The sequence below is a fragment of the Elaeis guineensis genome, chromosome 7 (assembly GCF_000442705.2).
Source record: "Elaeis guineensis isolate ETL-2024a chromosome 7, EG11, whole genome shotgun sequence".
Lineage (NCBI taxonomy): Eukaryota > Viridiplantae > Streptophyta > Magnoliopsida > Arecales > Arecaceae > Elaeis > Elaeis guineensis.
In genome coordinates, this window is record NC_025999.2 from 2,628,710 (window position 1) to 2,700,798 (window position 72,089).

The following is a 72,089-nucleotide window of genomic DNA, read 5'->3' on the forward strand; positions in this document are numbered from 1 at the left end:
TTTAAATAGCTTACAACAAAAATAAAATAATTTGTCTAACTCTTTTAAATATACTAACCATTTTTGATCATGTTACTCTCCATTTGGCAAAGTTCGATCATAATGTGTTAAAAAAAATATCTATTATATTGATCATGAGGGAACTTTATATTAATATCTCTTTTGGGATCATTTTCAATTAGTAAATCTCTAGAATTTGTATCAAAGCTATCCCATATCTTAGGATCATAAATGTCAAAAGTATTTGATTCACTTGATTTTTCATTCATTAAATTTTTATTACCACTAATGAGATCATCTATATTATTGGTATTATCATTAGTATTATTATTATTATTAATATTATTATCATTATTCAATTCACAAGTAATATTTATATTTTCATTGATAAATTCACTAGCAATATTATTTGAATTCTCAACTACATCGATTTTTTTACTTATAATAAATTTATCAAGATCTCTTTTTAATGATTGAGTCAATTGTTCTTATTTTCTTATTTTCTTAAATTTTTTATAACCCGAAGGATATTTTTTAGGCATCATTTTTATAGATAAAATAATAAATATTAGCTAAAATTAGTAATCAATAAATCTGAAGTTTGGAATAATAGAACCTAATTTAAAATCTTTTGATAGAATAATAGAACTTGCTTGAAGACTTTTTTGATGGAATAAAATTTGAGCAAAAGCTACTGTAATTATAATAAAAATTTAAATCTAAAAAATAAAATATGATAATTAATCAATTACTTTAAAAATAATTATGTAAATAATTATAAAAGACTTGAATCGTAGCAAAGTGAAAAGCTGAGGAGATCTGCATGCTACAGCAAAACATATAGCACATCTATTAAAAAAAAATTACTATGCTTTCCCTATTATGTCGCAACAAACAGATATCATTTTTATCATAAATACAAAGAGCAAGTGCAGATTCAAGAACATAGTGTAAAAGATATTAAACCACGTTACCATGGCATGAAAATAATCAGAAATTCTCCAGAGAAAAGCAATGCAACAAAAAGAATAGGATATAGTAAAAAAGAAATAGAAAAGTGAAGTGAAACTACAAGCTATCCAAAAAAATAAGATGGATATAAAGATCATAATTATATTTATTTAAAAAAGCAAGTCTTAGATGTACAAAATTAAATGTATTCTATCATATGCAAGGATGCTGGCCCATTGATTGAGACTCTTACATAGATAGGCCAAATTTCATATGCCTAAACCAATCAGATCATAATCAACAAATTCATGCAATTATATTGTGTGGAGCATCTTTTCTTTTTTTTTTTTATTGTGTGGACCATCTTTTTTTTTTCTTTTTTTCCTTCTTCTTGTTCCATGGTAAAACAGAGGACTCATCCTCTCTTTTCTTTAATGGAACAGGGGACTCTTTGTCCCCTCGTTCCTGAGGCAAGGGAGATCCTCTTCCCTGGCCAACATCGCCCACAACTGAAGGGGCAGTCTCCGACGATCGAACGATGATAACCACGAGCTCCGGTGACTGACGGTGGCCTAATGGTGCTGGAAAGATCAAAAAAAAAAGGAAGAACTTGCTCAACTAAGATTTCAAAAATTTTTCTGACAATAAATTGGCAAAAACTCAAGCTTAAAATTCATAGCAGATTGAAGGAGGATTGAAGAGATTTACTTGGCTTTTTGATGGATTTTGATCTAATTTTTGATACCCAAAGTAAGGAAGAACCATTGGTGAACAGCAGAATAGGGAGAAATCAAGAGAATTTTTATGATGATTTTGTGAGGAAAAACTTAGAAGATCAAGATCTTTAAATAGATCTTTAAACAGATATTTGAATATCAAGGCTGAGGCGAGGCGATGAGAGCTGAAAAGCCGCTTGCTGGGAGCCATTTAGGAGAATGACATTTGGTTTACCAAAAAAAAAATTCAGGGGCTTGGGGCGGTCGTCTAGTTCGACCTACCCTAAGGCCGGCCTTGGGATGGTGGCAAGGAGGTCAACTTCTTGGAATGTCAACTTGGGCAGGATTGTTTGGACAGATCGAATCAGATAAAGCTGCAATATTGTTTTATATATATTTTTTTGGATGAAAAATGATAGTAATATTTTCTAAAATTTGACTCATTTATATTTAGATTTTTTAAAAAAAATTCAAATGGATTTCAAAATTTTATAAATATTATAAAGAGTCCGAACTGTTTGTCTTTATTCGAATATGTTATGACGTGAGGATCATCTGAGATGTTAAATCTTATGAAATATTATAAGTACCATTCTCAGAGTTCATTGATTTTGGAAAGAAGAGTCATCTGACATATATGTGATTATCATCTTTTTGTGCTTTCTGTTCTCCATCCATTATAGAGAAGTGGGAAAGAAGAGGGAGGGAGAAAAGGAGCATAGATCGAGTGAAAAAAGAGAGACTATATAGAAGGTAGAAAAGAGAGCATAGATCGAAAGGAGAGAGGAAAATCTGAACTATAATAGTTTTGATCGCTAGCGGCCATACCTCCCATCAACATTTCAGCTAAAACATCATGGTGTATTGTAATTATGGGTTGAAGGCATCCATAAAGACCTCATGGACCATAATTAATCTTGACCGAATATTTTTTGGTTGCTCCATTTTTGAGGTAATGGGCCTCCTCATTTCTTTTTGATTTTTTTATCACCCATAGCTCATCTATTTCTTTAATTTCTTTATTCAGAAAAGAAAAAGAATTGAGTTTTTTCAATGATATAATCTCCTTCCATCACTATGTATAATAGACCTCATGAACAAACTAATCAAAAAATAACGAGAAGTTGGAGGCTAAGCTCAAGTCTAGAAAGGAGAAAAAAGTGTCTGGCATAGTATTTATTTGCTTCATAGATATTCACTGGCATACTGTTGGCATTGAAGTAAAGTGCTGGAGATGAGGATTAAAGTAGTTCGGTCCATAAATATAGCTATTAAGGGAGGGGCAAGCCATAATATTTTGTAACTTTTGAGGTCCCAATATTCTTGAGCATAACTTTTGGAGACTTAATGTCTGTAGTCAAAACTTTTGCGGTCTTTATGTAATGAGTTTTATTAAGAAATGAATGTGTGTCTTTACTTTTTAGTGCCTTAAAGGTCTTGATATATTCTTTTTATAGTCAATAACAAAATTGGATAAGATGTTTCAATAAATATCATAATAGTGAATAATTTGTCCACATAATAGAAAAAATATACACATCCACAAATATTATTTCTACCCATCATCGATACGATCATTTGTATATATCCATACACATTTGTACAGTTATCATTTATATTTGTAGTCTATATAAACATCCAAACACAACCATATATATTAAGACAATGAACAACAACTACCAATAATCCATATAATCAGCAGTACACATTCACACGATTACTATTTTTGCCTATAGTCCATACAATCATTTGTATACATCTATACACATTCACATGATCACTTATACAACATCTATACAATCCAAACTTTTATCCATACATATTTAATCAACTGTACAATCCAAATAATTATCATTTTCACGATGCACAAACCTACAATTCGCTGTATAATTGTATTAGTCATATTTTTAATTGAGAAGTAGAGAAAAATAATAAATCAATCAATTGTGTACGTTCAGTTATTAAACAACAAAAAACTCTATAAATGTATTAGTTATTGAACAAAATAAAAATGTATATCATTCCACATATTGACAGTAACATCAAAAAGTTCTATATATGTACTAGCACATAAATAGTAAAAAGCTTTGTATAAGCCATGTATCACTCAATACAACGAATCTATACATATATCAGCACCTAAACATCTCTAAAAATAAATAACACCGCATATAAAAAAGTAGAATAAAATATGATATCAACATCTCCAGGGTGGTCATTGGGCTGGTGTTGGTGCTGCTGCTATAATGAGACTGTTGCTGCGGCTGTTGTTGGAGTTGATGCTGCTACTCCTTGCTCAGTTCTTACTGCCATCTAAAAATGTAAACAAAATATGTTTAGTTGGTATGAATTTGATAAGTACTTTTATAAGAAAATTTTCTTTTGATGTTCTTCATTATCTTCCTTGAATTTTTTTTTTCTTGATGTATCACCAAATAGAGTGCTACTTCCAAGTTCATTCCTATAATCAACAATTTTTTTCAATGATGTAATATATTATTCCATATTTAAAGTCATAATCTATTGAATTCTTTGGACTATAACTATAGTAATATTTAACTTAGATAATAGTACTACTTTCATTACTTAATGATTGTCTCAAATAATATATGTTATGCAATGTTCATACCAACAAAAAATATAAATAATAAATTTCAAATTTTTACTCATAGTTATCATTTAGGTTGAAAACTGATTTAAGATTAATATAAAATTAATAAATAAAAATTATAATATATAAAATATTAAAAATAAAATAAAATTATATTAAACACATGTGAACTATATTAAATATAAGGTTAACAATCCACATAGCTTTTATAGTGGATCATTGTAGTTTAATTGCTCTAATAGTCCATATGAATATAGATACTTACTGCCTTCCTGCTATACCAAAATTTTAGAATTTTGGGTGGTGCAATGGTCACCTCTGTTTATCACTTTCAAGTTCTTTAGATCTACTATCCCTTGATACTAAGATAGCAAATGCTTTCCAATACATATGGATAGTGGCCCCAAAAAAGGATTTCTAACTTCGATAGAGTATAATTTCAAAAATGCATTTGGACAGTAGCCCCAAAAATAAATAATTTCATACAAACTCCAAACTAAAAATTGACTATAAAATTCAAGAAATCATACGTATTATCAAATACAAATAAATTAGAAGTATAAAAATATAATAAATCTACTGTTATCAAATACAAATAACTTTAAACAGCAACGAAATCCCTTTCAAGCATAAACACAAGAAATTTCAAAATCTATCTCTTGAAATCAGCGAATACGTTGAGGAAACCATACCAATAAACCAATGGCTGGTGAGGATTCTAGCTACTTCAAATTTTTTGATGGATGTAAATTTGAAATCGGATGACTGCTGTCGATTAAGATAGTAAATGCCTTCTAACGAAATTAGAAAGGGCTTTGATGGTTTTTTTTCCTAAAAAGCAAATCCCTTGATAGTTCAAAAGAATTGAGGATATTTTGGTCATTATATTTTTTCTGTTGATATTGTTAAAATGGAGATAGATGGCTGGGGCTCTTGGCAATGTTTACAAAGTTTTGGGATTCATTTGAATTTTTTCTTTTGGGGTTCAAGTATAAATGGATCAAACTTTAAGGGGTATTAGTGTAATTTTTTTTTTCTTCAATCTTAAGGAGAGGACTTATGAAGAGTAAAACATATTCAGATCGGATTTGGAGCATATTTCATCTTTGATCATGATCTTCATTAGTTTGAATTCAAGATGGGGTGATATGGCAAGTGACTCATACGTTGGTCTATCTAATAATCTCTCTACATTGACACTTAATAGGAAGAAGCATGATATTTCTCACATACAAATCCAGTCGAATAAAAGAGGATAAAAAGTAAATAGCATCCTATATTTTATCTCGATTTGTAAATATTCTTATGTATCTTCAATTACTGTAAGGTCAATATTATATTTTTTTAATTTATTGCAATATCCTCTACCGATAGCCTAATTTGGTCAAGAGTTTGCAATTGGTGCCTATGCGACAAATTACTTTGAGTTGAATAGCTGATGTGGATTTATTAGCCATTTAAAATTGGATAAAATATGACGTAAAATCATAAGAGCTAAAAGATCAAAATATTCATATCCTAATCTTAATCTTATATGCTCCCATAACTTTTTTTTCAACTCCTACCCCTATCCTCTTCTCTCTCTTCTTTTCTCTTTTCTTTTTTTTTCCTCTTCATTTTTTTTCTCTTCAAAACTTAGTTTGGGTGAAGAAGATGAAGAGTACTATTGAGGGTTTTTTTGGTTCAGGGTTGTGATACGAAGTTGACAAAAGTTTTATTTGACACTTTAGACTTAGTTGATCAGTGGGTGTCTCGTCTCGATGGTATCCGGTTCCCTGAATCCAGTGTGCGGTAGTACGCCTCGGACGAGCACGACACGTGGATCTAACGGCTGTGGCCTTGACCTCAGTGACGTAAATGTTAAGCCTTTTAAAAGAAAAGAGACCGACACACGTCACTGCTACTCGTAACTGAGTGGCTCCGATTCAATCGTCTCTCCCTTCACAAACTCCTTTCCCATGTTGACACGCTCGCCCTCCAGCTTTGAGAATTTCCAAAGAATGTCCCCGAACGTAGGGCCCTGACCGAAGGACTACAAGGGTATTTACGGGAGAGGGCGAAAAGCTGACATATGCGAATCTAAGTGGTCGAACATGTCGACACGTGGAGCCGAAATCGCCTGGCACGAGATCCTGTGGCTGTGGGTCCCGCGGTGGTGACTCGACGGCTGCTAGATTTTTTTCTCTGAAGTGAAGCTAGTTGTGGTGATGGAAACTACGCAGAATGTGGTTCATGGTTTGGGTCAGCCCTGGTTCCGCCAATCTCTTATTATAACAGAATTCTTTAAGCTGCTTTTCTTAGGAGAAATTTTGATTGAAATTATATATATATATATATAGTTTAATAATTTAATATTTCTACAATAGCGTACTAAGGCCACCAACTTATATCAGCTATTTTTTAAAATTCAAAACTATCTCCGATAATTTGGTATTTTTCTAGATAAAATCACTAAACATATCCAATATTAAATGTGCATTATCATGTGATTGGAAGTATAGTATAAGCTTGCACCCCAAGCTAGAAGTGATCACGTGGAAGTATAGTTATCATTGTAGATTTTTTCAAAAATTACTTGTCCAGGATTGCTTGTGATACTACTTTTTCTTGAATCACCGGTGGACTATATTTTTACAAAAAATCAAGTAAATAATTTAAATATATATAATAAAAAATTTAAAAAAATATTTTTAAAATTATAATTTTAATAATCTGATTTATTATTATTATAATATATCAAATATAATTGATGGCCATTCTTCTAGCTTCTCAAAGGCAACCTCTCCGAACCACAAGTTAGATTCTTGGAGGCGAACGCAGATGTTAACATTACGATTCACAAGATATAATAATAAAAAAATAAATAATATATATTTTCTTTCCTAAAGACGGAGGACAAGTGGGTGCATAAACTATTCAAAAAATTGAAAGCAAGATTTAGTTAATATTCCTACGTCATTCATCCATCCATGTGGTAGACTACTGGCACCATAATAATATAATAACAACAAATATTAAATTCCAAACCCCTCTAAATATCTGAGCCAATAATATATATTTAAGTCCATGGAAGTGGTCATCTTCCCTCCCAACCCTCCTCCTTCCTCCTCGGGATCTCTTCCCCTCCGTTTCCCCCCATATCCCGTTTCCCCCGCCTCGTATCTCTCTCTCTTTCTATATATAGCCTCGAACCCTCTTCTCGCTCTTTCACGCTTGCCGGTTAGGTTTAGGTAGAACTAGGGTTAGGGTTAGAGTTTGGAGGGGATCGATGAAGGGACGGCGGCGCTGCGAGCTGTGCAAGGGCATCGCCGCCGTGTACTGCGAGGCGGACGCGGCGTTCCTCTGCTGGCCCTGCGACGCCCGCGTCCACGGCGCCAACTTTCTCGTCGCCCGCCACCTCCGCCGGATCGCCTGCGCCGAGTGCCACGCCCTCGACGACGCCCGCATCATCTCCGGCGCCGGATCGCCCCCCATCCGCTCCCTCTGCGGCTCCTGCCGCCGCAGCCCTCCGGAAGAAACCGCCTCCTCGGATTCCTCTTCGTGCGTCTCCACCGCCGATTCGGAATCGGCCCGGAGAGGAGCAGAGGAGCAGGGTATTCTGGTCAATTGGGCCCGGAGGATGGGGCTGGGGGATCCAGGCTCGAGGCGGTGCGCGGCGGCGGCGACGCGCGTGCTGCGCGCGTGCTCGGGTAAAATGACGGCTACGCCCCTCCGGGTTGGCCTGGCGGCCGCGCTCTGGTTCGCCGTGAAGAGACGCGGCACGTGCGAGGGGGCCAGGCTGAGGGCTCTGGAGTTGTGTTCTGGTGTGCCCGCCAAGCTTATCGTGGTCGCCGAGTCAAGGCTCGCTCGGGCCGCGAGGCGAGCCCGAGTCGGCGAGGAGAAGGAGGGATGGGCCGAGTGCCGCTGAGCAAGCGAAGACTATTTGCGTCAGGGGTTTTTTTTCTTCTGGCACGTGTGAGTTTTTGGTGATATATGTTCTTGTTTTTAGAGGTTTATCGGTAGTTTTTGTATATATTGCTTTTCCTTTATCTCCCTCTGTCCCTTGTACAAAAGGAAAAAAATACATGTATTAGAGATGATATGTGCTTATTAATCTCGATATGGCTGCTTAAGTTTGGTCTTTTGCAATCTAATCAGTTTTGTAATCACCTAAGATTTTCATTCATTCAAAAAAAAAATATCTGAAATTTTTTTTTTAATTTTTTTTTGATTCTATATAAATATTTAAGATTTTTTCAATACGAATGCGCAATTAAATATATGTCTATACGAATTTTCACAGATTTAATCTGAAATTTAATTGAATGAGATGAAATAATTAATAAACAAAACACTTCAAGGAGTTTTTTACGTGGACGATCGCACGCCTGCTGGACAAACTTGTTCATTGTCCTATTTGACGGAAATACCAATTATATACATTGCTTATTATTTTTTCAATCAAGGATGTTACGTATTATAAGTTATATGGCTTGGTGCGGCATTGCAATGCAAGTGAGAGAAACAAATGATGAAGACTTGTTGAATTCTGTCTATTATCTGATTGTGTTGTCGCTTTTTTCTTTTTTTTTTTAAGGGAAAGAAAAAGTTAAAAATAGTATTAGGAGCGCTACTGATCATGGAAACAACAAAAGATTTAACCATGTTTAACTCTCTAGAAATGGTAGAAATGGGGTTGCCTCCTATTAATAAAAAAAAAAAGGGTGCAAACGCTGGACAAGTCCTACTATCTACATCTCTATAGTTGAAATTTTGACATCGAGATTGGGGTGATATCATGCTGGAAATTTCCAGCTTGGAAGATAAAGGGAAAGACCGAAACAGGGAAACACCTGGTAGGGGTTAATTCCATTTGTTTCTTTCTAGGCCTTCGCCCAGCGCAATGCAGCCCAACTCGATTGTTTGGGTACCTGCTCTATTTCCACACCTGTTTCCAGCCCAACCCTATTCTCACAGTGACAAGCAAAGGATCTCTCCTCATCTTTCTGCCATGCTTTCGGGGTTTCTAATCCGGGAAAGGAATTTAACGATTCTCCACGACATATGTGCAATGGTAGCTATCGGGTTGGTCGTCCACCAGCCTTCATATAAGAAGGAAGACTTGGTCCTTTAATTGAGTGAAAGGAGGATGGATCACCCTACATGATGTGGTAGGTTTGGCAGGCTGGCTTCAGGGATCAAATTAATTCAATGCTGCCCATTTCTCATGGGACGTAAGCTCTCAAAAATCTCTTTCGATCTGATTTCTGCAAACTCCTCCATTAAAAGCTTGAGTACATTTGGCACTATAATCTTGTTCTTTCATTCTTTTCTTCATCAATACGGTGACATCTTTCACCACTTAATAAGTGCAGAACTTCCTTTGAAAGGTTATAGTATAATTTCATGCTGCCTTTGCTAAGCTTATGCACATTTTCTCTGTCTTGATATCTAGCATCAACATCAAACTATTAAGGTCTACCAAATATCAAATTACAAGCATCCATGTCAATAATATCACAATACATCCCATCCTTATATCTGTTTATAGAAAGGGTACCTTACATCTCTAAGTTATTTTAGCATCATCAACTACTTTAATCCAGTCAATAGTGTAAGGGTCGGGGTGCTTCTCCATAGTTAATCCTAATCTCTTCACATTCTTCCTACCAATTATATTTTCACAACTACCACTATCAATTATTAAATCAAAGAGAGACTTGTTAATTATGCACCTAGTACGGAACAATTTATTCTATTGTATATCATCCTCCATCTTTGGTGACAGCATCAGCCTCCGCACCACATAAATCTGGCCCAGCTCATTATACTTTTCTCCATCTTCATCTGGCTCATAAAGATACTCATCATCATCATCTTCATCTTCTTTCTCCACCAAATTAACAGTCTTTCTCAGCGGATAATCACTAGAACGGTGACCCCACTTGTAACACTTCATGAAAACTAGCCAAGGATAAGGGTTGTTCGCCCGCTGATTATCTTGATCATAATTGTCCCTTGCATTATTGTCTCTTGTTTGCACCTGCTTCCCACTAGTCTTGTCTGCTCGACTTTCATGCTCACGCTATGAATTATTCTGAGGCATTTTGTCTTTATCTACATTAAATTAGTTCGACTCATCTAATTTCATCGTATATAATCAAATCTACCGATGCTAGAGGAACGCTCCTGAATCAGCGTCTCAACTTTCAGTGCCATATTTCTCGCCTCTAAAACACTGCGAACCATTTGAACTCCTATGTGATCCTGTATCGCTGGATTCAGCCCTGACATATACCTCGCCACATGCTGCCCTTCCACTTCTGACAACTGATTTCATTCTTTCAACCTAAGAAACTTAGCAGTATATGCATGTATTATTCTTTGGTCTTGGATACCTTCTAGTACTTATTAAATAGAATTTAGTCATAATTCGGGGGAAGGAATTATAGCCTCAACAATTGTTTCATTTGAAATCAAGTCCGAATAGGAGATAATCCTTGCCTTAACCGATCATTCAACAATCTCTGCCACCATGCAAATGCTCCTCCTCTTAATCTGAACGTGACTAGTCTCGCTATCTTCTCATTCGAGATATCTAGATACTCCATAAATCGATCACACTCAGATAGCCAATCAAAAAAATCCTTGATATTGAGATCTCCATTAAAGGAGGGGATGCCTATTTTCAGACAAGTCTTCCGACCTCTTTGGATATCGATTTAAGTCACAATGCCGGATATAATATGCATAATCCGCTTCTTCTTGATCATCATAATCTTCTTGAAAGCTCATATAGTCTGATTGTCTACGTAGGTTTGTAGGAATGGCTTTGTTGATAGGTAGGCCGTGAGCTCCATCTCTGACAAATCCCCTATCTCCGTCATGATTTCTATTTGCATTGATCCCCAGAGCATCCAACCGCTCACATAAGCCCTCTAGGATTTGCTCCATGCGTGCAAACCACCGTTTGAGCGCCTCTGTTCGTCGCTCCAGAGTTTCAACCACTACTTCTTGGGTGCATCTCACCTTCTAGTTCACCTGTAGCCTTTGATCAACATCAACAGGATGGTTGCCTCCAACTTTATCACGGTTATCCATTAAGAATGAGCGATGCTGTAACATGCTCTGATACTACCTGATACAGCATTAGCGAATAAGAACAAAGATTTATACAAGATGAAAACCTTCAAGATATCAAAAAAGAATCTTAAACTCCAATTGGAGAAATAATCCGGCAATTTTTGTTGATAATAACTGAATAAATATAAAATAAAGATATTTATAGTATTTCAATCCTAATAAAGGTAGTTCTGTAAATAGTAAAATCATAACAACATCAAAATAAAACTAATAATCTAATTGAAAATTAAATGAAAGCTAAGAATATGAAACTGAATTGAAGATGGATTTTCAAATATAAAATGACTTTGAAACTACTAAAATGATAGAATTTGGGTCTGAAAATTAGGATAAACAGATAAACCCGGTTCACGATCATAGGGCTCAAAATGAGATTTCAGTTGATATAATATGGGTCCTATAACTCTTCTTGAATCAAAAGTTATGGCTTGCTGAAATTTAGGTCCCTGTTTTGATATTCCAGCCGTTTATTTGGGCTTTCACGGCTTCTTACGATCCATCTGGCCTAGATACTCTTCAACAAGATGTTCCGCATCAATTTCCACACCTATTTCAAGCCCACCCTATTCCTACATTTACAAGCAAAGAAACTCTCCTCTTCTACCACATCAAAGGGCTTTGATCTGCCATGCTTTTGGGGTTTCTAATATGGGAAAGGAATTTAATTATTTTCTATGACATATATGCAATGGTAGCCATCAGGTTGGTCATCCACCAACCTTCATATAAGAATGAAGGCTTAGTGCTTTAATTGAGTGAAAAGAGGATGGATCACCCTACATGATGAAAGATCTACCGTACTATGTATTATGTTATGAAAAAAATTGGACAAGGAAAAATAAGCTAAACGGCATAAGCAAAAGCCTTTGGGACTTTGGTTCCATGTTTGTCCTGAAAAGTTGATGCCCAGCACATATATACTATATGAAAAAATAATTTTTACATATTTGATTGACCATAAAAAAAATAATATATTTTCAAATAATTTATAATTAATCGGACATCTATTTTTCAAAAATAAAATAAAATAGGTGTTATGACCTATATATATATATATATTATATATATTTATATATTATATATATATATATAACACTAACGCTATTTCAATGAAAAAATTATTTTTTCTATTTATTTTCTTTTCCCTGGTGGACACCGTAACTTTTCTCCAATAAGAAGTTCACTAATCAATCCCCCCTCCTCTTCCTTGGACTTTGTATTTTTTACCCTAAATCTCCAATAAGAAGTTCATGATATGATGACTGTTAACGGACACCAACATTAGTATCAACAAGGTGGTATTCTCAAAGGGATTGTAAACACCCAGCTTAATGCACAATTACATCTAAGAAGTAGGTTAACTCTTTGACCACTGCGCAATCCAAGTCTGAAAATATATTTGATCATCTCAAGATTTCGTTATACTTTATACTTGTAAACGTATCACATGCTACAAGAGAAAATGGAATCTTCTATACCCACCCTTTGTCAAATTACTAATGGATCTACTCCTACTACCTGCTGATTGAAAGGCCTCTAAATGTTACTTCTCTAAATGAAAGTGAAATCACCTAAATCTCACCCTCAGAGTGAATTGTCGGCAGCTGTATAACTAATGTTGCTGGCCTTTGGTTCCACTGTACCTGCTGAATGGCCGATAAAATGGGATGACTCTGACTTAATTTCGAAGGCAATCGCAATCCATGGCCAGATCACATCACATAAACTTGCACCTGCTCGAATGCAACCTCTCATCTGAAATGAGATCTGACAACAAACTTCTGAGCCACTTTCCTGATGATCCTGGTGTCACGACATTGACATCACCCCAGTTTGAGCAGGGATCCTCCTCCAAATCCTTCTCTTTCCGACCGTTGAGCTGGCCTAGACACCAGTTTCCAACACCCACTCCATCTGATGAGCGCCTTAGTATCTTTTTGTCCACCTTTTTAAGCACTTTGTCATCCTCCATGAACCGCCGCGCAAAAGCTGCTCCGCTTTTTATCATCTCCTTATATTGTGATTGGTTCAGAAAGATAGGGTCCAATCCTGGTGGATCATCCCAAACAAAGTATCTTAGATCATTGTTGACAGTGGTGTTTCGGAACTCAGGGCTATTGCAGATCACAGTTTGGAAGTAGGATTCCGTTGAGTAGGCGACATTGGCAAAGTACATGAGAAGTTTCCTGGGGAGGTTATCCCAGCTATGCACACAGTACTCCACAAAGGATCTACTGAGAATCAACCATGGAGAACCTGTTTCCATATAAAGAAATGAAAAATTTCAGCCGAGTCTCGATAACAAGAGGGAAACACATCCTTGTGTTCATTTGATTTCGATGGATCTTGCTGATAAAATTTCAAGTAGTGGTAATAATCTCCCTTGGCTTGGTAAATTTGATTTGCATTCAAAATATGTGGAGGTTTTAGATACACAGGGAACCTATATCATTATCTTAACTTGTTGGTTTGCCTACTTTTTCAAACAAATGGCTTATTGAACCAAAAACAAATACTTGTGAACAACCAAATGGAATAAACAGTGGACAAAATTGGAATCAGAGTGGTTTACACAAAAGAAAAAACTGGAATACAGAGTGGAAAAAAATTGAGACTACAGAATACAGACCTGTGAATAATTTAAAGGCATCAGGTGTTGTTCGTGTTTCTAAAGCGAAGAAGGATTGTGTATTTCTGTCCATATGGAGACTTGGGTCCACGATTATTTTATCAAACCTCTCAGTCCTGCAGGACAATAACTCAGCTTAGCTTAACGAGATATTTTAAAAGATATAAAAAGGATCATCAAACTATAATAAGATTTCCTCCTGAGCTTACTCTTTCCATCCAAGGTCACTTGTGTGATCGATGAAGTTCAGATCTCTTGGCAAAGAAGTGAAAGCATGAAGAAGATCTGTATGGCAAGATGTTTTTTCAGCATTTGTTAATAGAATAAATGGAGGTGCAAGAAACATTTGCAGGAATGGGTATTTTAATCATTACCATTAAAAATATTCAAATGCAGAATTCGCTAATGCTCCACTTTTGGTAAAATTGCGGCCTTTCATACTTCAAATCAAAAAAGAGACTAATTGAAATTTCACATGCTTAAGGCTAACAAGATCATCATTATGACACGAAAAGTATGTAGCATCAGATATTAAGCCTTTTATGGTCATCTCCTTGCTTAAGAAAAACAAATTTTTATTTTCCCAGAACAAACAAAAAAAACTTTACAGAAGTTTTATGAATCAAATTGATTAAACTAAAATTGAGAATTGATGGGAACACATCAGGCTCACTCATAAGGACTTGAAACAACAACATCAAGGTACATGTGGACAATGAATACATCAGATCTATGGGTTCTTTCTGGGTAAGAATTGCATGATAGAATTCCATTGGACAGCCAGTTATCACAGAGTTTTGCCTTTTCTTTTACTTTTGTCCTCAACCTTCAACTATCAATCAAATCAAGAGCAAAATATGTTCTTTGATGATGAGGAAAAGGGTGAGGTCTGTAGGGTGTCCTCATTAATCTTCAGAAACCATAAAAATAATTACAAAGAAAACCAGAAACCTTCACCTATGCATTACTGCAAGTGTCACTGGGTCAGAAATCAGAAATCACAAGCACGGCGAAGGACTATACAGAATGGTTGTTGCTTACATGGACACCATATACATGAACATTGGCACAGGAGCAAGGGCTCAAGTGGCAAGTGGTCTAGAATGAGAGTTGGACTGATTTATTTATTGATCTGAATACTATCTACGATTACTAAGACAAGATGGTCAGAGAAGCCAAAATTATTCTTATGTTAATGCCTTAGTTTGAAAAAGCAGCATATTAATAAAACTTGGCCATCATGTTCTCGTGCAAGACAAGTAGAATCAGATCAGAAGACAGATCATTGTAATCCTGCATCCTAACATTCGAATCAACCAAATGGGTTATGGTACCTCTACTATCAGATTCCCTATAAACAAGGAGTTTTATTTAAATCATCGAAACTGACAAAAGGTATCTAAAACCAATTTCAGCCAAAACAAGAGGGTTAAAACTTACCATCTTGACTTACAACTGGATAGTCCGAAGCACTCAAGTTAATAAACCAATCCCAGTCTGAGTGGATCCGGAGCAGAACTGCAGCTCCATGGAGGGTGGCAGCAAGTACTGATGAACCAGTCCGATCGATGGCATAAGTTTTTCCCACAACATCAACATTTGCAAAAGCTTTGAAAATTTGATTAGATTGAATGGAGCGTGCCAGTTTTCTCCTCTCAGCAGCAGTGGAATCAGCATCAAGGTGCAAAAGGTAGCGGTTCCTTGGGTGGTAAACTGCCTTCAAGAGCCTTAAAATCTTCTCACTTTCACCACTAGTTCCCGATATCCAATAAGCAAAAACTGGAGGATCACCAGGACCCCTTGACACGGCCACAGGTTCGAATCCTTCGTCCACAGCCCAAATTCCTCCGTGGAGAAAAGAATGAGAGAAAACTCGTAAAACCAATGCACCAATGACAAATGCTGCAATCCCGATCCATGGAGTAAATCTAAGAAACCTCATTGCTTCACCTTCGCCTCTTCAAATTTTACAAGAGTAGATACTTGCCTAAACATCCAAAACTTCCAACAATAATCACCAAATTTGATCTTTTATGGAGTAGGATGTATTCGACTTCGGTCCAAATCAAACAGCACCTCAGCACTCTTAATTTCAATCAAATCTAACCGAAATTATATTGCAAACTCAAAAAAAATCAGATCTTGGAACACCTCACCACAATCCAACCAGGAGGAGTTTCTAAAATTTATGAGCCTTCTTTATAAAGAAATTAGAAGAAGCTACACTTCAAAGCTACAGTTCAAAGGGACTTAAAAAACTTCAAGAATTCATAAAGCTCTAACCTTCAACATCCAATAACTTGCGAACTAAATGCATCCGAAAAGAGCAGCTGCAGACATCCCATTAACAAAACTCTCTTTAATTCAATAAAGGAGAGGCAACGGTCGACGGCACGCCTCGAAGCTAAAAATTGGATTTTTCCGACATCACGGAGATGAAATTGGAGCAAGAAAAGCAACAATAGCCGAAGAAAGATAGAATTTTGGGGGCACGAGTGGAAGCTGGGGTAGAAAAAGACGCGGAAAAGCCGGTGATGTTCGAACCGCCCATCAACGAAGGGTCCCCAGAAAACTCCCCGACCGAATACTGGTTATAAACTAAAGCGAGAGGAACGGAAGGAGGAGATCAGAGCAAAAGCGGGTGGGTACGAGGGAATCCGCTGGGCGCTGGGACAGGGAAAGGAAGCCGAACTGGAGGAGAGAAAAAATATAAAATTTAGCGGAATAAAGAAAGGGGCGAGAGCAAAGGAAAGGTCGGAAAGAATTTGGGATCTGGGAGGGGTGGGTGGGTCGATGGAAGAGGAGAAACTGTACGGGTGGTGGAGATATCCAGGATGTTTGTTTGTTGCCGTTCCTGTCCGTGCCTGATCGCCCAAAATAAGCGCAGAATCCGGGATGGAAGTCTCTTTATAAGTATTAGATTCGGCGAGAATTTGGGCGGAGAGGTTTTTTTTTTAACCTGCTTTGTATTTGGGTTCCATTGAGAGGGTCGACGTGTAGCAAATCCATTTCCAATCCAGCTTCTATGTTATTCAATCCTAATTTGATCTGCACCAACTTCTTATTGCGGCCGATCCCTCGCCTGTCATCGATGAAAAATATCTATAAAATAAAATTTTATAGATCAAAATTATATCCAATGAAATCCTCCGATACTTAAATCAACGAGAAATGGTGAATAGCAGATGAAGAATATTTAAATTGGTTGAATCTCGATCCCGAATTATCTTATCCATTCTGTTCATTTACCTCCTCTTTTATAGATGATTTCGATGTAATTTTCGAGTACATGATCTCATTTTTTATGGTACTAAATTATCGAACTATAATCATGAAGTTAATAGATCATTTATGCCCACTAATGATCGTGACACGTAGTCGATAACCATTTATAACGATTAGATGTGTTGAGAAGATAAACCGACTATATGTCGGTAATAATAGTAAGTCGGTAGTCCTGAAGATCCGAATGAACATCGATTGGTAACTCTGATATGCTGATGGTCTACGATCGGAGATTAATCAAGTTGTCATGATTGTCCGTTGTTGGTTGCTAATAGCCGACTGTCGATCAGTTAGCTGATTGTTAGTCGGAATATTATGTTAATAAGATCGATATAGAGTTGGAGTCGAGGATCAGTTGAATGGTCCAACACTCTTAATTCTAGAGAGCCCCAAACTAAATTTGAACCCACAGCATAAGATTTGATTTATAAGTAACTAAGGATGTGGCGGGTTAAATTGGGTGTCATGTGAATTGGGCTAGCTACGTTTGGGTTAAGATATGCCAGGTTGATATGTGTAATGGATTAATAAAATCGACAAATATTTTAAAACTATATTGAGATAAGTTTGAATTTTAACTTATGATGGGTTAAAACTAAACAGTTTTGGATCACTCAAGTCTTTATTTCGAATCCAACATGGCTTCAAAATCAAAAGGATGCATGGGCTAATAGAATTTATATAAAGAAGAAGGCATTGGTAGCATGATCTCTTAAATCAGCTTGACTGCTTTTATATAAGTATACTTTTCGTCATCTACGAATAGCATTTTAGCATCTTGATTTTTTTAAAATAGTTTTGGATATTTTTAATCCGAATTTGTAATGAACATTTTCTTATAACATATCTTATTCATCAGAAATAGTATAAAGATAAAAATAGATATTATTTTTATAATAATTACTTAGAATTTGATTTTATCATAACTACCTTAAAATATATCTTATCTCAGAAGGTTATCTTGAATCAGAATCTAGAATCTAGATCAAATTAAAATAATTAAAATAAATTTTGATATATATTAACATGAGCCATATCCAGATAGGCCCAATCAAATAAATTCCAACATTTTTTTTATTTAGCTAAGAAATATATAAATCCAAACCAAATAAACTAAAAGTTGGAGTAATTTTTGATTTGTCTCGATCTAACTTAAGTTGCACGTTGTCGGTCGAGATGAGGTTGTTATGGTGTCATGGCCACTAAATTTGATGAATTAATTAGCAATAAATTCTCTTACGAACTAGAAATAATTATACAATAAAGACTTTGTTTGGAAGACCGGCTAACTTCTTTCCTTTTTATCTCCTTGTCATAGGCGATCTATTCCAAGTCCACGCAGGTGGGGACGACTAACCCAAAATCCAGAACTAAGACTTCAACTTATTAGACCAGAGGGCCGGCCATCATTTTCATGTAACGTATCCCCTGCAAGTAAAAAATATTGAAGAGATAAAGATTTGAGTGTTCAAATTGGATTGATCGGCTCATAGATGTCACAATCATACGACGTTTTTAAACTATACTTAAATCATCCTTACCAATGGATTTGATAAAGATGGATTTCGATATTGGCATGAATTGGATTTTATTGCTGGATCTTGAGGCCTAACTAGTGATCTGCATCAAATAATGTTTTTTCCTTTTGGGGGTCGGGGGTATCCATTTCCCTCTTTCCAATTAATAGGTTATTAGTGGTCCACGGTGAACAAGATCCAACTAATAATTTTTCACTACTACCGGCTCCTTTAAGAGGGTCCTAGCCATAAGCTTCTAAACGATGAGTGCTAACGTTTGGTATGATAGAAGGTCATGCAGAAAATAATTCTGTCTCACATGCCAACATATTAAAATAATCTCCTGTGCTTCAATCAGATGGGAGGTAGTGTAAATGAACGGACATTCTTTTCTTCCCTTCTTTCGTTCTTTTATTTTGTTATTTTAAACGAGTGGGGTTAGCATATATGGACAAAAACCTCTCATGCTATTTCTCTGAAGAGAATCTCTAGGAGGTGGCTCCCATTTCACAATAAATATCAGGGTGCATTGAATTGGACGGTCCAATTTGTAATCGAGGTCACGAGATCAACCCTCAAAAATTTGGCAGATGGGAAAAAAGAAATGCAAAGATTCATCATTCGTTAAGGATTTTGATGGAGCAACAACAATAATAATTGAAGTTACCAACAAGCATTGGTATCAACCACGAGCCAACGATTGTGGAATTCATGGATTTTATATAACTAGCAAGCCGCATGTGAAGTTCTCAAGTAAAAAAGAAAGAATTTTTTCATAAAAAAACCCAATGCGGTATCTTATAACAATATTATTGAATATTTTAATGTGAATCTCCATGTCATCAAGGATTGCTTTTGATCTGTATTTTTTTGCATGGAACCACGAATATTGTCCTATTTTCACGGCATTGACTATTGGATCGTATTTTGGACAGATCTTGATGCATTTTGAACTTTTTTATTTTTGTATCTGCACAGATCATCATCATGTGATTCAATGGTAGGTTCATGTGAATGAAGATGAACTTTTTTTTTTTGGCACAAAGATAGTCTCTATCCATACTCTAAATACGATCTAATCCATATATTTTAAATTTTATAAAAGCGGCATGTTTCTTCTCTTCGATAGAGAAGGGGCCAAATGCCCAAAACAAAAAACACAAACAAAAATAAAAGACTAATGACGAAAAAATTGAACTCTGCGGCGCAGACCAAAAGCTCCTTTTTTTTTTTTTTTTTTTTTTTTTTTTTTTTTTTTTTTTTTTTTTTTTTTTTTTTTTTAAGCAATCTTGCTGCAGCTGAGGTAAATTTAAAAGACACACCAAGATTTGCTACTTTTTGCCCTTTGATGGAGCTAGAGAGCTTGATGCATGGCTAAATCCCTTCAATCAGGAATATGATGAAGCCTGTAAATGAATTTTTATTTTCTTCTTTTTGTATTTATTTTATACAATAAAATTATACTTTTATTTCATATCTTTTTATTTTCTTTTGAGGTATTGATCCAGCCTATATGGCCTATACCTCTATTGATGTGCCGTGATCCTGGATACGGTACGTGCTTTGAAGAGATAGATCGTGATATGTTAGATTAAAATCTTAAATCTTGTAATTAAATTTAGATAGTTTATACTTCAACAGGACGAGCTGTGATCTACTAATACAGTTTGTACCCCTTAGATATAAGCTATGCTAATATCTTAATCACAAGAAATAATATTGCAACATAAAAAAAAGAAAAAAATAAATCTCTTTGCATGGTGGATTCAGAATTCCTGGATTATTTCTCTGAATTATTTTTTTTCATAATTTAATTTATATTTTTGATTTTTTTTACTATTCTATTTCTTGTTAATCCTTCTACAATCAATTCTCTTTTTATTTCTTCTTAAAAAAAAAGATAATCACCCTAGATCCCCGTGAAAACGATCCCTACTCACCCTATCTATATAGTTTGAGTTGGTTTTTATTCTTGACCGCCTACGACGGCGATCACCTATCTTAGGGGATAATCGATCAATACTGTGACGGAGTGTGCCTAGATTAAGGTCAAAGTCTCTAAGCTGAGATCACTAGGGTGTAGATAATCTTCTCCACCATGGGGTATATCTGGTCTCTGCATCTCTCAACACCCTGCTCGTATAGTAGATAAGCTTCTGTACTTCCTTTTTCTAATGGATGAGAACCGAGCTGATGGCCACCATAAAGGAAACGATGAGATATAGGTACAGCATTTCCCCAATGGATGGTCAGGTCAAGAGTGGGACTGAGGTGAGGTACTTTCGAAGTTGATCAAAGGCGGCCTGATACTCCACCATTCACTGAAAGTCTTTGATCTACTTTAAGGCCTTGAAGAATAGAAGCACTTCTCACCAATCTGGCCATGAATTTGTTTAGTGCAGCCACTCGTCTCGTGGGACACAAGTTATGGACATAGCCCAGACCAAAAGCTCCTCTTTAATTTTAAGGCAATCCTGCCGCAGCTGAGGTAAATTTAGAAGACATACCAAGATTTGCTACATTTTGCTCTTTGTATGAGATGCACAAGTTATGGACATACATGCGGATGTGGCAATCATCTAAGATTCACATCGCAATACGAGGCATAAGTAATCCCCTCACATCCCACCATTTTTTCTTTTGGTAAGAACTCACATCCCACCATTTAGATTCACAAAATATAGGCGAGTTCTCACACATCCAATGGAAGCAACATTTTGTTCATGGCCAGGTTGAGCACTTCTCTCTTGTCTGGAAATGGATGACCAGGACATCACCAACACTTTTCCTTCGGCAAGATGGTGGGAACTCTTCGACTTATAAAACAATAATATTAATAAAAAAACAAGATGGTCCAATTGGAGGAATACCAACCCAATCCATATAGCAAATGTGCAGGTATAAAAAGGCAGGAAGAAGAGCTATTCTATTGAAATGTGGTGGTTGCTCCATAGATGGTCACTCGTCTATTCTAGAAGGCCCATCTAAAGTAAAGCTCTACGCGAAATTCTTATTGCACCACGCGCGGTGCAGAACGAGCTGCACCGTGCGCGGTGATTGGCGCGCACAGAGGCCCCGCGCCCTTCGTGCGTGATTCAAATCACTGTGCGTGGTGCAAATGCGTGCCAAGAGAAGAGTCAGCTAAATAAATTAGTGGTTCACACCGTGGGAACGACACTCGCATTGGCATCAAAAGGAGAAAAACATGATGTGAAGATACTTTCATCTATATCTTACTTTTTGCCAGATATGTTATTGGGAATCATTGAGTTCCAGTTCTTAGGTGGCAAAAGGAGGGGTGGGGGGCCAACAAAGTTTAATCGCTTTTAAATGTCAGGAATGGATGAACGTCCCTCCCCATATATACATGGAAGAAGACAGCATAGTAGCCGGACGGTACCCGAGTCTTCTAATTTTATAAATAGATAAAAATAATCATCATAATAGTAGATATCAATATAAATTAAATTTAATTATAATAATTTAATTTATAATTTACTTGAAGCATACAAAAAAATTAAATTAAATATTCATGAACAGGATGCAATTTAATCTCAGCCTCCCATCCGATTAAAAAGTCGATGAAAAAAATAAAAAAAATATGCTTTAAAAAAAAATATAGATTCGATATCATATTTACATCACCGTAAGAATAAAAATCTATAAATTCACAATTTTGTAGCCAAAGAAGGATCATTTCGATCAAAAAAGATCTTATTTTTTTTAAAAAAAATTGATTTTATAGTATATAACATATTATATTTAAGGTATATTTATACTTAATATGTTTATTTAAATATATCAAAAAATAAAATTATATTAGACGCACTTTATATACTTTCAAAAGAAAAAATCTCATCACATGAGTCCTCATAAAATTGGTTGATATTTTTTAAGTTCTTAGAAAAATAGAAAAAAAAATTACAAATGGATAAGAGAAATGATAATACTTCCAAGTTACATCCCTTTTAGGATTTTTTTGTTAACCGCATGCGAGGTATAGGATATAATTTTTTTAAAATAATATTTTATTATATCTATTCTAAAAATATCTGTAATTCATGCATGCTATCTATTTAGAATATTTATGATTCCGAGCATAACTTCTATCCAAGCTTTTAAAACACCACTTCCTATCTCACAAAGTTAATGTTCAGAAAGTAAGGAGGTTGACATATTACATCATAATCAATATTATTATTAAAAATAATCAATGTTATTATTTGAATAATAATTATATTTAAAAGTCTATTTCAAATAATATTATATATTTTAGATCTAACAAAACTCACACAATAATAATAGAGTGGTTATAGTTGCTTTATCTATTTCATGGTTAGCTGTGTGAAGTACTTATCGAATTTTGAAAAGATTTTTAGATCAGACTAAGTCTAGCGAGTGAGCTTGGATTAGCAGATATAAGGATCGGTAAAGATAAGTTATCGAAGTAAGGATTGATGATTGATATCATCTACAGCTCCTTCATCCATCCGCCACTGCTCCATGCCCCTCTGACATCGTGTTGTATTATTATTAATAAAATAATATTATTTTATTATTAATAAAATAATATTAAAATATAAAATATATACAAATAAAATTTTTGCTCTCCACGGTCAGCCCCCTATGGCATCATCTACGATTTTTTTCACCTACCCACCATTGCTCCACGTCCCTACAACGCCGTGTTGTATTATTATTATTGATAATAAAATAATAAATATTTTATTCTCAATAAAATAACAATAAAGTATAAAACACATTCAAATAAAATTTTTGTTCTCCATGGTTAGCCCCCTCCGGCATTATCTACGGCTCCTCCATCTGCCTGCCGCTGCTCGACATCGCTCCGATACCATGTTATATTATCATTATTAAAATAATAATATTTTATTATTAATAAAAAATATTATTTATTATTATTTAAATCATAATATTTTATTTTTCATAAAATAGTAATATTTTATTTTTAATAAAATAATAATATTTTTTTATTAATCAAATAATAAAATTTTTTTTCCTATTTCTTCCTTCCTTTCTTCCTCCTCTGTCCCCCCAATCCTCCACCTTCCTCTGTCCGTAGCCGATCCACACCTACTTCCCCTCCGGTGCGCCACCCATGGCACCTCCGCCCAATCGTCGCTCCTTCATGCCCCACCCTCGGGGCCCCATGCTTGGGCATGCCCGCCGCCATGGTGGCCTCTCCTCCCCTCATGACGTCAGGCCGCGCCATTCACACCGCATCCCCATGGCCCCCCGTCTGTCATTCCTCTGTGGCCTCTAATGCTTTTAGATCCAACGGAACTCACACAACAATGATAGCATGATTTATGGTTTCTTTATCTATTTCATGGCCAGCTGCATAAAGTGATTATCAAATTTTGAAAAGATTTTTAGATCAGACTAAGTCTAGCGAATGAGCTTCAGATTAGCAGATATAAGGATCGATAAAGATAGGTTATGGAAGTAAGGACTGACGATCGACATCATCTATGGCTCCTCCACCCACCCGCCACTGCTCCACATCCCTCCGACATCATGTTGTATTATTATTAATAAAATAAAATTATTTTATTATTAATAAAATAATAATACTAATAAAATATAAAATATGAAATATAAAATATATTCAAATAAAATTTTTGCTTTCCACAGCCAGCCCCCTCCGACATCATCTGTGGCTCTTCCACCCGCTCGCTACTGCTTCACGCCTCTCCGATGCCGTGTTGTATTATTATTATTAATAAAATAATAATATTTTATTTTTAATAAAATAATAATATTAAAATATAAAATATATTCAAATATATTTTTGTTCTCTATGGCTAGCCCCCTCCGACATTACTGTGGCTCCTTCACCTGCCTGCGTTGCTCCACATCCCTCCGATGCCGTGTTATATTATTATTATTAAAAAATAATATTATTTTATTATTTAAATAATAATATTTTATTTTTAATAAAAAATAATATATTATTTTTAATAAAATAATAATATTTTATTATTAATCAAATAATAAAATTTTATTATTAATAAAATAATAATTTTTTTTATTTCTCCCTTCCCTTCTTCCTCCCCTCCCCCCCAAATCCTCTACCTTCCTTTGCCCGTGGCCGATCCACATCCACTCCCCCTCCAATGCACCATCCGCAGTACCTTCGCTGATCGCCTCTCCTTCACACCCCCCCAGGTCCCTGCTCGAATGTTCTTGCAGTCATGGCCGCCTCCCTCTCTCCCCGTGACGTCCAAGCGCTGCCGTCCGTATCGCATCCTTCATGGCTTCCCGCCTGTCGTTCCTCCATGGCCTCCCATGCCCCCTGCGGCTCCCCCATGCTGCACTTTATACCTCCCGCGGCTCTGACGGAGCTCCCCACCCGGCTCCCCCTTATCCCCTGGCCTCGGTGAAGTCCACACCCCGTGCCTCTCGTAGCTCTGCGCAACCCCTCTGCCCTCCCCGACCCTGGTGTTTGCACCCCACGTCCCCGCCCACGCCCCAGCCCGCACTCCATGCAACCCCCATGCCCTCTCCAGCCCCGGCACTTGCACCCCATGCCCTCCCCAGCCCCAGCATTTGCATCCCATGACATCCCCACCTCCAAGCGCACGACGATCATCCGAAGGCACGGAGGGAGTTTTATCTACGTATTTATTTATTTTAATATTCTATCCCATCCCCTCCCCTCCCTCCAAAACTCTCTTTTGCCCACCCTAACCCCAACACCACCCATTTCCCATCCCTTCCCATGGCCACCTTGACCCTCCTTCCCTCATCCTCCACCCTCAAATCCTCCTCCATCCTCCACTGCCATGCCCTCACCCTCCCCCCTCCTTCCTCCCATCCCCCCACCACCACCTCGTGACCCCCATCTGAGCCCTCTCCTCTCCCTCCCCCTCCCCAGTCACCACCCTCACCCAGAACGACCTCAAGAAGTTCTCCGTCATGAAGGCCGTCGAGTACATTACCAGCAGCATGGTCCTCAGCCTTAGCACTAGCTCCACCGCCACCTTCATCATTTTCAAGATTGGGGCCCTCCTTGCCTCGGCAAACTCACTAGCATTGTCGGCGTCCCCACCTCCAAGTGCATGAAAATCACCCGAAAGCATGGAGGGGGTCCCTGGCAGAAGGCACGAAGTGAGTCGAGAGGATACTGCGGGAAAAAAAATCCTCCCCCATCCTTCATCGCCATTCCCTCGCCCTCTGGCCCTCCTTCCTCTCATCCCCCCACCACCACTTCGTGATCCGCATATGAGCCCTCTCCTCCCCCTCCTCCTCTCCCTCCCCAGTCATTGCCTGCACCCATGCGGGGAAAAAAAATCCTCCTCCATCCTTCGTCGCCATGCCCTCACCCTCCGCCCCTCCTTCCTTCTATCCGTAGAAGGTCGAATGAAGCGTAATAACAAACTAAAACTAAACACGTGGCTTTATAAGAATTATCCTATAAGCTGAGGTGTCAACACGAAATATAGTCTCTATTATCACGTATTGCTGTACTATTATTATATAGATGGTTGGTGGATCCTCCATTAAGGATGTGTGTCTTTTTTTTTTGTGTGTGGTGGGGTCAGGTAGGTTGTGGGCTTTAGGCATATTCTACGAATCTAAGAGGGTTGGCTGGGCCGGTCAGAAACGTGTTTGTTGAAAAAATTTTGGAGTGGGTCGATAATATGAAGAGATTGACAGATATCTGGCCCATTAAGTCGGTGCCTATATGCCTCAGCTGCACCAACGGTCGGCCGTAACTCACTCGTCCAAGTTTGACAATTTCGATCAAAGGCTATCCGACCAAGTATCCAATCCATGGTCGGCCAGGGCTTGATCCGACCCCTGATCGTTCGATTTTTAGTTCCAACAGCTACTCAGCCAGCACCTGGGACCGATTCTTGGTCAAACAGCTTCCTCTACTCCAACTATTAGTTGTTTGTGAATTTTGACAATCTCCAGTTGGATAAAGCACAATACGACTTCGAGTCAGCTAGTATTTAGTACCGAGCCCTAGTCAGGACGTGCCTCTCTTTTACTCTCATTTGATTTGTCAGTAGTATGGAATCCCACCATTATCTTGCATCTGAGTCCTGATCGGTCTGAACTGATCAAATCAAAATTCAAAATGTTGGCACCATTTAGATAACAACCATCAGAGAGCAGATAAGGCAACCATGATCTCTACAACATGAAAATCTCTCAGCAGTTGGCGTATTACGCAAAATCTGTATTAAATTTTGCATAATCGTGCTAGCCCATCTGCCGACTATGACTTCAACCTCCATCTATAAAAGGAGACAAAAAGAGGACTCTATGTATGCAACAATTCCAAGCCCCACACTTCTCTATCTGTTGGTTCTGCTAGCTAACTTGAGTGTCGGAGGATCTCCACCAGAATAATTTTTGGTTCGGACTTTTTGTAGGTATACCATCCGGAGGCCCCTATTCACACCTGCAACTCCAGCTAATCCAGTGTCAATGAACTTTAGCATCAACAGATCGGTACTAGAGGAAGGGTCCGTCCCAAATCGGAGGAGTGCAAGTCTAGGACCATATCACTATGCCATTGAAGAGAGCAGCAGCTTCTCACCAAGCACGATCTGGCAATATCGGTGTAGTAGCCTCACAGTCGGAGGAGAATCATGCCAACCAGTCGACCCTGCCACCTCTGATGGGAGTCTCGGCTTCCCCACCTGCAGTGATCATAGTGGAGTAGTTCAACCTACTTTTTTTGCTCCATCTCCTGTGGGGTAGGTACCGTCGCCTATGATGCAGATGATTCCTCCACCTTTTCTTGCAGCACGATCTATATTGGGTTCACTTCCAGCAGACTTTCAGCCTGCAGCACCACTGCTTCATGCCGAAACTAGTCCACCACCTCCACCTGAGTAGTCCCGAATCTTAGAAAGATATGCTGCTCACCAACACCACCTCAAAAGCCCAAATCCGAGAAGGCGATGCTCCCTTAGCCTCCAATCGGAGCGTGATTCAAATTCGAGCCATCAATCTCCTCATCAATTAGTAACTCGTGCCACTCGAGATCCTGAAGTTGAACGGAGGCTCCAAGAGTTGAACCAATGGATTGAAGTAATCCGTAACCACACCTCTCCATCACCTGATGAGTTTGATGGTGCTCCATCTTTCAGCTCCAAAATAATGTGGGAACCACTCCTACGATATTTTCAGATTTCTCAGTTGGAGATGTATGATGGGACCACCGATCTTGCTGATCATCTAGGGAGCTTCAAGATGAAAATGCTCCTCCAGGGGGCCTCGGATGCCATCTTTGTCGGACCTTCCCATCGACTCTCAAGGGAGCCGTCTGACTTTGGTACTGTGGTTTGAAATCGAGATCGACTCACACTTTCAGACAGTGAGCCGATCTTTTCTAATTATTTTGTTAATAGTCGTAGGCAACAGAAACGGTCTGACTTCCTTTACACCATCAAACAAATAAGGGAGAAACAATATGTTCTTTTATTAACTGTTTCAACTTGGCTAAATTGGAAGTGCGTGACCTAGATTAGTTGGTCGCAATATCAGTCCTAATGAATGGGTTGCAAAAGAACGACCTCAAGAAGTCTTTGGTAAAAACTTATCTCTACGACTACACTGATATGTTGGTCTGAGCAGAGAAATATGCACGAACGGAGGACATGTTCGTGTTGAAAGTTACCAACTCTTTCGTGATGGAGGGAGGATCATAGCAAATTAGGAAGAATAAGTCCTCAAGATGGGAGGAGAGGCCCAGACAGTGTTTAAGGTCTCTGCCTTATCGGCAAAAAAATGATTCTCCTCCCAGAAACCATCGATCGAGAAGTCTTTAACAGGAAGGATGGCATGCCTCTCCTTCAAGAAGATTCAATGACTACACTTTCTTAATGAAGCCAAGGGAGAATGTGCTGATGCAAATCAGGGGGCAGATTCCAGAGGCTACACCAATGCAGACTCATCCAGCTCGGAGAAATCCTAATAAATACTACCTGTATCATAAAGATTATGGTCACAACACGGAAGAGTGCTTACAACTTCAAGATGAGATCGAGAAACTCGCTAGGCGTGGTCGCCTAGATCGTTTCATTCGATGTAGGAGAGAGTAGGAGAATCGACAAAGATCCCCACAGCCCTGGAAACAACCACCACCATCGAGCCCCAAGGAGACTTACCCCCAGTTGGAATAATTAATGTAATTACTGAGGGGTATGCAGAGGGATACCAGCGATGAAGGAGGGCCCATAAGGAGAAGGATAGAAGAGGCAATCACTTTTACTGAATAGGATGCCTAAGGAATCCAATTCCCATACCATGATGCAATAGTTGTATCTATGAATATTGATAAGCATCTTGTACATCGCAATTTGGTTGATAATAGAAGCTCAACAGATATTTTATATTTTGATATTTTTGAAAAAAATAAAATTATCCCCTAGCAGACTCGGGAGAGTGGAGGCCTCGCTTGTTGGTTTCACTGATGATGCAATCCCAGTAGATGGGGTCATCACACTACTCGTGAAAGTAGGCTTATACCCGCATCAGTCGACTGCCCAAATTGATTTTCTTGTAATTCAAGGATCCTCGGCCTACAATGCAACTCTTGGACGACCTGACCTGAATGCATTCCATGATGTCATCTCGACCTATTGCTTGAAAGTGAAGTTCCCACCACCCACAGGATTCGAGAGATATATGGAGATCAAAATCTGGTGCGGCACTATTATCACATCTTATTGCAAGAAGCTAAAATCATGGAGACCTACCTTATTGAGGGACTGGATACCCGTGATGAGCTGGTGGAAACTCAAGGAGAACTGATCGAAGACCTCATCTCTATTCACCTGGAGGACGGAAATAAAGAGCATACAGTACAGATTGGATCAAATTTGGATCAGGTAACTAAAGAGCAGCTAACCTTATTTTTGCAGACTCTAATGAACATACCAGGGATCGACCCCTCGTGATGGCGTACAATGTGAATGCGGATCCAAAGTACTGTCCATTCAAATAAAAGAAGAGAAAATTCACATCAGAGCATGGAAGGCCATTACCGAGGAAGTTAATAAGCTCCTTGATGGCTTTATCCGGGAGGTCAAATATCTCAACTAGATATCCAATATAGTCATGGTGAAGATGGCAAACAGCAAATGGTGGATTTGCATAGACTTCACCCATTTGAATAAGGCATGCCCGAAGGATAGCTATCCACTATCGAAGATTGATCGATGGTGGACGCCACATCGGGCCACAAACTCCTCTCTTTCATGGATACTTTTTCTAACTATAACCAAATTCGTATGGCTCATAAAGATGAAAAAAAAACTACTTTTGTTACTGATCAAGGGCTTTTTTGTTATAGGATAATATTCTTTGACCTAAAAAATGTAGGTGCCATATATCAACGTCTCGTAAATAAAATCTTCAAAGAACATATTGGGTGGAATATGGAGGTCTACGTGGACGATATGCTGGTCAAGAGCAAATCAAGAAAGAATCATATTGATGACTTGGCCGAGATTTTTGCGACCCTACGGAGGTACCATATGAAACTGAACCCAACAAAATGAACCTTCAAAGTGACTTCCAGCAAGTTCCTTGGTTTATGGTGTCAAGTCGGGGGATAGAGGCCAATCCCGAAAAAATTAAAGCTATCCAGGAAATAAGTCCACCAAGGACAATCAAAGATATCCAGCTCTTACTGGAAGAGTTGAAGCCCTAAATCATTTGTGTCGAAGTCGGCCGAGCGCTGTCTTCCCTTCTTTGAAGCCCCCAAACGATACAGAAATTTTTATTAGAATGAAGAATATCAGAAAGTATTTGATGATCTAAAAGGCTACCTTAGTTCTCCCCTTCTCCTAACCCGACGAGACCTCGATGAAGAATTGCTCCTGTACCTAGCAGTTTCTCCAATCGCAATGAGCATTGTGTTGATTCAAGAAAAGAACAAATTCAAAAGCCCATCTATTATATTAGTCGGATCATGAGGGTGCAGAAACCTGATACACCAAGTTAGAGAAGCTAGCATACGCTCTCCTCATCTCCACTCGAAAGCTCCGACCCTACTTCCAAGCTCATACCGTCACCCTTCTAACTGACCAGTACATTAAGAATATTTTGCATCGACTGGAAACTTCTGGACAGATGGTGAGGTGGGCAATTGAGCTCTCCAAATTTGACATCCAATTTGACCTCGGCAATCAATTAAGGCCCAAGTGCTAGCTGACTTCTTGATCGAATGTACTATTCCAGAAGATGAATCAATTAAAGAAGAAAGAGAAACACTCACAGGGCAAATCTCAGATTCCCTAGAAGATCCATCTGGTGCGTGGAAGCTATATGTAGATGGATCCTCCAATCAAGCCAGGTCGGAGTGAGGCTTCTTCTTATGAGCCCTAAGGGAATCATAGCTAAGTATGTCTTGCGGTTCGAGTTCTCTGCATCCAATAATGAAGCAAAATATGAAGCACTAACTACAGGACTCTGAATCGCTAAAGAATTAAGAGTGCAAGACTTAAAAGTATACAGTGACTTCCAGTTGGTCGTTGGCCATGTTAAGGGCGACTATGAAGCTTGGGAGGAAAACATGATAAAATATCTTCGAAAGGTGAAAGATGTGATCCCAATTTTTTGAAACTTCAGGATTCGACAGATACCAAAAGTGAAAAATACAAGGGCCAACTTACTGTCTAAGCTGGCTGCTTCCTCGCCTTCTGATCTGCTTAGGAAAGCCTACTTCAAAGTAATGAAGAAATCTGTCATAGAGAATCTCGTAGAGGTGATGCAGTGGATGATGAACTCTCATGGATCGATCCTCTTCTCCACTATTTGAAAGATGGATTCTTGCCAATTGATCAGAAAGAGGCATGCAAGATCAAATATCAAGCGTCTCGGTATGTCTTGCATAAGAAAAATTAATATAAGAGATCCTTCTCTCTTCCTCTCCTAAAATGCTTGCAACCATTAGAGGCAGACTATACCTTGAGGGAGGTGCATGAAAGAATATGCGAAAGCCACATCAGAAAGAAAACCTTGTCTTACAAACTCCTTCGGCAAGGTTATTACTAGCCGACAATGCAAAGAGATGCTAAGGATCTGGTTAAGCGGTGTGAGAAATACCAAAGGAACTCTAACATATAGTATCTACCCTTTATGCCGATCACCCTCATATGTGTGCCTTGGCCTTTTGCACAATGGGAGATGGACATTCTTGGCCCATTTCTCTAGCTTCTGAGTAGCGAAAGTTCTTTTTGATTGTCGTGGACTATTTTACAAAGTGGATAAAAGTTGAAGCCATTGCTAAAATCACAGAAGCAAGAGTAAATGATTTCATCTGGAGGTTGATAATCTGTCGATTTGGTTTATCTTGGATATTGATAACAGACAATGGGCTACAATTCTCAGGAGCCAAATTTATAGAATTTTATGAAGACCATGGATCTCCCACCACTTGATATCTATGGCGTATCCGCAAGCAAATGAAGAAGTCGAGTCACAAATCGAACTCTCCTGTAGGGTATAAAAAGGCAACTAGACAAAGTCAAGGGCTCTTGGGTGAGAAACTCCACCACGTGCTCTGGACCTATGAACAACGTCCAGAACTCTCATGAGCGAGACACCCTTTAGTCTCACCTTCGGCACTGAAGTCGTGATACTGGTGGAAGTCGGGATTCCATCAGTGAGGTTTGAGAATTTTAATGGATAGACCAACTTGGAAAGGCAGCATGCAGACTTAGATTTGCTGGAGGAGGCCTAAAAATAGCTCAAATCAGAATGGCAGCCTACCAACACAAAATGGCCTGCTACTTCAATTCTCGAGTTCGAAATAAAACTTTTAGAGTTGTTGATTTAGCCCTATGTTGAGCAAAAGTCTCTCGATTAGAAGAATGAGATAAACTATCTCCAAATTAGGAAGGACCATACCGAGTGCTCGAGATCATCAAATCGAAAACTTATCGATTGATGAGACTTGATGGAATCCCACTGTCGTGACCTTGGAATTCATAGAATCTCCATGTACTACTAGTAATATAATTTTTTTAATAAATTAAATCTTTCTTTAAATATATTATTTATTATTTTATAATTTGCAAAGCGAGGAATGTCTTTGATCGACAAAGTGAGGAATGTCTTTGATTGGCAATGCGGGAATGTCTTTGATCGACAAAGTGAGGAATGTCTTTGATTGGTAATGCAAGGTGTTGGGTGTAAACCCCCCCCAGCCGAAGTTCGTATCTGGAGTGACCCCTCAGGGATTCTACTGCGTCCGACCTACAGCAGTAGGAAGACTTCGTCGGACTCCTAGGGAGCCGGACTCCATCTCAACTTCAGCAGCAGGAAGACTTCGTCCGACTCCTACGGGAGCCGGACTCCATCTCCAACCTCGACAGCAGGAAGACTTCGTCCGGACTCCTACGGGAGCCGGACTTCATCTCCAACTTCGACTACAGGAAGACTTCGTCCGGACTCCTACGGGAGCGGACTTCATCTCCAACTTCGACTACAGGAAGACTTCGTCCGGACTCCTACGGGAGTCGGACTCCATCTCCAACCTCGACAGCGGGAAGACTTCGTCCGGACTCCTACGGGAGCCGGACTTCATCTCCAACTTTGACTACAGGAAGACTTCGTCCAGACTCCTACGGAGCCGGACTTCATCTCCAACTTCGACTACAGGAAGACTTCGTCGGACTCCTACGGGAGCCGGACTCCATCTCCAACCTCGACAGCGGGAAGACTTCGTCCGGACTCCTACAGGAGCCGGACTTCATCTCCAACTTCGACTACAGGAAGACTTCGTCCGGACTCCTATGGGAGCCGGACTTCATCTCCAACTTCGACTACAGGAAGACTTCGTCCGGACTCCTACGGGAGCCGACTCCATCTCCAACCTCGACAGGGGAAGACTTCGTCCGGACTCCTACAGGAGCCGGACTTCATCTCCAACTTCGACTACAGGAAGACTTCATCCGGACTCCTACGGGAGCCGGACTCCATCCCCGACTTCAGCAGCAGGAAGACTTCGTCCGGACTCCTACGGGAGCCGGACTTCATCTCCAACTTCGACTACAGGAAGACTTCGTCCGGACTCCTACGGGAGCCGACTCCATCTCCAACCTCGATAGTGGGAAGACTTCATCCGGACTCCTACGGGAGTCGGACTTCATCTCCAACTTCGACTGCAGGAAGACTTCATCCGGACTCTTACGGGATCGGACTTGTCTCCGACTCCAGCTACAGGTAGGCTTTGTCCGGGCTCCCACGGGAGCCGGACTTTTGCCCTGAACTCCTGCTGAAGGTCTCGATCGAGATTCCTCAACAAATGATCCCCATCCGGGCTTCTGTGGAAATCAGACTCCAACCGAACTTCGGCCACAACTCTACTCCACTCCCGCAGTAGATTCTACGCGGCTCCATCACTCCCTGCAGGCCGTAGTAACGGCCACAACTCTACTCCACTCCCCCGGTGGATCCTACGCGGCCCCATCACTCCCTGGCAGGCCGCAGCAACGGCCACGATTCTGCTCCACTTCCTGCAACGGATCCTGTGCAGTTCCACCACTCCCTAGCGAGTCGCGACAACGGACGCCGCTCCACTCCTTGCAACTGATTACACGTGGCGAGCCATGGTGACAGCCACGACTCCACCCCATTACTCTTCATGATAAATTCTCCTAGCTCCGTACGGCCCACAACGAGGCGATCATAAACAGTCGCTATCAATCCTTTGCTCCCCTCGCCTATAAAAGGGGAACCCCAGATACGTTATTCTCCAAGCTCTCATTTTTACTAGAAACTCTGCTAAAATTTTCGTTCGATACTCCATTCTTGTTGAGGAGAGAACTGACTTGAGCGTCGGAGGTCTTGCCGGAGCAACCCCACCTCCGGTTTAGACTTCTTTTGCAGGTCCCGACGGCGACCGTGACTCCCTCGACTCCAGCTTCTCCGACGCAGATGGATTTTTGCACCAACAGGATTGGCGCTAGAGGAAGGGGCGTGTCTTCGCAGTACCCTTGTTCTTAAAGGAGCGCTCAACGGGATCGCTCTGGTCATCTTCTCCGACATCCACTCCTCCTTCCCCCACTAGATCCTCGCCCGATGCCTTCTCGCGAAGCATCCACACGGGACCCACGGCCTCCGCGGCCAGATCTCAGGCTCCGGCTCGCCTCCGATTTCTCAGGCCCCACACCCTCCGGCAACGATCGCCGGCATGGAGCGGTCGGACAATCGACTCCAACGGATTTGCCAACACCATCTCGGGAGGATCCCGGCAGGAAGCAACCAACGTACTGGCCGTACCCCCCAAGCGACAAAAGATTGAGGAGTCCATAACCTTTACTGAAGAAGATGCTCAGGGAGTCCAATTCCCTCATAACGACGAGTTGTAGTTTCCTTGAATATAGCAAATTATGACGTCCGCCGCATTCTTGTCGACAATGAAGTTCGGCCGACATTTTGTTCTACGATGCCTTTTCAAGAATGTCCATCCTTGACGGCCATTTGAGGTCGATTACCTCCCCTCTAGTAGGGTTTACCGACGATGCTGTCCGATGGAGGGAGTGGTGACTTTGACTGTAGCTGGGGTCGATATCCAAGACAATCCAGGGCTCTGGTGAATTTTCTGGTGGTGAAGGCACCGTCAGCCTACAACGCAATTCTGACCTACCTGGCCTCAATGCTCTCCGAGCCATCGTGTCAACCTATCATTTGAAGTTGAAATTTCCTACCAACCAGGGGATCGGAGAGGTCAGAGGAGACCAAGCCCTGGCCAGACACTGCTACAACATAGCCTTGCAAAGAAGCGACCAATCCGACCCCTGTCCAGTTGATGGGCTGGATGCCCGCGACGACCTCACTGAAGAGAGGGGCGGCCCAATCGAAGATCTGGTACCGATCCCTTTGAACGATGGGAATGCGGAGCATGTGGCGATGATCGGCTCCAACCTGGGGGAAGAGGTGCGGATGCGTCTCATCGATTTTCTACGAAAGAATGCGGACGTTTTCGTTGGGTTCCAGCGACATGCCGGGGATTGACACGGAAGTCATGGAGCACCGTCTGGACCGTCGATCCAAAGCATCGACCGACGAAAGAAAAAATTCGAGGTCATGCACCAGAGAGGCAGAAGGCGATAGCCGAGGAAGTGGACAAACTCCTGAAAGTCGGATTCATTAGAGAAGTCAATTACCCTGATTGGATTTCCAACGTTGTCCTAGTCAAAAAGGCAAACGCAAATGGAGGATGTGCATAGACTTCAAAAAGTTGAACAAAGCCTGCCCAAAGGACAGCTACCCTCTGCCCAGAATTGATCAACTGGTGGACGCGACCTCGGGCCATGAGCTCCTCACCTTTATGGATGCATTCTTCGGCTATAATCAAATCAGGATGGCGCCGGAAGACGAAGAAAAGACTGCTTTCATTACTAACCGTGGCCTTTACTGTTATAGGGTCATGCCTTTCGGCCTCAAAAATGCAGGCGCAACCTACCAGCGGTTGGTGAACAAAATCTTCAAGGAGCAGATCGGCCGCAACATGGAGGTCTACGTGGATGACATGCTCGTAAAAAGTAAATCTTCCATGAACCACATCGCCGACCTCGAGGAGACCTTCGACGCCCTCCGAAAATATAAAATGAAGCTGAACCCGACTAAATGTGCTTTCGGAGTGACCTCAATAAAGTTCCTGGGCTTCATGGTATCGGGGCGCGAATTGAAGCCAATCCGGAAAAATTCACGCCATCCAGGAGATGGCCGCCCAAAGTCGATAAAAGAGGTTCAGCGCCTTACAGGGAGGGTAGCAGCCCTGAATCGCTTCGTCGTGAGGTCGGTCGAACGGTGCTTACCCTTCTTCCAAACCCTCAAGCAGCCGAAGAACTTCTGTTGGACCCCTGAGTGACAACAGGCATTCGAAGAACTAAGGAGCTACCTCGGCTCACCTCCGCTGTTGGCGAAGCCAGAGCCTGGAGAGGAACTATTTTTATACCTGGCGGTCTCTCCCATGGCTCTCGCGGCAGTCCTTGTCAAAGAAGAAGCAAAAGTCCAACGGTCGATCTACTACGTCAGTCGCACGTTGAGAGACCGAGACCAGGTATACCAAATTAGAAAAACTGACTTACACCCTGTTGATTGCAGCCGGAGGCTCCGACCCTACTTTCAAGGGCACACCGTAACGCTGCTCACCGACCAACCGATCAAGGCAATTCTGCACCGGGCGGATGCCTCCGGGAGGATGGCAAAATGGACGATCGAGCTCACAGAATTCGACATCAACTATCGACCCAGGCCAGCAGTGAAGGCCAGATATTGGCAGATTTCATAGTGGAGTGTACTATCCCAGAGGAGGCGAACCTGAACAAGGTGAAATTGACGGCTGGAGTCCCGACCGAACTCCCCCAAAGAAGAAGCAGATCCCTCTGGTTGCTTTTGGGCCCTCTACGTGGACGGGTCTTCCAACATGTCAGGCGCAGGCGCGGGCCTGATCTTGATCAGTCCAGAGGGAGTCATCGCGGAGTACGCTCTGCGCTTCGAGTTCTCCACAACAAATAATGGAGCAGAATATGAAGCTCTGATCGTAGGACTGAGGATCGCCAAAGAGCTGGAATAGATCGGCTCCAGGTCCACAGCGACTCCAACTAGTAGTGGGATAAGTCAACGAAAACTACGAAGCACGGGAGGACAGCATGGCTAAATATCTTGAAAAGGTAAAGGAGCTCGTCCCCGCCTTCAGCAGCTTCAACATCAGGCAGATTCCGAGGTTGGAAAATACCAGGGCCGACCTTCTCTCCAAGCTGGCAATGCTGGCTCCGGCCGAATTACCCAAGGGTTTCTCTTTGAAATGCTCAAGTGCCGAGTACGGAAGAATCGCGGCCCGTGTTGGAAATTGACCACGAGCCCAGTTGGATCGACCCACTGATAACATATCTCAGAGACGGGGTTCTCCCCCAGGATGCGAAAGAAGCTCGGAAGCTTCAAAATCAAGCCTCCCGATACATCCTTTATGAGGGAAAGTTGTACAAGAGATCATACTCTTTGTCCCTTTTAAAATATCTCCGGCCTTCGGAAGCTGACTACGCCTTGTGGGAGGTGCATGAAGGAATCTGCGGAAGCCATCTGGGGGCTAGATCTTTATCCCACAAGTTGCTCCGCCAAGGATATTACTGGCCGACGATGCATCATGACTCGATTGAATACGTCAGAAAGTGTGACCGATGCCAGAGATATGCCAACATCCAGAGATAACCGCCACCGAGCTTACACCCTTGAGTGCCCCATGGCCTTTTGCGCAATGGGGGATGGACATCCTTGGACCCTTTCCCGTGGCGTCGGGACAGAGGAAGTTCCTCCTGGTAGCGATTGACTACTTCACCAAGTGGGTCGAAGCCGAACCACTGGCAAAAATCATAGAAGCTAAAGTGCAAGATTTCGTTTGGAAGTCAATCGTTTGCAGATTCAGTCTGTCAAGAACCCTAATCACTGATAACGGACGGCAGTTCACGGGAGCAAGATTCGCCGAATTCTGTGAAAATCTAAATATCTCCCACAACTTCACATCAGTAGCCCATCCTTGCGAACGGCAAAGCTGAAGTGACCAACAGAACCCTACTGCAAGGGATCAAGACAAGGCTTGAAAATGCGAAGGAAACTTGGGCAGACGAACTTTATCATGTGCTGTGGGCGTATCGAACTACCCAAAGACTGCCCACGGGGGAGACCCCCTTTGCTTTAGCCTTCGGAACGGAGGCTGTTATCCCAATTGAGCTTAAACTCCCGTCGGCGAGGGTCGTGGCATTCAACGAACATCGCAATTCGCAAGGTCTTAAAGCCAACCTCGACTTACTGGAAGAAAAGCGGGAGGTAGCTCAAGTTCGGACGGCAGCCTACAGACAGAAAGTCGCCCGCTATTACAATTTTCGGGTCAAGAATAAAGCTTTAGAGCAGGAGATCTAGTGCTTCGACGAGCCACTGTCTCGCAACCTCAGGATCGAGGGAAGCTCGCCCTAAACTGGGAAGGCTCGTATGAGGTCAAAGAAGTGGTCCGGCCCGAAACTTATTACCTCAAGGAGCTCGGAGGAGCAGACCTCCCACGACCATGGAGCGCGAAAAACCTACGAATGTATTACCGATAACTTTATTTTAAATAAAAGTTGCATATCTATATGTCTCCTCCCTTGGCACAAGCCTATATCGACAGGACAGTCAAAACAAACCGTGTCGGAAGCGGGAGGAGAACTTCATCTCAACAAAGTCGAAGGCCCGGTTCTCTTTGGACCGGACGGGGGGAGAGGCCAAGCAACGCCCATATGTGCCCCACAGCCCTGTTAGGGACAGGAGAGAATCTCGCCCAAACTTGAGCAATTCGAAGGCCGGTTCTCTTTAGACCGGATGGGGGGAGAGGCCCTGCAATGCCCATATGTGCCCCCACAGCCTGTTAGGGACAGGAGGAGAACCTCGCCTAACTTGAGCAAAGTCGAAGGTCCGATTCTCTTTAGACCGGATGGGGAGAGAGGCCCTGCAACGCCCATGTGTGCCCCCACAGCCCTGTTAGGGACAGGAGGAGAACCTCGCCCTAACTTGAGCAAAGTCGAAGGCCCGATTCTCTTTAGACCGGATGGGAGGAGAGGCCCGCAAGCCCATATGTGCCCCCACAGTCCTGTTAGGGACAGGAGGAGAACCTCGCTCTAACTTGAGCAAAGTCGAAGGCCCGATTCTCTTTAGACCGGATGGGGGAGAGGCCCTGCAACGCCCATATGTGCCCCCACAGCCATGTTAGGAACAGAGGAGAACCTCGTCCTAACATGAGCAAAGTCGAAGGCCGGTTACACCTAGACCGGATGGGGGAAAGGCCGGCAGCGCCCATATGTGCCCCTATAGCCGCGTTAGGGACAGGAGGAGAACCTCATCCTAACCAGAGCTGAAATCTGTTACGACATAAATAGGGGAAGAACCTCCCCCGACACCAATTAAGGCCTGTCATTCAAGACCAGATGGGAAAAAGGGGACCTTCCCAGCGGCCCTTCGCAAGAAGACTTCATCCGGACTCCTACGGGAGCCGGACTCCACCCCGACGCCAATTGCAGGTGGACTCCACCCGGACTCCTACAGGAGACGGGCTTCATCCCCGACTTCGACGCTGGTAAACTTCATCCGGACTCCTACGGGAGCCGGACTTTGCCCCTGACTTTAATTGCAGGTGGACCTCGCCCGGACCCCTATGGAGCCAGACTTCGTCCCCAACTCTGGTTGCAGGAAGACTCTGCCGGACTCCTACGGAGCCGGGCTCCCGCAACCCCACCAAGAGCAGAGGGAAAAGTCCCACTCGAAAAAGAAAAAGAGGAAAGGGGAGAGGAGTTAAAAAGGAAAGCGATGGACTACGTCAGCGACGAATGGAAAACAAACAGCATCAAAGATGCAGAGAACCTCGTCTCAGCAGGGATTGGGGTTCATATCAAGAACCCAGCTTTCTCTCAACGCAAGTCCGAGATAAGACGACTTCCTCAGGGTGACGAGAAGCTCAGACCTCCGAGCTCGAGCCCTGATGGGGGGCGCCAAACCCGAGCGGCCCCAGGCAAATCTGTGGCCATGGACGAAAGGAGGGTCGATGCGATGGCAATCGGATACCCCCGAACGATGGAAGGCCGAAAGAAGCTCGGCAAGCGATAATTCAACACATGAGTAAAAGAGGTAGCAGAAAATTCTCTTCTCATATTATTCATTGAATATGCATTATAGAGCCATCAAGACTGAAGAAGAAGGATAACTGGAAAGGCGAGCCGACGTGGCAACAACCAGTAACCTCCGGACGACACTGAAAAAAAAAAAAGAGAGAAAGAGAGAGAAGGGAATACAACAATAACAATGGTAAAGGAAAGAAATTCGGCAGGCGGCAATTCGACGCAAGGTGCGGACGAAGTAACAAAATCTCCTTCTCATTTTTCGATTAACAAGATGAACGTTACAAGACCCGGAGGGCCAGAAAAAGAAAATATTACTACAAGACTCGAAAGGATACACCGGAGACCACTTCAAGCTGTCGACTTCTCTTTCTGGTTTCGTCCTTCTCAGCAGTATTTTTCAGTGCGTGTGATAAACCTCTCGCCCCCCGCCTCATTCCGCTCCATCGTCGAAACCCCAACCCTAGGGGGAAAAGGATGGGATAGAATTCAGGGGCAGCGAAGGCAACGGCAGCGGCGACGACGACCTGCTTCAAGAAGAACCGGAGGTACCCCGGAGGCCGCGATGGGCCGGAGGCATGCCCACCACCGTGTGCTCCACGACAACCACCGTCCTAGGTACTCCGGCAAGGTCGCATGCGCTACTTCCACCGTCCCCACAACAAGTTCTACTGCCCCACCGTCGGCGCCGACCGCTTCTGGTCCCTCGCCCCGACGACGTCAAGAATCCCCCACAGCTTGTGACGACAACTCTGCCCCTTGACCGGTGTCGCCCCGTTCAGCTACTTCAAATTCTCAGGCGAAACGCCCTCACGGTTGTCCCCGTTATTAAACCCCTGTTGTTGAGGAATTCTCCTCGAGCCCCCTTTAAGGCAACGGAAACCCTCAGCGACAGTTTGACAACCGGAGAACTCGCAGGCCGCTGTTCTCCTCCTCACACTCTTCCTGGTCCGTGGCATCCTCTTAGGTTGCCTCCGGGGCGGAGGCCCCGGCGGGAGAACCCCTCAGAGAGACTCGGGGACTGAAGACGGCGGAGAGCCGGTGGAGATGGCAAAGACTGGTGCGAAGGATGCTCGGAGTCGAAAAGGGCACCGATGGAGTGGCTGAGTGGCTAAGCTCTCAGGCGGAAGAAAGGTGTCAACCCTCAGCGAAGTGAAGCCCCTGAAGGAAAGGCGGGGGCTTAAATAAGCAATGGGGCCTAGCCAGTTATGGTGGCAGATATCCCCAGGTCAATCAGTGCCCGCACGTGTCCCACTCACCGGGCATAGGGCTGACCGTTCGCAGACCATTATGGCGTGACGCTTAGGATTACGCCCTGTGGGAGTTCGAAAGGATCTTCGGATCACCCTAATCAGAAAAAGGCTCCAGCACGCGTGCATTAAATACCAAGATTTTCGAGGGCGGTCGTGTGCAGAATTCAAGGAAGCGACTTCGGCTGTGAAAATTTTTGTACTTCCTTCGATCGAAACTCGAACTCGAAAGTAGGAGGACTGGTGTTGGGTGTAAAACCCCCCAGCGAAGTTCGTATCAGGAGTGACCCCTCGGGGATTCTACCGGCTCTGACCTACAGCAGCAGGAAGACTTCGTCCGGACTCCTACGGGAGCCGGACTCCATCTCCAACTTCAGCAGCAGGAAGACTTCGTCCGGACTCCTACGGGAGTCAGACTCCATCTCCAACCTCGAAGCAGGAAGACTTCGTCCGGACTCCTACGGGAGCCGGACTTCATCTCCAACTTCGACTACAGGAAGACTTCGTCCGGACTCCTACGGGAGCCGGACTTCATCTCCAACTTCGACTACAGGAAGACTTCATCCGGACTCCTATGGGAGCCGGACTTCATCTCCAACCTCGACAGCGGGAAGACTTCGTCCGGACTCCTACGGGAGCCGGACTTCATCTCCAACTTCGACTACAGGAAGACTTCGTCCGGACTCCTATGGGAGTCGGACTCCATCTCCAACCTCGACAGCGGGAAGACTTCGTCCGGACTCCTACGTGAGCCGGACTTCATCTCCAACTTGACTACAGGAAGACTTCGTCCGGACTCCTACGGGAGCTGGACTTCATCTCCAACTTTGACTACAGGAAGACTTCGTCCGGACTCCTACGGGAGCCGACTCCATCTCCAACCTCGACAGCGGGAAGACTTCGTCCGGACTCCTCCGGGAGCCGGACTTCATCTCCTATTTCGACTACAGGAAGACTTCATCTGACTCCTACGGGAGCCGGACTCCGTTCTGACTTCAGCAGCAGGAAGACTTCGTCCGGACTCCTACGGGAGCCGGACTTCATCTCCAACTTCGACTACAGGAAGACTTCGTCCGGACTCCTACGGGAGCCGGACTCCATCTCCAACCTCGACAGCGGGAAGACTTCGTCCGGACTCCTACGGAAGCCGGACTTCATCTCCAACTTCGACTACAGGAAGACTTCATCCGGACTCTTACGGGAGTCGACTTCGTCTCCGACTCCAGCTACAGGTAGGCTTTGTCCGGGCTCCCACGGGAGCCAACTTTTGCCCTGAACTCCTGCTGAAGGTCTCGACCGAGATTCCTCGATAAATGATCCCATCCGGGCTTCTGCAAAAATCAGACTCCAACCGAACTTCGACCACAACTCTACTCCACTCCCCGCGGTAGATCCTACGCGGCTCCATCACTCCCTGGCAGGCCATAGTAACGGCCACAACTCTACTCCACTCCCGCGGCGGATCCTACCGGCCCCATCACTCCCTGGCAGGCCGCAGCAACGGCCACGATTCTGCTCCACTTCCTGCAACGGATCCTGTGCAGTTCCACCACTCCCTGCGAGTCGCGACAACGGACGCCGCTCCACTCCCTGCAACTGATTACACGTGGCGAGCCATGGTGACAGCCACGACTCCACCCCATTACTCTTCATGATAAATTCCTCCTAGCTCCGTATGGCCCACGACGAGGCGATCATAAACAGTCGCTATCAATCCTTTGCTCCCCCCGCCTATAAAAGGGGGACCCCAGATACATTATTCTCCAAGCTCTCATTTTTACCTAGAAACTCTGCTAAAATTTTCGTTCGAGCACTCCATTCTTGTTGAGGCAGAGAACTGACTTGAGCGTCGGAGGGTCTTGCCGGAGCAACCCCACTCTGGTTTAGACTTCTTTTGCAGGTTCCGACGGCGACCGCGACTCCCTCGACTCCAGCTTCTCCGACGCAGGTGATTTTTACACCAACACAAGGAATGCCTTTGATCGGCAAAATATGGAACACGATCTTAACTTGTTTATCTATGACAAAAATTATATATATAATATATATATATATATATATATATATATATATATATATATATATATATATATATATATATTATATATATATATATATATATATATATATATATATATATTATATTATATATATATAATATATATATAAGCTGAGCACATGAATGAAAGGGTTATTATTTCATTCCACTAAAATATTTACAAAGATCCGACCAGCTCTACGGTTGATCTTACAAGAAAAAAAAGATGAGAGAAAAGGAAAAGGCCTCTCAAATTTTCAGAGTTTAATACAATGTTTCTCCATCCGATTCAAGCTCCACAGTAGGATCTTACTCAGCTGGCTTAACTTTGTCGATATCGAAAGGTCCCATGTCATCCTTGTCATGACGTACTCTACAAGAAACTACAAATTTGAAAAATTCATAACTGTCTTTCCGCTTCTCGCTCAGTTGCATTAAGGCTTCATTCAAGTATGCTATCAGACCAGGCAAATCAAAAAGATCAAGATATGAATACAACATCTGAATGGTGTTCCGATAGAAACTGTAGCCTATATCTCATTTGTCGATAAATATAGTGTGGATCATCGACTGTGAAGTAAGCATCGATGGCCACCTATATGGGAGGCTCTCTCCATTCCTCATCGGAGCTCTTCATCTGAAAGCTGCAAGTTTCTCACCTTTCTTCCCTTGATGGAGCAGCCATTTGAACATCCCGTTCTTGCATGACCTCAGCAACGGTGATTGTCTTTTTATCATTCAACGCCTGCTGTAGGTCGAAATTTTTTCTTTAGCATTATGTAGTTCACCTTGAAGCTGCAGCATGCACGCAGATGTTGCCCATCTGGAATCTCTGCTGGCGATCAGCGATTCTAGAGCAAGTATTTTCTTTCGAGCAGAGTCAAGCTGATGGTGATATGAAGGCAATTTTGCAGCTAAACCTCACATCTTTTTTTCGAATGAGTTGGACACTTTCTTCATCTCCTCGATCAGTCATGCTTTTTCAGCATTATGTGCCACAACCCCTCATCGAACTTCCTACTGAAGCATGACAATCTTCTTTTCAGCCTCCCCAAGATCTTTCTATGCCTTCAATAATTTTTTTCCTTGATTAGCGACCTTTTCCTTGAAGAATTTGAGTTCCTCTTCTTAACTATTAATGTGAGCCTCGATCCTCACTGCCATCACCAGCGGAAAAGGCTTGGTCGGCAAAGGGGCGGTTGCTATGGGTTCGATGCCACAGACATCATCTCCACCAACTACACAAACAATTAAGGGACAGTATGTTCAAAAATTCATGATTTCATTCCATTAAAGAAAACTTCTTATAAAAAAAAGAAAGAGAAGAAGAAAAAAGTACATGAAAAAAAGTACCATGTTTAGTCTCCGACCTTCTTTTGGGGATCAACGACATTCAAGGGAGGCTCGAAAGGACCAACGTTAGCAGAAGAAAAAGTAGTATCGACTGCAAGAATCGGCTCAACAACATTCTCCTTCTCGAGAGCAGAGACCTCAAGGGTCGGAGTTTCTTCATCCTCTTCCTTCTCATAATCCAAAAAGCAAGATCTATTTTTGGATACTCTTCCTCGATCAGCTTCCGGCAGTCAATCCATCCCTCTTTGTGAGCCCTGTGATAAATCTTTCTACTGAATGCCATGTGGCTGTCACGATACTCCTGCGATGCCTTGAAGGCTTTAATTGCTTGAGCCTTCCCCTCGGTAAAGGTGAATGATGTCATGTACTCCCCACAGCATGGTGTTCGACCTCTCGAACGTGCTTTTCAACCCTCTCTTCAGTCTTTTTCTCTCTCTTCTGCACAAGAGCAAGATTGGCTTCTGCCTTTTTAAGGGCCTTCGGAGATGCTTGACGTTGGTTTCAAGTTTTTCCACCTTCATCCAGGCGGCCAAAGCATCCTCTTCAGCTTTTGTTTCGTCCTTTTGGGCTTTCCTTTCAGCTCCCATGCTTTGACTTCGTTAGTCGAGCGATCCACTAAATTGATGAGGATATGAAGCAGCTGTACCTGAACAAGTTAAGTAAAGAGGAATGAAGTGAAGAAAGAAAAATGAATAGTTAGAGTAATACCTAATGTTCGATCGTCAGAGACAGTCTCTTGAGGCTAGAGGCACTCATCTTCTCGATTTGTTTCAATTTTGCAGCGATTACGAGTTTTGAATTGATTCTTGGACTACCTTCCAATCTTGAAAAAATAACCCTCCAGAATGTCATCAAGAGAGCCTCCTCCTCTTCAGTTAAGTCCTTGAAGGTCTTGCTCAGGTTATGGAAGGTTGAGGTTGTTCAGTATACCCTTCTCGAAAATCAACAGTCAAAGTTGAGCTGGAGCGAGAGTTGCCAGCACCACTTCGACCTCGATAGAGAGGCTTGGTCATCAAGATAGACTGCTTGCTGGACTCGACATCTTTTGACTTCTTTTTTCTCAGCTCCAGCAGCCTGAGTTTTTCTCTTCTAGGGAGAGTGGCCTTTAAGTTAGCAAAATTCTTTGTCAAAGATTCCATATCTGCCACCATTCAACAGACGTCGGATTAGAAAGAAACAAATAGAAAGGAAAGCTAAAAAGTATAAACAACTCCACTCACTCTTGGACTTATTTAGACAGAGCCTTATCGAGAAAAGAGATTCATTGGATAGAAGTTCTTCCATATGAGAAGCTTTGTATTCTTGGAGATCTCTAAGCTCCTTCTTCTTTTCAGCACTCAGCTCTATGGCCTTCAGAGATGAAGCTTCAGGTCGAACCCACTTAGGAAGATCCCAATCATCTACAGTAGAGTAGGAGATGAAGAGGAATCGCTTCTTCCACTCGTGAATGGATGAAGAAGCACCAGTAACCAGGAGGGCTACACTCCTCTGCAAAGAGATATATCATCAGTCGGCATATGGATGTCTCTTAAGAGTGAAAAGGGCTCGAAAAGAGGAATAGAAGGTCGGACTCTTGTCTGAGAATAGAGGACAAGAAAACCTACTATATATTTACAAGAATTTGGAGAGATTGTACAAAAGGAAGTCCCATAAAATCTAAAAAGTTGAAGAATGAAGGGGGAGATAGAAAATGTAAGACTCGCCCGAAAAGCTTCATCATATACCACTAGTCGGTTGGGAGGAAGACTTTGAACACGAGCATCAGCATCCGAAAGTTCAAGATGAAATTCTTTCAGAATAGAATACTGAGCTCGGATCAAGATCAAATCATTCAAATTTAGCATAGATTGAACCTCACCAGGTGCAGCCAAAGGATTAGTCTTGGATTGAGATTCTTTAGATCTTTTGCTCCCTCCGTGATGGATTCCTCTCCAACACAAGACGCTCACTCACAGAACTCTCAAAGTTCGTCACAAAGAAAAAAAATGCAAGAGAAAGAAAAGAGAAACAGTAGAAGACAAGAAAAGTCTATCTTCGATCAAAAGCTCAGAGAAAGGTGTCCAGGAGCACCTCTTATGGTGAAAAAAGGAAGACAATGAGAAGAAAAAACAAAGCTGACTGCAAAAGATTAAAGCAAAGGGATAGCAATAGTGAAAAAAGAGGAGACTCTGGGAGAGCAACAGGATAAAAGTGCCAGAAATGAAGAAGAATCTTTTTTAAATAGAGGGATGCATGGCCTTCGAAGGATTTCAAATTGATGTGGATTCCCAGTGCATGCCATGTGTCAGCCCCCTATTGGTTATGGATATACTGCCAGTCTCTGCATTAAATACACGACAGTGAGATGAGGCGTCTGCACAAATTTCAAAATAAGCTCATGATTATATCATCGTCGGCTTCATCTGGAAAACTGTACGTAGATATCTATTTGAAAACAACCATCAGAAAAATCTCTTCATATCCTCTACCATTTAAATGCCAAGTAAATACTCACATAGCCCGACCAGAGCTCGGATTAGGGAGTAGGAGGATATATGTTGGAAGAATTTTGGAGTGGATCAATAATATGAAGAGATTGACATATATCCAGCCATTAAACCTGTGCCTATATACCTCAGCTGCACCAACGGTCGGCTGTAACTTGCTCGTCCAAGTTCGACAATTTCGATCAAAGACTGTCTGACCAAGTATTCGATCTATGGGAGACCTGTGCTTGGTCCGATCCGTGATCGTCCGACTCTTAGTTCCAATAGCTACTCAGCTAGCACTTGAGATCGATTCTTGGCTAAACAACTTTCTCTACGCCAATTGTTAGTCATTTATGAATTTTGACGACCTCCAACCGGATAAAGCACAGTACGACTTCGAGTCGGCTAGTATCTAGCATCGAGTCCCAGTCGGGGCGTGCCTCTCTTTTTCTCTCGCTTGATTTGTCGACAGTATGGAATCCCGACCGTCATCTTGCATCTGAATCCTGATCGGTCTGAACCAACTAAATCAAAATTTAAAAAGCTGGCGCCATTCAGATAACAACCACCAGAGAGCGGATAAGGCAACCATAATCTTCATAACACGAAAATCTCTAAGACAGTTGGCGTATTATGCAAAATCTACCTCAAATTTTACATAATCATGCCAGCCCACTTACCGACTATGACTTCGACCTCCATCTATAAAAGGGGACAAAAAGAGAGATCCCAGATATGCAACAATTCTAAGCCCCACGCTCCTCTATCTGTTGGTTCTACTAGCTGATTTGAGCGTCAGAGAATCTCCACCAGAACAATTTTCGATCCGAATTTTTTTGTAGGTATACCAGTCGAAGGCCCCTATTCACACCCACAACTCCAGTTAATCCGGTGCCAATGAACTTTAGCATCAACAGAGCTCAAAGGCTTCAAGTCGGCTATATGTTAGCCTTTCTTTGCTTCTTTCTTTTTTTCCAAAGATGCTTTGGCTTGATTAAAGGCATATATATTTCTTATTCATGATGTGGTCAAAGCTCTTAGCCCTTAGGATTAGGTACATCAGAGAGAACTATATGAGCTGAGCTCGTGGAATGCATGGATTAAAGGTGAACACGGAATAGTAAGGTTGAGTGGACCTCAAGGTGCCCATAGACGAGCAGTTGGCTCACTCAGCCAACATGTTGAACTTCTTTATGATGTTTGAACCAAATTGCTTGAAATTATGAAGCATGACTTTATGTTTTGAGATATAAATCCAGATGCCAATTTGGTGAGCCATAAGTAAGTGTTTAGCTTTGTTCATAAGTATTTAGAAGCCCCCCCAAAAAAACTGTAGCTTAATTAACGTTCAATTTCCCACTGGTTTCACAATATTGGTTTCAAATCATTAACTACCTCTGAAAGCCTCTAGCAATATACTTTCAAGACCAATAAGCCAAGAACACATGATTCGAAATTAACCAGAGAGATTACACTGATCAATTGTTATCACAACATGGAAAACCTGAGGGCTAAGAAACAATAGCTTACAACTGGTGATGTTTCGTACTGCACTGAACTGAACCACTACAGCAGAACCTGAAGACAGGTGAAACAAGAAGGAAGCCTATTCATGGTTCCGGGAGACATGGGAGGATACTTGGTCCTCAAACTCCTTGGCATTCCCCTTTGGGTCCTCCTCAAACCTCCCCACCCTGAAGTGCTTCAGCTCAAACCCGGCAGCCTCTCCATGGATCGCCAGCTCCGCCAGAATCCTCCCCACCACCGGCCCCATCTTGAACCCATGACCGGAGAACCCTCCGGCGATCACCACCTCTTTCCCAAACTCCCCGCCGAGGAAATCGACGATGAAATCCCCGTCTGGGGTCATAGAGTACATACAATCCTGCTTCATGACCGGCTTCCCGGCCTCCACACGCCCCTCCAGCACCTGTTCGATCCATGGGATGACCGAGTCCACCAGCGCGCCGGAGCCCGATCGCCAGTCCCTCCGGTCGGGGTCGCAAGGGTGGCCCCCATCCATGGCAATCTTGATCAGCCCTGGGAACTCCAACGACGGCGTGCCATAGATGTGAGGCTCGCCGTAGCTGGCGAACGTTGGAAACCCGGTCTCCGGCGAGAATTCCTTCTCATGCCCCTCCTTGATCTTCCAGTAACAAACGGTCGTGTGCAGAGGCTGGATGGGCAAGACACGACCAGTTACCGCTTTAACTAACTTCTTCATCCAGGCTCCAACGGTAACCACACACTTCCTCCCCCAGAAGCGATCTCCACCGGCTGCTGAAACCCAGATGCCTCCTCCTTCCTCGTCTCTTTCGATGTCCTTCACCTCCATCCGATCTCTGAGAACGACTCCTCTTCGGATGGCCAATGCTTGGAACATGGCGACGGCCTTCGTCGGCTTGATGACGCCCCCGACGTTGGTCGCCACCCCCATCCACTGGTCGGGCAATTGGAAGGCACCAGAGAACATGTCATGAAGCTGGCTTCGATGGAGGATTTGAGAATTGATGGAGTTGGGCTCGCAGTTGGCGATCACGCACTGGAGTCTCTTGTCGGACGCTGGGCCGATGTCGAGATGTGGGGTCTTGGTGAGGACGCGGTAGCCGATCTCCGACTGTGCTGCTTCCCAGAGACGGTAGGATTCGAGGACCATGGAGGCGTAGTAGGCTTCGGGGTAGGTGGCTCGGATGGTCCGGGACTCGCCATGGGACGAGCCGAGGTGGTGCAAGAAGTCGAATTGCTCGAGTAGGAGCACCTTCTGGCCTCGCTTCGCCGCCTCGTAGGCGGTGCAGCTCCCCATGATCCCCGCACCGACGACGACTACATCGAACCGATCGCCGGAGAACTCCATCTCTCCTCCTCGTCTCGACACTGAAGGGGAGGGGCGGCAGTTTACCAAAAATAAAAAAACGGCCGGGCGGCTGTATAAAAAAGAGAGTGGAATGATGCCGAGAGAGAGCTGAGATTCCAAATACAGGTGGAGCCAGCTGGTGCGATGCCGCATGTGCGTACCTCGTGAAAAGATCTCTTTAGAGATATTTTAAGATAAATTATTGAAATATTTTTTAAAATTTTAGTTCAATTACATTGATTATATTTTAAAAAATATCTAATTAATTTTTTTAATTATCGATATATTTTTATACAATTCAACCATTTATTTTCGTTAATAAAATTTTTAAAATAACAAAAAATTTACCTTCTTTCTCCTCTCTCCTCCGCTGTTCCTCTTTCTCCCACTTCCATTTTTCTTTCACTTTTTCTTCTTTCTTTTCATCCATTTCTCCTCCTTTCCTTCATCCTCTTTCTCCTTCCTCCTTTCTTTTCCTCTCCTTTCTCCATCCATTTTCTTTCTCTCCTTTCTCCTCTCCTTTCTCCATTTATTCTCCTCTTTTTTTTCTCATCTCCTTCCTTCCCATCCCCTTCTCCTTCTCATCCTTTTCCTCCAAATCACCTATAAACTATTTTCCTATATGACGGCCTCCTCTCCTAGTGCATGAGAGAGAGATGGTTTAAAAATAATGATTATGTCACTATAATGTTTTGGGACAAATTTTGTCCAGCAACATAATGTCAACATTTGAAGCATGAGATAAGAGGATAACTCATCACAGCCTCTAATACCCAACATAAAATCATAGTCATCATCTAAGTTTTCCTGTTCGGCTGCTCTAAGCTTCCCACCCAATTGAGACTCCTGAGGAAAGAAAAAAAATAGAGGAAAAATCAGGAGAAAATAAAGAAAATTCGACGAAAACAAAGGAAAGGTAGGAAAAATTGAAAGATAAGAATTTTTACCACATAGATTGATCATTATTTTTTTCTTTTTGCTTCCTTTTCTTTTCATTTAATTTTTTTTTTTGGAGATCTACGGGAAAAAAGAGCACCTGAGGGAGATCGGAGGGGTTTCTTAAGTTTCTTAAGAGACGAGGAAGGAGGAGGTATCTGGGTTTCAGCTGCCGGTGGAGATCGCTTCTGGGGAGGAAGTGTGTGGTTACCGTTGGAGCCTGGATGAAGAAGTTAGTTAAAGCGGTTACTGGTCGTGTCTTGCCCATCCAGCCTCTGCACACGACCGTTTGTTACTGGAAGATCAAGGAGGGGCATGAGAAGGAATTCTCGCCGGAGACCGCGTTTTCGACGTTCGCCAGCTACGGCGAGCCTTACATCTATGGCACGCGTCGTTGGAGTTCCCAGGGCTGATCAAGATTGCCATGCATGGAGGCCACCCTTGCGACCCGACCGGAGGGACTGGGCGTCGGGCTCCGCGGCGTGCTGGTGGACTCGGTCATCCCATGGATGGAACGGGTGCTGGAGGGGCGTGTGGAGGCGGGAAACCGGTCATGAAGCAGGATTGCATGTATTCGATGACCCCGACGGGGATTTCATCGTCGACTTCCTCGGGGGAGTTGGGAAGGAGGTGGTGGTCGCCGGAGGGTTCTCGGCATGGGTTCAAGATGGGCCGGTGGTGGGGAGGATTCTGGCGGAGCTGGCGATCCTTGGAGAGGCGCAGGGTTTGAGCTGAAGCACTTCAGGTTGGGGAGGTTTGAGGAGGACCCAAAGGGAATGCAAGGAGTTTGAGGACCAAGTATCCTCCCATGCATGAATAGACTTCCTTCTAGTTTCATTTGTCTTCAGGTTCTGCTGCAGTGGTTCAGTTCAGTGCTGCACAAAACATCACAAGTTGTAAGCTATTATTTCTTAGCCTCTGCTTCTCCATGTTGTGATACCAATTGAACATTGTGATCTCTCTGGTTTGAGGAAGAAACTAAATGGGTAGATCAAAAAAATTCTATTCTATGAGAGAAAAAATTAACAAATACCATGAACAAAAAAATAAACAGTAGCCAAAAGGCTAAGATGAGGAAAGGCTGATGGACCATGAAGGAAGACCCATCATGGTGGAAGAAAGAAGAGGAAGGGGAGGAGGAGAATGGGTGGAGAAAGAAGAGGAGGAAAAATGAGAAGGGAGAAGGAGGAGGAAAGAAAGGAGGAGAAATGGATGAAAAAGAAGAGGAGGACGAGAAAGGAAAAAGGAAGGAAGTGGGAGAAAGAGGGACACCAGCCATAGAGAAAGAGGGAGGAGGAAAGAGATTGGTATTTTTATCATTTAAAAAATTTCATTAACAGAGGTAGATGGCTCGACTACATCGAAACATATTGATAACTAGAAGGGCTAGTTTGGTATTTTTTAAAGTACAGGGATGTAAGTGAAATTGAACTAAAGTAGAAGGGGTGTTCCTATAATTTATCCATATTTTTATACGATAATACTCCTATACCCTACAATATATACATCCCATTCATACCATCGATCACAATCGCTTATTTCTGTATGGTGCATAGGATATAATTTCTTCATCCAGACAAAGTAACAAACTTTGAGCCAGTTTTAAAAACGAGAAATTCTTTGTGCATCATAGGCGATGTAGAAAATTCGATGTAAAGTGCACCGCTTTATGTGATTGGTCCACATAGCTACCGCTTTTCAATGCATATTTAATGCCTACAATTCTATTTTTTTATTTAAAAATTTTATATGATAAAAATATTTATATTTTTTGAAAAAAATTATGACATCCTGTGAAATATTATGACTTCCTAAACGCAGGATGTCATAATACAACCCAAAAAATTATAATATTCTATGCATATTATGATATTCTGCATCAAATTATGACTTCCTACATGCAGGATGTCATAATATGGTCCAGAACATCATAATATGGCCCAGAATATTGTAATATAAAAAGGATATTTTTGTCCGACTACATTCCAACACGCATTTGCCTATAGCTTTACTTTTTTTCTGAAAATTTTGAATGACGAAAATACTCTTATTCTTTAGAAAAAATTATGACATCCTATGTCCATATTATGATATCCTGCATTATATTATGGCATTCTATGAATAAAAATTATGACTTTCTGTGTTATATTATGATATCCATTTCTAATCTAGTTTCTATATTATTCTATCCTAATTTAATCTGTATCAGCTCTTAATTCTAGGCAGCCCCAGACAACCTGAACCCATAGCATAAGATTTGATTTATAAGTAACTGAGGATGTGGCAGGTTAAATTGGGTGTCATGCGAAGTGGATTGGCTGGGTTTGGGTTAAGACATGTCAGGTTGATATGTGTTAGGGATTACTCAAATGGATAAATATTTTAAAGCTAAATTTTAGATAAATTTGGATTTTAACTTATGATGGGTTAAAACTAAACAATTTGGATCACTCAAGCCTCTATTCTGAATCCAACATGACTCCAAAATCAAAAAGATGCATGGGCCAATAGAACTTATATAAAGAAGAAGAAGACATTGGTACCATGATCTCTTAAATCAACTTGCCTGCTTTTACATAAGTATACTTTTCGCCATCCACGGATAGCATTTTAGCATCTTTATTTTTTTAAATACAGCACCGGATATTTTCAACCCAAGTTTGTAGCGAGCATTTCCTTATAATATGCCTTATTCATTAGAGACAATATGAAGATAAACATAAATATTATTTTTAAAATTTAACTTTAATATAACTATCATAAAATATATCTTATCATCTTATCGAAAGCTTATTTTGAATCAGAATCTAGATCAAGTTAAAATAATTAAAATAAATTTCGATATATATAAATTCCAACAATTTTTTTTATTTAGCCAAGAAATATATAAATCCAAACCGAATAAACTAAAGGTTGGAGTAATTTTTGATTTTGTCTCGATCTAACTCAAGTTGCACGCTGTTGGTCGAGATGAGGTTGTTACGGTGTCATAGCCACTAAATTTGATGAATTAATTAGCAATAAATTCTCTTGCGAACTCGAAATAAATATACAATAAGGACTTTGTTTGGAAGACTGGCTAACTTCTTTCCTTTTTATCTCCTTGTCATTGACGATCTATTCCAAGTCCACGCAGGTGGGGACGACCTACCCAAAATCCAGAACTAAGACTTCAACTTATTAGACCAGAGGGCCAGCCATCATTTTCATGTAACGTATCCCTTGCAAGTAAAAAAAATTGAAGAGATAAAGATTTGAGTGTTCAAATTGGATTGATCGGCTCATAGATGTCACAATCATATGACGTTTTTAAACTATACTTAAATCATCCTTACCAATGGATTTGATAAAGATGGACTTCGATATTGGCATGAATTGGATTTTATTGCTGAACCTCAATCACAAATTGCGACTTAAAAAATCAGCAACCAACTATGGTGTGCCAGCGTGGAACAAAACATCCATTTTTCATGGATCTTGAGGCCTAACTAGTGATCTGCATCAAATAATGTTTTTTTCTTTTTGGGGGTTGGGGGTGTCAAGGAAGACAGAAAAATAGAGAAAAGAAGACAGAGAAGCCAAGATAGGCAAAAAAATCAAGGAAGACGTAGATAATTGCAACCCATGGAGTTCATTTGCAAAAGAAAGGAAAATTTTAGGGTATCAGTGAACCTTGCAACTCATCAAAGTTGCTTCATCACTGGCGGCATAATTTCTCTCTCTGTTCACATGAGCAACTACGAAGGACTCTAAATTTGAAATTATATGGTGAATGTCCATGAGGAGAGGATTGAGGATCGTTCTGTTCAATTTCTGATTCATCTAATCTATGACAGCGTTAGAATCTCTCTTAAGCAAACTTTTGGGACAGTTCAATATAAAACTGCTGCCATTAGCCCTCCCCACATTGTAATAAATTTTAGAAAAGAAACTGAAATTATTAGGATGCATCTTGAGCCAGCAAGGAGAACTCTATCAAAGGGTTCTCTAATTAAGAATCCAGCACCACCATACCAATTCTTGTACTTTCATTAATCTGGAACGAGGGGATATCTAACAAACCTAGATCAAAGTGTAGGGAAACTTATTGATGAGCTCCTATAAGAAGGAATGTTTTAACACGATAATGAACATTGCATGATGCTCCCGCACATGAGAAGGGATTTTGATCTCACCGAAGGAGTCGCTATAAGCTCTCTCTCAGAAAATATATATATATATATATATTAATTGGATCGGCTCATCATGGATGACTAATAATCTATTAGTCGGAAGGAGGGAAAAGAAATTAAATACATTCTCTTTCATTTCATGCGTAATAATAAGATGTGCTACAATATATTTAAATTTTTTTCCTCTTTTCAATTAATAGATTATTAGTGGTCCACGATGAGTAAGATCCGACTAATAATTTTTTACTACTATTTGCTCCTTTAAGAGGGTCCTAGCCAATAAGCTTCTAAACGATTAGTGTTAACGTTTGGTATGATAGAAGGTCATGCAGAAAATAATTCTATCTTACATGCCAACTGTTGCTACTTAAATTAGTCAAGGTCGGATGACGGACACCTGATTTTCGTGTAGGGATGCTGGTGTTGGAGTGACCAGCAAAATAAGTTTCAAATCGAAAGTTGTGGCTGTTAGATGTGTGTCCTAGAAGTCAATCTTGACTGACACATATTTTTCTCCAGGGTATGTTTTGTACTTGTTGGGCTGTCTTTATAACCAATCATGTCTTTTGTGTCCATGATTTATCCTAAAAATTAATAAAGATGATTTTGTATATTCTCAAGGTGTTGAGAATTTGAGACATACATCATTAGTGGTTAATTTCTAAATGCTTCCGATCGAAGGATCGTCACGAAGGACAGTGATTAATTCATTTGAGATCGGTGCACGGATCACGTCCCTTTAGGATAGATGAGTCTCGAGTCTGTGGTGTAAAGACACTGGGATAAGAGTGCAGGTGGTTGTTAGAGAAAAATTTGTACTGAGCGTGACCAACACGAGAAACCACTTGGATGTCTACTCACTCATCAGTGGTCTTTCTCGATGCTGCAGTGCTGTGACTGATCTTTTGACCTACAGTGTGTTGGCTATTCGCAACGAGGCTATATAGTTTGACTGCATATTCTCTTGGTTTCTGGCCATATAGGTCCTTGCTATGTATATTGGCTATATAGGTTCAGGTTCACTGTTTGGAGTAGGATGCATTTAGATGGAATCTATCGAACTTGATAGAAAAGGAGAAGTCCTATGCGATTCGTAAGATTGAGTTCAGAAAATCTCTGACCAGAGTAAGTGTGAATACGGAAAAAAAATTTCATGAGATTCACAAATGAACTCGAGTCGAGCCAATCTAGCCATATGACTGACGATGGGATTTGACGAGTTCTCCATGACCTCCGTCCAGTCGGGACTCTCGATAGAGGGATGGTATCACATGATAATTGTACCTAGAGGTTCACTTTTCTGTTCTACTGGGTTGCCACTACATGTTGCTAAAATCACTGGTGGATCGTGAGAACTCACTAAGATTATTTTCAGATCAACGATCTTTGTTGAGGTGAGTTGGAATCATTTCAGCTCATCGAAAAAAGTTTCGATGATACTGTGATGGAGATCATGGTATGTTTTACTATCAGACAGAATAGAACTTGAGGGGTTACACATAAAAGGAGCTTGACTTGATCAATGGTTTGGATTATATTTGAATTATCAATTAGATTGATAGTTTGAATATTAAAAATTACTAATTTATAAGCATTACAGTTTTGGCAGCTGCTAATTATTGGCGTAGGGACTTAATTACAAGTATTGTAATTTTTTTTAGATGATTAAATTATGAATTAAATTTTGATTAATTTAAATTAAATTTAATTTAATTAAACTTAATTTAATTTAATATTAATTAGATTCAATTATTCAATCTTTACTCTCTGCGATCAATTCTTTCAGCTTCTAACACTCTAGCTCGAATCCTAGATATCTACCACTTAATCGAAATTGATTACATATTTTGGCTTAAAAATCTAAGAATAGTTTTTAGCTTTTAAAAATTAAACCATGTTCTTGATCAAATTAATCCAATGTCATCAGCTTATCCAATCTATAGTCAACGAGCTATACTTGACAAATGGTTGGATATTGACAATTAGGTTTGATGCTATAAATTGGATTCCATAGTCGATGAGATCCAATATATACATAAGGACATGTAGACTGTCAATGACATGTTGATTCATCTGTAATAATTGTGAGATGATCAGAGTCACACAATGCATAAAATGTGTAATGGGCAGTTTGTCCATGATCGATGATCAAGGATATTAAAAAACTTGAAAAGCTCGATATGACTATGCATAAGAAATTGCTAATGGATTTGATCTTGCAATTTTTGATTCATATAGATAGTTTATAAAATTATTATGTGAATAAATATTATAGTACCTTAACTGAATTGGTCGATATGCTAGTAACTAAGGGATCTTGAGAAGTTCAGAAGTACATACCTGGAGAACCTAAAAGAAATATTTACTACTTTCGAAAGGTATATCGAATTGCTCAAAATTAATTTTATGATTTTCTCTTTTTATTAGACTTTAGTGCATATTACATACTTTAATATAAAGTTTAAGGAAGGAAGAGAACTGAGGGAAGGTGAAGTGACTCTTTTGAGTCAGCAATGGTGCAAAAATTATACTAGGCTATGGGCACCTAATCTTGATGATTACCATTTGGATTTAATTGTTTATCATTTGCATGGTGTGATATATTTGTAAAAATTATTTGACCAAAATAGTGAATGCCATTTGGTCTGAGAGATTCAAAACCAAATAACCTGAAGTATATAGATGGTTCTTTTTGACTAGGTCATGTATGAGAAGAAATAATTTACCGACTGGAGAAAATAGATTTTTGGGCTCATTGACTGTTAAGTGATATCTAGTCTGTGAATCATCTCTTTGAAGATTAATAATCAAGCTGTCCTTTATAGGTAAAAAGAATAGGACCATTGAGATACTTGTCCTAGTATATATACGATGTGTATGGCCCATTTGATGAGCCAGACTAGGAGGTTATCACTACTTCATCACCTTTACTGATGAACAATCATGGTATAGGTATATATATGAGATACAAATCTGAAAGATTTTGAAAGGTTCAAAGAATTCAGATATGAAATAGAAAAGATAAATCGAAAAAATTTTAAAGGTACTTCGATCAGATCGAAGATGCAATACTAAATAGAAAATTTATCAATTATCTAAATAAAATGGCACAGTGTTATGATGGAATTCTCTTTGTACACCTTAGCTCAATGGTGTATCTATGAGAAGCGATGGCATTATATGAGATATGGTCCAGTCCATCATGAATATCACTAGCTCAATTATTATTTCTTTAGGAATAAGATTTAATTTTTAAAATTTAAATTAAGTTTTGTCTAAAGTTGGTTTCACCGCACCATATGAGATATGATATGGTGGACAAATTAGAGGATAGGTCTGTGAGATCTCATTTATAGGATATCCCAAAAGGTGTTTGAAATATCATTTTCTCTTCCCAGTAGTTCACAATGTGATTGTGAGCAATCATACTATTTTCATGAAAATAGTAGGAGGATGAACTCAAAGAGAAAGTCTCTAAAGAATAATGAGTCATAAGACCTATATAATCTATTTAAGATGAGTCAGTATATGCAGTACTTCCTCTACTTCATCGATCTAGTAGGATCTCCTATCCTTTAGAAAGATACTTGGTATTCTTACAAAGGATTCAGAAAAAATTTTTCTCGAGGGAGATTGGGAACATAGGGATGATCCCAAAATCTACAACAATATGATATGAGGAATCATGTGGTTACATGAAGGTCAGTGGGAGGGTTCCATGCTGACATCGGTTATGATGTGGTTATATATAAAATTTATTTTTCAAGGACCTAGGTCAAATATTCTGAAAATAAAAGGTCTATAGAGATAGATCCTGAAAGAATATTTGATTTTCACAGATAAGTACATAGAAGAGGTGCTGAAAGGGATCGGCATTGAAACCTCCAAGAGGGATCCGTTATCCTCTTAGGCATGGATGTATGCCATGCTATGTACTCAACTTGGTATATCTTGTGGTAAAAGTCACCAGCAGATATTAGTCGAATCCAGGCTAGGAGCATTGGATTGCTGTGAAAATATCCCTAAGTACTTGAGAAACACTAAGAGATTATTTCTCGTCTTTGAAGAAGGATTGAGCTAAGAGTGGGAGGATACACTGATGCTGATGGTAGAATATCTACATCAGTATATATTCTTGAATTATATTAGTTTGATTTATTGGAAGGATTCCAAATAATCAATCAGTGGAAGCTGAATATACTGTAGATGTGCAGGATATGTTCTGGTTCTTATGATAGTTGCAGAACTAGATATCATACGATTAGATGCTATGATATTGTACTACAAAGATAATGATCCATAGTCCTCGCTAAGGAACCAAGAACTCACTAGAAGTCCATGCACATAAAACAGATATATGCGATTACCTCAAGTAGAAATACATGAAGGTGAAGAGAGTAGACTCCATATAAATGTGATAGGCCCAAGTCTCTTAGCCAGCTAAATATCAAAGCCTATCTTCAAAAGATGGGGCTTAGGTATATGGCAGATTGGCTTTAGTGCAAGTGGAAGTTTGTTGGATGTGTGCTCTAGAAGTCAATCTTGGCTGACACATATTTTTCTCTAGGGCATATTTTATACTTGTTGGGCAGTCTTTATAACCAATCATGTCTTTTGTGTCCATAATTTATCCTAAAAATTAACAAAGATGATTTTGTATATTTTTAAGGTGTTGAAAATTTGAGATATACATCATTATTGATTAATTTCTAAATGCTCCCAATCAAAGATCGTCACAGAGGACAGTGATCAATCCATTCGAGATCGATGTACAGATCACCTCCTTTTATGATGGATGAGTCTCGAGTCTGTGGTATAGAGATACTGGGGTAAGAGTACAGGTGGTTGTTAGAGAACAACTTGCACTGAGCGTGACCAATACGAAAAATCACTTGGATGTCTACTCACTCGTCAGTGGTCTTTTTCGATGCTACAGTGATTTGATTGATCCTTTGACCTGCGGTGTATTGGTTATTCATAGTGAGGCTATATAGTTTGACTGTATATTTTTTTGATCCCTAGCTATATGGATCCTTGCTGTGCATGTTAGCTATGTAGGTTCAGATTCACTATTTGGAGTAGGATGCATCTAGATGGAATTTATCGACTTTGGTAGAAAAAGAGAAGTCTTATGTGATTCGTAAGACTTAATTCAGAAAATCTCTAGCTAGAGTAAGTATGAATACTGAAAAAAAAATTTTACGAGATTCACAAATAAACTCGAGTCGAGCCAATCTAGCTATATGACTGACGATGGAATTTGACGAGTTCTCCATGACCTCCGTCAAGTCAGGACTCTCGATAGAGGGATTGTATCACACGATAACTATACCTAGAGGTTTACTTTTGTGTTCTTCTGAGTTGCCACTACATATTGCTAAGTATCACTGGTGGATCGTGAGAACTCACTAAGATCATTTTCGGATCAACAATCTTTGTTGAGGTGAGTTGGAATCATTTCAATCCATTGAAAAGAATTTTGATGATACGATGATGGAGATCATGGTATGTCTCACTATCAGACAGAATAAAATCTAAGAGGTCACACACAAAAGGAGCTTGACCTGATCAATGACTTGGATTATGTTTGAATTATCAATTGGATTGATAGTTTGAATATTAGAAACTGCTAATTTGTAAGCGTTACAGTTTTGACAGCTGCTAATTGTTAGCGTAGGAACTTAATTGCAAGTGTTGTAATTTTTTTGGGACTAATTAAATTATAAATTAAGTTTTAATTAATTTAAATTAGATTTAATTTAATTAGATTTAATTTAATTTAATATTAATTGAGTTTAATTATCCAAATCAGATTTGGATTTTAAGCTAGATTGGATCAGGCTTGACAGTCTTTTCGAATACGGCTCGTTTCGGACTTGATTTGAAACTGATTGAGGCTCTATTTGAACCAGATGAACTATGAATCAGAGAGCCCAAGTTCTTTTAGACTCTCTCTCCAAAAATCATATCAAAAAGAGAAGTGAGGCATTATTTTTCTCATCCTTCTTTCTTCATGTGCGTGAAAGGAGAGGGGGCGCCAATAGTTGGTGCCCCACCTTATCTAGAATTATTTTTCATCTAGATCTTTTTATTTTTAAATTTGATTCAAAATAGGATAAAAATCTCTCAGATTAAGATATGAAAGTATTTTTTTGTGTGACAAAAAAATTAGAGAAAAAGGATGTGCGTTGGTTTTGTGCGTGAAAGATCTTTCTGATTTCGTTTTGGCACACCAACTTTTTCTTTCCTTTCTTACACACCATACATTCCCTATTTGATAAGATATGATCTTTATCTCTAAGGGGCGTGTGGGATAGGGGGTGTGTGTGACAAAAATTAAAAAAAGGGGATGGGTGAAGAGAGTGTGTGCATGAGATAAGATAGGTCTCTTCTTTCATATATCTATCCTTCATATCTATGCCTCCTCTTGTCTTCTCCGCTTCATGTTCATGCCCAGATCGGATAGAAATCAAATCTAAGAGAAAAAAAAAGAGAGAAAAAGGGAAGAAGAAGGATTCTTCTTCTCTTTATGATGATTTGATTCAGATCCCATCAGATTTGTGTGAAAAAGTTTGTGCAGCGATCTCCTTCTTCAAGATCTAGAAGAAGAGATCTAGATCCAAGGATGAGGAACGAGATCTACAAGGTGCTAGCACATCGGTGATCTCGATGCTCTGATCAGACAGCTCTGTGTGGATACCAGCAGAGGTCGGATGCGTGTGCGACTACGATCAGAACCCGGGACATCCGCAGGATTAGAGGTATGGAGATCTGATCTCCGTTTGTTTTTTCTAGCGGTTCATTTTTCTATTTCAGATTTCAGATCATGATTATATATTTGTATCAAGTTTCTTACTACGATTTTCAAATCTGATCTGATACATGAATAAATTAAAATTATTTTAATTTATTTATTTTCACTATGTAGATGTCTAGAAAAAGTTTTGAACTACACATACGAAATCGTAGTCATTTTCCAACAGTGGCTTCGACGAGGATCCTTCGATGCTCAAGTCAGAGAAGCAAAGAACAAAGAAGCAGCAACGAGTTCTCTGAGAGAGATTTGATATGATTTACCTGGATCCTTGGGGCTCTAGTTGTTTATATAGAAAGATGTCAGATGGCTGGATTGTTAGCTGTGAGATCGCACGATCCTGAGATTATCGGACCATTAGATATACCAAATTGGGATGAGGTAATTCAGCTCTTAATCACTCCTGTGAGATCAGGAGAGATGGTTACGTCAGATCTTATCTATTCGGGATGAACAGCTGTCGTATATGATGAAGAGATAAGTCGGCAGAGGCAACTCGGATTAAAACTCGTAGATGCCTGAACTCAATAGAGAGATGGACTCCTCAGCCCATATGACGGTCAGCGATCGTGTTAACGATCCGAGAGCTTAAAATATCCTATGATGCAGTGCCGATCTAAGGTGCTCACGGTAACCACCGTAATACTACCCCCTACTCTCGAGTCAGAATCAGACGAAGAGAGTACTCCAAAAGTACCTCAGATCCGATGCTGTGCATTCTTATTTTTATGCCTGCTTTTAAGGCTCGTGACGTCAGCTGAATACGACTGACGCAGATGGGCATAACTAATGGGACTACTCAAACGACGGTCCCTTCGAAGTTTTAATTACTTTACGGTGGCTTTTCATTTTCTTCCTCTTTTAATTTTATGCTTTGAAGGTAGCACTTTGAAGGCATAGGTAGCCATAGATTTTGTCTTATTATGATTCTTTGGGGTAAGATGGATTCACAGCGCGTGAAGAGACTTGAGCAAATCCTGGCTCGTAGGAGACGGATTGTGGTTTCGATTGCTGAAGCAGAATCCATGGTCAGAAAAAAAGAACATGCCACTCCTGTCTTGAACCCACATCCCTACCATTGGAAATCGTGATGCAGAATTCTCCAAGAAAATTTTTGATCGACGGGGCACCATTGGAGATAGCTCCAAAAATGAGTGTCGAGAGATGCTCCAAAAAGGATCTGATCGAGACAGCACGGATGGAGAAGGCGGTTGACACCCCGAAGAAGGATCTGATGACAGTGATGGAAACTGAGAGATCTCTGGAGATAGCAACTTCTGTTTGATGCTTTCTTGCATCCACTTCTCCTACGGGATCCTCAGATCCGATGCTTCGTGCTCCATCCGTAGGAGAGAACCTTCAATCGATAGCAGAGAACCTAAGAAATCTCCTACCACCGGTCGAGAGGTTGTTCCTCAATAAACAAAAAAAGGAGAAGTGATCTGCCGATGCTTTAAGATCCCTTGTGCTTGTGAACGAATGTTTGGCGAGCCTCGTAAGTTTCAATCTTAATGTTTTGACAATGGAAAAGGAGGAGATTAACTTGCTGAAGTATCAATTAGAGCAGCTAGAAAGAAATAATACTGAGCTAGTCAAGAAACTCAATTTTACTAAGGAGGCTCTTCAGGAATCTCAGGAGTTGATTCTCCATCAGGATGAAGAACTGCAGCAGATCGAAAGATAACTTGAGGCCTTCAAGCAATAGAAATTCAAGGATGATAAAAAGGTCGAAGATCTTGAAGAGCAGATTAGCACCCTCAAGAGATAGAGGTCCGAGGTCGAGAGAGACGGTCGTTGGGCCCGTGATGACCTAGAGCATCTAAGGAGGACATTCGAAGCGGGAAGAGGTTCTCCTCATCTTGGGATACACTCTCGAAGGAGCCCCAGTGGTGGTCCGTTCAAGAGGGCCAGACATTCGAGGAGACGAGCCATGGAGAAAGAGCTCCTTGAGGAGCCGAACGCTCTGCTTTCAAGAGAGTTCAGGTCTCTCCAGAGCCACTCTCTGAAGTCCAGGAGATCGGATCGGAGGTGGAGCACCTGAAGAAAAGGTTGGAAGAGAGAAAGATAAATCATAAGCTTCTCTAGAGCAAATTTATAGATCAAGAGATTTTACTCAAATATGCTGAAAGCAGGAGAAAGCAGCTGGAGAAAGAAGAGGCTAAGATCATAGACCAAGCTTGCAGGGCAACATTCTTCGCGGGCATCGAGAAGTGCAAGTCTATTGCCCAAGTGCATCTTCCTCCTGACTTCATTCAGCATCTTTAAATTGATTGTCCGGATAAGGATTTACAGATGGTGTTGTTAGATAACTTGTCGAGATTTATGATGATGTCCCACCTTCCAAATGAGATGGATAAGACCGATACAGCCATCCAGACCGAAGGCATCATTAGCACTGACAAATACCATCCCGCAGACAACTGCTCCGACAATCTTGCTGAGGAATGATTAATGCCCCCTTCTTCTTTTATTCTTTGTGATCTGAGGTCCCTGGTCTTGTAATAAAATATTCAAAGGGACAAATGTAATCTTTTTTTGATAAATATAAATTATAATTTTAAATGTGTGAATCAAAATCTTTAGCATATGCTCGATCTCTAGCTATAACTACAAAACTTGATTAGAGTAATAGCCCAGACGAATACTTAGCCTGTGTTACGCTTCAAGCGAGGCATGGGCCGAGCTGAAAGTAAGGTAAAAATTTGAGCTGGCTCTAGCTGCGGTTTAGAATTGCATGAGATTATAATTCTCATTATGATTTGGGATGAATTTTCATATCTGTCATACAGATTTTGAAAAAGGTTGGAATTTGAATTGCATCCACGTGGGAAAAATTGGTACATGTCTGTACACATTTCTTCGAAAGTGGTATGAAGTATGATTCATCTGCCACTAGCATTAACTACCATATCGACGGCAATAATCATGTCTGTTGGTGCAAAAATCCGCTCGCGTCGGAGAAGCTGGAGTCGAGGAAGTCGCGGTCGCCGCCGGGACCTGCAAAGGAAGTCTAAACCGAAGGTGGGGTTGCTCCAGCAAGACCCTCCGACGCTCAAGTCAGTTCTCTGCCTCAACAAGAATGGAGTGCTCGAACGGAGAATTTAGCAGAGTTTTTAGATGAAAGATAAAAGCTTATAGAATAACGTATCTGGAGCCCCCTTTTATAGGCGGAGGGGGCAGTAGCCTGACAGCGACATCTGTAACCGTCTGGCAGTGGGCTGCCCAGGGTCAGGCGGAGTTTGCTGCGAAGAGTAGTGGAGTGGATCCGTGGCTATCACCGGGGTGTGCCACGTGGAGTCTGTCGCAGGGAGTGGAGCGGCGTCTGTTGTCACGACTTGCCAGCGGATGGGAGAATCGTGCGGTATCCATCGCAGGAAGTGGAGCAGGATCGTGGCCGTTATTGTGGCCTGCCAGGGAGTAGTGGAGCTGTGCGGAATCCGCCGCAGGAAGTGGAGCAGGATCGTGGCCGTTATGGTGGCCTGCCAGGGAGTGCAGATCCGTCGGCTGAAGTTCGGCAGCGGTCGGAGTCCGGCTCCCGTAGGGGTCCGGGCGGAGTCCTCCTTGCGGTTGGGGTCGTGGGTGGAGCCCGGCTCCCGTAGGAGTCCGTAGGAGTCTGGGCTGAAGCTTGATGCTCAGCACTGAGGGATCTCATGCTAGCGAGCGAGCTACTCTCTGGACTACTCCTCCCTGCTGATGCGAACGAGCTGTTGAACGTCCCTCGAAGAGAGATGAGGAGAGGAGCCATGGATTGCCTCATCTGGGTATATTGAAACTTTCTCATTTAGCACTTACTATATGCTCATTTATCACTTATAAATTTTTCTTCACTTATCAGCTCACCCATTACCTGAACGGATATATTGAAAGATCCCGTGAGCTAGCTAAAGAGGCGAAGAAGTCTGGGCTCGAAGCTAAGATGCTCAAAAGAGCAAAAGAGAAGGCCGAGAAGGAAGTCAGTGAAATCTCCATGAAAGTCGACACCGCAAAGAGGAGAGCCGAAGATGCTGAGACGGTGTTGAGGAAGGCCGTTGAGGAGAATTCTTGACTGCTAGAAAAAAATAAAAGAGCTGAAGGTCTGACTAGGGGCAGAGGAGAAGTGAATAGCCGAGGCTGCTTCTAAAGCTATGGAAAACTTTCGAACCTCTAAAAAATATGATGAAGAAAGGGCTGAATATTTCGTTGATGCTTATGATGTCGGAAGGCAGTCTATCCGAATCTGAGTTACTGCCAAATATCTTGATCTGGACTTAAATTTTTTTGATAAAATTTAGGATCCTACTTCGGTGAATGTCTCAGCGGCCAGCACATCAGCTCCAGGCACCATTCTGTAATTTTTATATTTCTCTTTTTCATGTTTGGATCCCTTTAGGATCATTTGTATGAAAATTTTGAAAAGAATAAAATGAGTAGAATCTCTTTGTTATACCTCGACTAGTGGACTTACTTATGCTGATTTGAGGTAATTTAATTTGAACGATAACCTCATTTTACTCCCTTAAATATGGATGATTATGGAGAATGACGGTCGATGACTCACTCAATAAGGTCACACCTGGAGATGGCACAGGACCTAAGAAAATATGCCACATAGGCCCATCCCACTTTGCGAAGCATCGCAGGGATTTATTTCCTCTTCGAAGAAAATGCATCATTAACTGCTTGGCCATTAACTCCAAAGAAGCATCGATTGGCGATTGATGTAGTTGCCAGCACTTATAAATAGAGAGCCAGAGAGCAAAAGAATCCCTACTTCTCCTTCTGTGGTAAAAAATCCTCTTCTTCGCCTGCTGCCATGTCATTGCCTTCGAATCTGTCACCTTTGGAGTAGATCAAGCAACGGGTGAGAGAGCGAAATGCTTTTACAAGGGATGCCCATCAGAGGCATTTAGCTTATGAAAGGAAGAGAGTTAGGCAGACCAGTGCATCCTCTTCTCGTGGGGTTCCCCCTTCTTCTAGAGCTACCGCTTCAAGGATGACGCCGGCGTCACCATCACCATTTCCTCCGCTTAAGCACATCCCGCCTGCAGTTCAGGAGTGCTGTATTGTGGAACTCCAAAATTCTACGGCATTCAGGAGGAAAATGCTTGATGTCACTGCCGCCATCTTCATCTAGAGCTTCGACAATTGCAAGGCCCGTCTACAGAAGATAATGCTATATCTAGAACTTCACAGCATACAGGATGGCAGTACCGATGAAGAGATGGAGATCTTGATGGGTGAAGATTGAATCAGCTCACTCGGATGGTGAGGAGATGAAGTCCTCAATGGACAAAGATCGAACCAACTCACTTGGCTGATCTGATGTTCCGTCGATTACAGTGGGATATCCCTCCTTATCTTTTTTTCTTATTTTGCTCTCCTTCTCTCATCTTCTTCTTCTTCCTCTTACCTTCCTTGTTTTCTTTTTTTGTTTGCAAGACACTGTCTGGAGCAATCATCCTTTCTTTGTAAAGCGTATATCAACTTTTTCTTTGTAAAGACTTTAATAAAAAGAAATGCTTGGTTTTCGACTTCAAATTTATATCTGTGAATTTTGTATGAATTTTACTTGGCTCGTAGAGAATAGCTCAGGCAAATGCTTAGATCGATGCGAGGAGATGTTTACTGCTCAGCTCAGCACGAGTAGAGTTCTAGGTAGCTTAGCTTTAGCATAACTGAGGCATCATAATAATTATCTCAACACTACCCCCCTACTCCTGAGTCTGAAACAATACTTCAAGCGAAAGGAATGCTTGTGCCTATGGCATCTAGGGTTCTTCAACGATGTTTGAGGGTAAGATTAGTTATCCCTTCGGAGATTCTCTAAGGGTCTCCTTTCACTTCTCAAACGACTCGAACTCTACAGGGGTCTGGTAAGTTAGCTGTGTGTCTGTGACGATCTTATGCCTACGGCATTTAGCACTTCTCATCTTTACATGAGAGGCAGTGTGTGCAAGCGGCAAGCTTGTACCTGCAGTATCTTGTGCTCTCGATGACCTTCTGAGGGTCTGATTAATTTTTTCTTCGGAGGTTTCCTAAGGATCTCCCTCTACTTCTCGAGTGACTCAGACTCTGCAGGAGTCTTATAATTTAGCCCCGCTTCGGAGTCGTCGAAGTCTTCTCGAGGGCCTGATAAGTTAGCTCTCACGAGTGACATTATGTACTTATGGTGATCTTGTACCTGCGATATCTAGCACTTCTCATCTTTGCGCGAGAGGCAATGTGTGCCAGCGACGAGCTTGTGCCTACGGCATTTTATACTTTCGACGGTCTTTTGAGGGTTTGATTAGTTATCTCTCTGGAGATTTCCTAAAGGTCTCCCTCCACTTCTCGAGCGACTCAGATTTTGCAGGAATTTTGTAAGTTAGCCCCACCTCAGAGTCGTCGAGGTCTTCTCGAAGGTCTAATAAGTTATCCCTCGTGCCAGTTGCTCGTTGTTATGGTTCAGGGTCTCAAGTAGGAGGAGGAGGAGGTGATGCTTGGAGAACTCGAGTGCCCATCACAAATTAATGAAGTAGAAGGAGAATACAACTCTTGAAGGACTCTGGTGCTCATCACAAATGGATGATCCTACAAATTTTATTTTCATAAAAAATAAAATATTATTACATCATTGGTAATATATGCAGATGTTCGTTGAGTTCAAATTGGAGTCCGTCGAGCTGCTTTAGCTTATGAGTTCCTATGTGCTGGTCCATCCGAGTACATGATCTCCCAAATGGAGCTGGCTTTGAGCAGCTTATCGACCTTCTCGACTATAGCTTATTGACACTTTGGGGCAAAACTCCATTTCTTTCGCTTTACTAATCGAAAAGTTGAGTACACCCTTAGATGATTGGATATCACCTTAGAATTGATGCCAGGCATGTTTATAGCAGTCCAGACGAAAAGATTCGTATTCTCCTACAAAAGATTAGTTAGCCGCCATTTGGTTACCTCATATGGACATAAGCTGATTTTCACCATCTTGTTTGGATTCTCCTCCTCGGATGGTTGGGGGTGTCCGTCAACCAAGCCCTCCTTAGAATTCGAGCCTATCGAAAGCCTCAGATGACCCCCCAGTAATTATGTGGATTTCTCCTTGGATGGGTCGCTCTTCTTCTGCCACCTGCCCTTTGATCTACTGCTGCTCCTGTCGTGCTGGTGCTTGCTGCGGCTAAGGTAGAGAGAGAGGCTGCTAAGGCAAAAGGGGTGACTATTGAACTCTCGAAGCTCGATATTGAGGGGCTGCTCTTCAGATAAAATGATTCAGCCGCCCCTACCTAACAAGCTTCTCGATCTCATCGTGAAGCTGGTGGCAGTCCTCAATATCGTGACCCCGATCACGATGATAAAAGTAGTATTTATTCAGATCTCAATGATGTTCCGATCTCATTCTCATTAACTAAGGTGCAGGTAACTCAGACCCCAATTGTAACAATACCTCACTTCGAGGGACAGCCAGTGGCGTGTAGTTATCATACTACCCAGGCGGTGATGGTTGCCTAACCCTTCTCGGAGGACTTCGAGATCGACGACTTCGACCCCCATTATTTCACCTCTAGGGTGGAGATCGGGAGCGCAGGTGGCTTTTCTCTACTCACCTTAGATGGCACTCCTTGCTGGGTGCCACTGCAGCTGAACTGGCAGGAGTATCATCAGAAAGGCCTCTTCCATGCAAGCATACTTCTTCGCACGGACAAGCATATCCGAAAGATCTCGAGACTAAGTTTTAATTAATAATTTTTTCAAGTCGTTCTTCAGCAGACCGCTCATCATTATAGCCATCGCGATCCACTGATCCAAGTTTTGGACCTCCATGGTAGCTATATTGAATCTATTCATGAAGCAGTGGATCGACTCGTCCTCATTTTGCTTGATGGTATGGAGCTAGTTGGACTGCTTCTACTGTCGCCGGTTGTTGATGAAATGGCTGAGGAAAGACCAGCATAGGTCTTCAAAAGAATGGATAGACGCCGGCCTCAAACTCGAGTACTACTGTCGAGCGGCCCCTTTAAGGGTTGAAGGGAATGCTTGACAGAGGATTGCATCTGATGCTCCCTGAAGGAGCATTACTGCCTTGAAGGTCTCTACATGATTGACAAGGTTGGTGGTCCCATCATAGACCTTCAGCTGAGGCAGCTTGAAGTGCAGGGGGAGCGGCTCCTACATAATCTTCGGGACGAAGGGCGGCTGTCTATTGTACCCTTCGTAGGACAGCACCAAGGATCCATTATTGCTGAGGATTTTTTCTATTTTCTGACCCAACTGCTGGTCGAGCTTCTAAAATCGCCTTTCAAAATCAACCTCACGGACGATACCAGCCTCGAAGAATAAAGGAGATCGGCATCTGAGGGTTGAGTCATGGCCCGATTGTGGGCTTAGAGATCGTCTCTTGGCCGGCTACTGAGCCCTAGGGTGACTTTGATAAATCAATCTTCTCTTCGAATTTCGAGGAGGCACCTACGGTTCTGGCTGAGATGGTAGTTGCAGAGCCATAGTCAAAGTAGGATTCTGCGGAGGCACCATTGTGGAAGACACAAATGGCACCATCGAGGGAACTGTATGACGCACCGCTGTAGGGGGTGTAGAGATAGCCTGGGGAGGCTGTGGCACCGCTTGAAAGGATGCGAGAGGGGTTTGGACCGCTTGAATTACGGTCGTCAAATATTGAACTTGCAGGGAGAGCTAGCCGAATTGGTCAGCCGTGACTGGCGTCGGTGGGGCCGGTTGAGCTGATGGAGGGATTTTCAGTGCCATCTATTGAACTTGATTGTTAATCTGGCTGGCCGTCTATTGGGAAGCAGCGGCATTGGAAAGCCGGGAAGATGTCCGTCTTAGAGCCATAATTGTTAATGTATGCCCTTCCTCTATCTATTGTTGCTTAAATCGGTCAAGATTGGATGACGGATACCTGGTCTTCGTGTAGGGATGCTGGCACTGGAGTGACCTACAAAACAAGTTCCAAATCAGAGGTTGTAGCTCCGACAAGAATCCTCCAACGCTTAAGTCAGAAAAGCAGAAAACAAAGAAGCAGCAACGAGTTCTCTGAGATGGATTTGATTTGACTTATCTAGATTCTCGGGACTCTGATTGTTTATATAAAAAGATGTCGGACAACTGGATTGTTAGCTATGAGATCATATGATCCCAAGATTGTCGGACCATTGGATATACCAAATTGGGCAAGGTAATTCGGCCTTTAATCGCTCCCGTAAGATCAGGAGAGACGACTATATCGGATCTTATCTATTCGGAATGGACAGCTGTCGTACATGATGAAGGGATAAGTCGGCTGAGGTAACTCAGGTTAGACCTCGCGTACACCTCAGCTCAGCAGAGAGATGGACTCCTCAGCTCATACGATGGTCCGCGATTATATTAACGATTCGAGAACTTGAAATATCCCGTGATCCAGTACCGATCTAAGATGCTCACGATAATCATTGTAACACCAATATATTAAAATAATCTCCGGTGCTTCAATCACGTGGGAGGTGGGGTAAATAAACGGACAATCTTTTCTTCCCTTCTTTCGTTCTTTTATTTTATTATTTTTAACGAGTGGGGTTAGCACACATGGACAAAAACCTCTCATGCTATTTCTCTGAACAGAATCTCTAGGAGGTGGCTCCCATTTCACGATAAATATCAGGGTGCATTGAATTGGACGGTCCAACTGTAATCGAGGGCACGAGATCAACCCTCAATAATTTGGCAGCGTGAAAGATATGAAAAAAGAAATGCAGAGATTCATCATTCGTTAAGGATTTT

At 41.6% G+C, this 72,089-nt stretch overlaps 3 protein-coding genes and 1 pseudogene across 3 annotated transcripts; 2 read left to right on the top strand and 2 right to left on the bottom strand.

Moving 5' to 3' along the window:
- Positions 1 to 7,360: 7,360 nt before the first annotated feature.
- On the top strand, positions 7,361 to 8,390 carry LOC105049323 (B-box zinc finger protein 32). The gene has a single exon (XM_010928945.4). The coding sequence runs from the start codon at positions 7,547 to 7,549 to the stop codon at positions 8,183 to 8,185; it is 639 nt and encodes a 212-aa protein (XP_010927247.1). The 5' UTR covers positions 7,361 to 7,546; the 3' UTR covers positions 8,186 to 8,390.
- A 4,406-nt stretch (positions 8,391 to 12,796) lies between these two features.
- LOC105049324 (beta-glucuronosyltransferase GlcAT14A) lies at positions 12,797 to 16,864 on the bottom strand. The gene is made up of 4 exons (XM_010928946.4): positions 15,470 to 16,864; positions 14,239 to 14,314; positions 14,030 to 14,145; positions 12,797 to 13,656 (listed from the first exon to the last, which is right to left on the bottom strand). The coding sequence occupies exons 1-4, from the start codon at positions 15,969 to 15,971 to the stop codon at positions 13,118 to 13,120; spliced, it is 1,233 nt and encodes a 410-aa protein (XP_010927248.1). The 5' UTR covers positions 15,972 to 16,864; the 3' UTR covers positions 12,797 to 13,117.
- A 32,166-nt stretch (positions 16,865 to 49,030) lies between these two features.
- Positions 49,031 to 50,505, bottom strand: LOC140859484 (probable sarcosine oxidase). The gene has a single exon (XM_073261409.1). The coding sequence runs from the start codon at positions 50,433 to 50,435 to the stop codon at positions 49,188 to 49,190; it is 1,248 nt and encodes a 415-aa protein (XP_073117510.1). The 5' UTR covers positions 50,436 to 50,505; the 3' UTR covers positions 49,031 to 49,187.
- Positions 50,506 to 50,579: 74 nt separating this feature from the next.
- On the top strand, positions 50,580 to 52,187 carry LOC140859151 (probable sarcosine oxidase; annotated as a pseudogene).
- The last annotated feature ends 19,902 nt before the right edge of the window (positions 52,188 to 72,089 follow it).

What these genes read in the sequence shown, in the direction of transcription:
- LOC140859484 (XM_073261409.1), bottom strand. Translation starts at nt 50,435, where the DNA reads ATGGAGTTCTCCGGCGATCGGTTCGATGTAGTCGTCGTCGGTGCGGGG.
- LOC105049324 (XM_010928946.4), bottom strand. Translation starts at nt 15,971, where the DNA reads ATGAGGTTTCTTAGATTTACTCCATGGATCGGGATTGCAGCATTTGTC. An exon ending in TCCAGTTGTAAGTCAAGATG is followed by an intron (nt 14,315 to 15,469) that starts GTAAGTTTTAAC and finishes CTTGCCATACAG; the next exon opens with ATCTTCTTCATGCTTTCACT. An exon ending in TGCCTTTAAATTATTCACAG is followed by an intron (nt 13,657 to 14,029) that starts GTCTGTATTCTG and finishes ATATGGAAACAG; the next exon opens with GTTCTCCATGGTTGATTCTC.
- LOC105049323 (XM_010928945.4), top strand. Translation starts at nt 7,547, where the DNA reads ATGAAGGGACGGCGGCGCTGCGAGCTGTGCAAGGGCATCGCCGCCGTG.